This window comes from Peromyscus eremicus, chromosome 3, assembly GCF_949786415.1.
Source record: "Peromyscus eremicus chromosome 3, PerEre_H2_v1, whole genome shotgun sequence".
In the NCBI taxonomy this organism is placed as follows: Eukaryota; Metazoa; Chordata; class Mammalia; order Rodentia; family Cricetidae; genus Peromyscus; species Peromyscus eremicus.
Window position 1 is genome coordinate 118,292,296 of NC_081418.1, and position 58,908 is coordinate 118,351,203.

Genomic DNA, 58,908 nt, shown 5'->3' on the forward strand with positions numbered 1-58,908 from the left:
TTACTCATGTTTGCTTCTGTCTTGTAATAGAAGACTGACCATATGTCTCTGACCTCTGTAGATCAATATTTACAGGGGTCTTAGGGAAACACAAGCTAGTCCTATGGTTCTCAGACTGGGATCCCTGGTCTAGCAAGATTGGTGTAGGTAGGGAACTTAGAAGAGAGGCAAAAGTTCAGGCCTCCACTCTGACCTCGGCAACTGGAAACTCCAGGGATGGGCTGAACAGATGATACGTTAAGTATCTTGCCTGATTATTCTGAGGCAGGGTAAAATTGTGGCCCCACCCTCCCACCTCTGCTGAGAAGTACAGCTCTAGAGCACTAGTTAGTGTCCCAAAGCATCCAAGGCTAAGGACCACTGGTGTCATGTAAGTCCATCTTTTTTTTTTTCCCTGTGGGAAGCTAGAGATGGTAGGCCTATTTGATTTATGACTATAGGCTTAGGAATCATCTTCCTGCTACTTATTCTCCATAGTGTGAGGACCCTGTGCCTCAGTGTCCTCATCTGTGAAAAGGCATAATAATACCTGCATTGTGGAATTGTGGTGATACTGACAAGTTACTTACAAAAGTCAGAACCTCCACGGTAGTTATCCTCATGGTTGTTGCTGGGCACACAATAGCAGGCCCATGTTTTCACTCCTTTATATTTTGTTCCCCACTGGGTTGAGCTCCATCAGAGACCCAAGCAAGTGTGTTTTCAGAAAAGCTAGCCAGCCACCTCGTTTGATAAATTACAGTCCAAATGCAGCATCTAAGAGGCCCAGGAAGGAAAACAAAGGTGCGTGAGTGAAACTGTTGAGAACCACCACACTTCCAGATTGTCACTGATTGCCTCTTCTATGTGACCCTTAAAAGGGGTCCTAGTGGGAGGGAAAGTGGAGAGCTCACTGCTCTTGCCATTCAGAAGCCATCTATATGTGTAGAAATTTCTTGATAATAACAACCCTCTGGGTGTCTCTTGTGCTGGAACTCCTGCTGTGTGTGCACATCTTGTTTCATTTCAGCCTACATAGATACACTTTTATTTTTTCCAACATATGTTTATTGGTAATTAGGAAATTTCCCATCATGCATCCCAATCACACTCACTTCCCAGGCCTCCCAGGTCTACCCCTCCCTCCTTTGAAACCCCCATCCCCCAAAAAAAGAAAAAGAAGAAAAAATGAAAATGATTCTAATTTGTGTTGCCTCTACACTCACTGGAACATGCTTAATGCATCCTTTAAGCCAGTCCTCACTGCATTCAGTCTTCATGAAATCTTGAAAGGTGGCTGTTACTGCCCCCATTTTACAGTGGAAGGAATTGAAGAACAGTGAAATGAAGTCAATGACCCATGGTCACACAGAGCCAAATCTATTCTGATGCCAAGACTCCTGGTGTATCACTAACTCGGCATCCTTATTTAGACTTCTCTATTTCAATGTATGTAAGCTTACCCATCTGAAGGAATAGCCATGCATGCTGCTCTCCTTTCCCATTTGAAGTTTCCTTTCAACTCTTCCCTCCATGACATGGTAGCAGCAGACATGACCCTCACCATAAATGACCCTTTTCTGTGTGAGCAGGCGGTCAGAGCACTTCCATCACCTTGCATTTAGCTGGTACCCAGAGATAGAAAGGAACAAACACCACATCCTTGGGCATCAGTTCGAAAAGCAGATGACACCTGCTCTTTCTCTATGAGCAGGTCTTGTACAGATGGAACAGGCAAAGCAGCACATCCGTCATTGAAACAAACAAAACATCTGTTGAGCTTTCTTTACCTTTTGATGAAGATTACATCATAGAGATCAAGCCATTCAGTGATGGAGGAGACGGCAGCAGCAGCGAGCAAATCCGAATCCCAAAGATATCAAGTAAGAATGCTTTTCTTACCCTTTCACCCTGCCTATTGTGGCATTCTCCCAGATGACCCAAAACTCAAAGAAATTGAGCTTGAAAAGAATGAGTCATAAGTACGATGAATGACAGGAGCCTCCTTCCTCCCATCACTAATGTTTTCTGATTGCAAGAAACTTCATGCAAACCAAACCAACCAACCAACCAAACAAACAAAAAAACCCTCTTTGCCCAGTTTTCATGGATTTAGTCAGTGACCAACCAAAATAGTATATGAAGGCTGTCCCACATAAATCACAGAGGGTTGTTTTATATTGATCCATTTAGCTCACAAGTACATAATCCCCAAATTATGGCTCCCAAAGTTAATGAATAGTTAGAAAGAATAGACAAAAAGGTTTTGTTGTTGTGATTGTTGTTCTTTTAGACACAGTCTCACTATGTTGCATGACTAGTCTGGAACTTGCTATGTAGACCAGGCTGGCCTTGAACTCACTGAGATCCACCTGCCTCTGTCTCCCCAGTGCTAGGATGAAAGGGATTAAAGACGTACAGCACCATCTCCTGCCCAAGAAGTTCTTAATAAGGATGTGATATTTTATCCCCAGTGAACTAGTGCAATTCAGTCTTGAGTTGGAAACATTTTTAAGTTAACATGATTTGTTTTGATTGAGTATATGTAATCTACATGCAAAACACATATGACTATATATATTTAATTGTCTCCATTTAAAATATTGTTAAATAGTATGTGAAAGTAGCCTTTCTGGGGAAATGCATTCTGCTCTGTTTTTAAGTATCATATTTATAAATATCTCAACAGCATACAAATTTTGTTGTATGATTTTATTTATTTTAATAAAAGCAAAAATTCATAGAGTAAAAACATCAGAATGATGATTGGCAGCAGCTGGGGAGTGGAGGATGGCAGTTTAATGAATAGTTGTGTACTATTTAGCATGATTTAAAAACATCCAGAACGAGTGGTGCTGGTTACACAGCATCTGAAAATACTCACTGCCAATGGATTGCACTTTTTTGACTTTGTTTTGTCAGGCAGGGTCTTACAAAGTACTCCTGGTTGGCCGGGCTAGGTATATAGAGGAAGCTTTCCTCCTACTTGTAGAAATCCTTCTGCTTCTGCTTCCTAAGTGCCAGGATTATAGGAACCGTAACCTCCTGAATTGTGTTCTTCAGTTTTCCTGGGTTTTTTTGTTTATGGAATATTTTATAATGATAAAGAAAAGATTAGATAGGTGTCCAGGTCACCATTAGATATCTAGGCACATAATTTTTTGGCCGTTAGATTTGAGGTCTGGATATTAGAGGATCAATGCAGGCTGGAATTAAACTTTCAAACTGTCACTGGAAAGATGATATTTTAAACCATGGGTAATAGCCTCAACATTGAGACCCTAATTTCAGTGCTAGGTAAGTCTCTGCTAGGTGTCCATCACGTTATTTTTCAGAGGAGGAAAAGGTTATTATGTCTTTCAGATAGGAAATGATAACTTAGTAGCCATGAAGCAATTTTAATGGCTTCTGTGAAATTTCTCAGTTCAGAAGAGTAAAGAGCTCCCTGGTCATTTCACCCATTCTCTGAATTGCCTTTCATTTAGGAAGGATTCAATAAGTACTTGACTTGTTCAAGAACAGAATGGGGTGCTGTGGGAAACTGAGGCCAAAGGCCATGCCCCAGAGATGGAGTTCATACTTATTCAAACACTAATATACATGTATACTGTGTATGTATGTATATGTGTATGTGATATATATGGTTAATATATATTATATGGTTATACTATATATGTGGCATATATTATATATGGCTAATGGACTTGAATGCCACTAAACTGTATTTTTTTTGTTTATTTTGAGGGTTTTTTTGTTTTTGTTTCTTTTGGGGGGCACCTCACTGAGTAGTAGCCTTGGCTGGCTGGGAACTAGCTATATAGATGAACTAGCTATCACCAGTCAAGGGCTCCGATGTCCCTGAAAGGGAGGCAGCTATACAGTGAGAGCTGTGGAAGTCATCTGCAGGCCACAACAACACTCGACAGGGATTTATTTATCTCACTCTGCTTAAATCTTATTACAAACTTCTTATCATTGCAAAGATCTTCCTTTTCCTCACTCATGCTTCTTAGTCTTATCCATTAGAGGAACAAATATAGTGTCTGGATAGTGAAGGTCTGAGTGTTAGCAGAGAAGAATGTCTTCCCCTAAAGGGACTTCCATTCTGTCAGTTGGAGAGATCAGACTGCCTTAAAGAAACCCAGACTGGCAATGGGAAAGTTTTTATTATGAAAAATGTACAACCCATATGGAAAAAGTTTGTTTAAAATGTGATTATTTTGTCTGAGCAAAAGAAATATATTTAGACTAACATGTGTCTGATTCCCAATCCAGCCATTCACTTAGCTAGCAATCTTAGCCACGTTAGTTACCTCATCTCTTGAGAGCTCAGTCTCCTCATCTGACAAATGAAACCCTGACAATATCTGGTCCACAGAGGGGGCTTTAAAAGCTGAGTGTTACATCTTTGGTGCAGCATAGAGGTGGAATTGAAAAGGGAGTATAAGTTTTCATACTGTTATACCATGAACATATTGACCTGTATCAGACATATTGCTAGTAATATTGAAGTGTTTACCACACTGGATATGGACACCATCAATTTATATATATATATATATAAATATATATATATATATATATAAATCTAAGAAGAGTCTGCAGGCTATTCCCTAACCTGTTCCCAGCCCACAGGTTCATCATGGAACTGATGCTAATGAATCATTGAGAGGGAATCATGTAGGCAGGGCTGGAAAGTAAGGTCAGTCAGGAAAGTGCTTGCCTTGCAAAACAGAGAACTTGACTATGAACTCTAGCCCATGTTTAAAAAGCAAGCTAGATACAGCCACACACCCTTGTAATCCTAGCCCTGGAGAGGTAGAGAGAGGAAGATCCGTTTATGAGTTCCAGGCCAGTAAGAGACCCAGCCTTGAGAAAGCAAGGTAGATGGCATCCTCCTAAGAAGTTGACAGTGTCCTCTCACCTCCATATTCATGCATATATGTATGCACACATACCTGATCATACAAGTGTTTATTCATGTACATACACACATACACACAACAAAAATAAAATAAATAGCTGGATGATGGCCAAACAGATAGTATGGTTCTTGTAGAACCCAGCCAGCCATACTGTTTTGGTAAAGCCCTGTAGCATCTCTTTTCTTTGTATACAGGATGAGACCCTTTTAAATGAATTTATTCTCTCTTTGCAGATTCCTATGCAAGAGGATCTGGGGCTTCTACCTCCAATGCGTGTACACTGTCAGCCATCAGCACAATAATGATATCCCTCACAGCCAGGTCTAGTTTATGACAAAAGTTATCTAAAGGACTTGCTATTTATAATGTAAGCAACATTTAGCTAGTTGTTTTGAAGACACCCAGTACTAAGTAATATTGTTGTTCAAGTACATCTTATTACTGGAAAAAAATGTTTTTTGCTTCGTTAGGAATGGCATTATACAGTACTTCCTCAAAGCAAATCTAGCTTTGTCTGAAGTTTCTTTGGAAACTCTGCAATGCACTGAAGACATCTGTAATATGATGTTACCAAAGCAGTTTACATATGTCCTTATATGCATATTTTTTATTATATATTTAGTGTTTTATAGAATTTTTTAAAGTTAACATATAATGTAGATATTGGTTTTTTTTCCTCTGCTGTAAAATGCTCTGGGCAACACAACCACACAATTATGATTTGAGACGATTTCCTTTAAGGACAGAGTTTGAAAGTCATCTCAGTAAATGAATTACAAATGGCTTGTACAATTTTATAAGGATCTAGCGACAAAACAGCTGGAGACTAGGTCTGTAACTCAAGGCTGCTGTATATAAATTATCCCTTGAATGGTTAATGCATTGAATCGCGTCCCTTTGACACATGTGGTATGTTTTCCCACCCTGTTGTGAATTTTGTTGTTCAACACACCTAGAGATGGTTTCAGGAACTGCAAATCTCAAAAGCTAAACTTCCCAGCCCAAGAGGCGCCTTGTGCAATTCTCCCACCCCTGAACTTAGCATCGTCTGGTAAGACTTCAGTTGAGCATTGTCTTTGTAGTAGCATTATCTTAGGCATTGAATTTGATGTGACATATCCTGTAGTAACATAGACAAAAAGTTACTATAGTCAAGTCTTTCATGGCATAAAAGGTAATTTTACTCTTTAGACATATCTGTTTTGAATGTAAGTTTTTTAATAAGCAATTCTGTCAATGAATTTATAATTTCAAATTTTCTTATAGATAACATGTGTAACTGTAATGATAGAATCCTTCTTTTTGAATGATAATAACATACGTAATTTGAAAAAAATTTCCTATTTTAGCAAAAAGCTGCTGCAAAGAATTTTCCATAAGACTCTATGAACTAACAGTAGTACAAATGTATTGTATCTTGATGTCTCTCCTGTTTTGCAGTAGCTAGTCTGGTTGCTTTATAAGCTTTACATAAATCTTAAAATCATACAGTGGAAGATGGCAATATCGACAAAACCTTAGTTTCATGAAAAGAACTCTTTGTTACGATGGGGGATGTTTTGTAAGCTGACAAGGGCGAACAGAGAAGGCGATGAGATTTTCTATAACGCTTTTCACATTCAAACACAAAGTCACCTTTTTCTTCTTTCTTGGAGAGCTCACAATTGCCTGTAATTTGTCATTTTTGCTTACACATAACATAGCTTTTCAACCTTCTAATTATACTCATCCAATAAAGTCATCATCAGGATTCCATTTGCGTGAAAATTAGGATGGTAACAGGGAAAATATTGTCAGTATTTCAGCTGTGTTCCTTTCTTAGTTTGATATGCTTTACTTCTATGTTAAAATATGATTTAAAAATCACATGCAAAAAATCAACAAAATAATAAAATGAATGAAGAAAAAAAACACCTGATACCCCCAGGTAGTTCCCATCCCCAGTGTAAATGATATCTACCAGTGATCCAGCATATGTAATCTTTTTTAAAGGTATTGTTAATAAATATTCTGTCATTTGTAAAGATATTTGCCTTCTGGGAGCATTATTCCTGCCTGCCTGTCAGGGAATTTGTTAGCTTACCCTTGTGCTAGTTACAACTTGGGACCATAGGGTGACTCAAAAGTCTCTAGCTCTGACCCAAAGCTAGGTGAACCAATTCCAAAGGTGACTTTGGAATTGACAACCCTGAAGACAGCATTTCAAATCCTCCTTGGAAACAAAGAGAATCAAAATCAAGTAACCAATGTCTTGAAACTGAGACTAGAATATTTTTTCTTGGCTAGCCAAGATTTTGTATATTTGATCTAAGTGTATCTGTTGTTCCCCTACCCAAAATCTTAAAATCTATATATAAAGTTAAGCACGTAAGGCCCTTCTTAGTCTAAATCCCTTACCCTTATATCCAGCCACACCGCGCCCTACTTGGTCCCTGAACACTGCTTGCTTTTGGTCTCACCTCTGTGCCTTTGGTCTCATGGCTGTTCCTCCTTGAAATGTTCCCCTCACTCTCCCACCCAAATATCAACTGTCCTGGGGCACCCCCAACACTCCAGCTCATCTGTGAGATCTTCCCCCATGCCTGTCCTTGTGATGTCCTTATTCTGAATTTGCTGCAACCCTTCATTTGGTATTTCATAGGGTACCACTTTTGGAAATCTCTTGTACTGTTATCTTGCATTTGAACCTAACTCCTGTATTGTTACTGACTTTTCCTTGTATGTATGCCTTGTCTTCCCAACTAGATTGTAAGCTCCTTGAGGGCAGGGACATTGGTCTTCTCTTCCATGTACTCTCGATAGTGCCTAGCACAGTGCCTTGCAATAAATACTCATTGATGAATTGATTTAAGGGGTCTTTGAAGTAGCATTTTGCCTCAGTTGTCCGCCTGTGTGCTATATAGCAAACCAAGCAGGAAGGACTACTTTGGGGATGCTCTGGAAAGTACCAGTGGCCTCTAGTGTTATACTTTGATGAACTTTTTTCATCTCCCAGCTTTATCATCTGATAGTGATGCCCTGAGTTAGCTGAGGTCAACTGGACTGAAGAGTTTGGCAAGCGCCACCTTCACCAAAGCTTGTCCAATTTGTTGGCTTCTGTGGTTATTGTGGGTAGGGGCCATTGTTTGAAAGGAACAAAAACAACTCTCCTAACTGGACCAAATAGAAAGAAACTAATTAACACCTTACAGGGTCATCACAGGAGCCCAGGAAATACCAGAGATACAAGCCTTGAAGAGTTCCAGCAGCCAGCTACTCTCAGGAGTACAGAAACCTTGCCAGGTCTTTTTGTTGTGTGGTTTGAAGGATAAATCAATTGTGTTTCTGGGTTTGATGTCATTCTGCTCAGTGCGCTCCTCACTTCTTCAGGAAGTGTCTGATCAGTGCGGATCACACAAGCTGATCAACCTGCTCACACCAAGCCTTCACTCACAGGGACAGTGTATTAACCCAAGAGCAGAATGATGCTTCTAGAAGGTGAGAAAATAGGTCTTGGGAGGCTCTAAACAACAGACTTTCTATGTATAGCCAATCAAGAGAACTTCCCAAGCACTAAGCCCCAGCCTATACAACCAGGTGTGGTGTACCACTCTTGAGAGCTATTCCCAAGGAAGGAACAGTAAGAAAATTTGTTTTCTTTAATCTTTTCATATTCTTCTGTATGTCACTCACATGTAATTTCACTGAAGAAAAAAAAAGGGGGGGGGGGATGTTCTATCCTGACAGGTAATTAGATCACATCAGGGCAGCTAGCCTTTCACTGAGATAACAAGCCTTCTATACAAAGCAGTACCTTCCAGGACCTTTCCGTGTGGCTGGAAGAGTAGGCAATAAACTTTGATTCTCAGGTAAGCACTGAATTCTTCCAGCCTATAACATGGGAGCTACCATTAACTTTTATCTTGAAACAGAATGCTTGTGGCTATCTTTTATATCTAGTAAACTGTTAAAATCCTGGTTAATGTTTTTCCAAACCTTCCCTGCCTTGCTACCAACATGTTCAAGGAACATTGCCTACACAAGCAGCCCACAATTAACTCCTAAATGTCATAGGCTTTATGTAATATTGCCTAGCAGGTTTTACTTTTATTTTTATTTTATTTATTTATTTTTTTATTGTACTGGATTGTCATCCTCCCTGCCCTCCATTTCACACCAACCTTGAAGGCTTGACTGTAATTTTCCTGTTTTTAAAATTAGTGCTGGGTTCTCACTGAGAATGTGGTCAACCATAGTGACTTGAAATACAGGCTCTTAAAATTAAATATTTCTAGTCAAATTGGGGGCATGCAAATATTATTCCACCACAAAATACCAGTCTCTAGGGCCTCACAAAGGCAGCCTAAGCCAAAGGCTAATGATATGTCTAACAGTTTGAGGTACATTCTGACAAATGCCCCTTCTTACTTTGGATAAGTTATAGAATGTTCTAGATGCACAACTCTCCAAACATTAGTGATTTTTTTTGTATATTAGCTATTGCATTTGTCCAAGGACATAACAAAATCTGTAACATTTAATCATCTTACTATAATAAATAGAATATAAACTAACACTAAATATCAATATCAATGTTTATATAAAATAAAATAAAAGGCTGTAGGTTCCTCATTCAGATGCCTGGTTTTCTACAAAATCACTTTCAGTTGTTTCCCCCACATTGTACTGAACTGTCCTTTTTCCCCCCCAGGGCACATAATCAATACCTGTTTCTGACGTTCATCCCTCTGCAGCTAGTATTTTAATCATTTCATTTGTCTATGGAGGGGCATTATCTGTTGCTATTTCATGTGATTTCCAAGCCTTCTGTCACACTATGATCACTCTGCACAAGGCAGGCTGCCTGGTGTGTGAGCAAACCCCTCTGACCCTTGTGCTAAATGGGCCATGCAGATTAAATGTCTAAATTCCACAATTCAAGTGTAAATGTGCAATACTCAGCATAGTGCACAGTTCAAACAAAATTGGCCTCTGTTCTTTATCCTCATGGTTATGGTCAGACAGAGATTAACAGAGCTATAATAAAACTGGTCACACAGACAAAAGCCTTAAAAAAAAAAAAAGGTCAATCACATGATAGATCTAGAAGTCTAGAAACTATAAGGCTGAGGTATTTAATATGGATATGGTTAAACATGACACCCCATCTCTGTCAACTGGACTTCTTTATACATTCCTTCTACTTGTTAGGAATAACACAAATCGTGTGTGAGTATAAATATGCCTTAGGGTTTTAGTGAAAAATTTAGTATGATATTTAATCCTTTGTTGTTCTTGTTTTGAGACCAGGTCTCTTTACGTAGCCCTGGCTGTTCTGGTACTCACTGTGTAGAACAGGCTGGCCTTGAACTCACAGATATCCACCTGCCTCTGCCTCCCAGGTGCTGGGATTAAAGGCATGTGCCACCACACTCAGCTGATACTTAATTTTTATGCTTCTCAAAATGCTCTTCATGCTAATAAGAAAGAGGTACGTTTAAGAGGTTATGTTTTGGTCTAGAAATTGACCAGGGCTGGGATGACCTCTCAAATATACAATTCCTACAGAGAGAGCCCAGGTGGATTTTGTGTGGTGATTTTTTTCACCCCAAAGAGGCCAAGCAGGGCTGCTTCTCTTTCTCCTATTGCAATTTGTGTTTTCCACTTGCATTTGTAACACTAGCCCCTCCCCCTTAAGCTGTCACAGCAGTACTGCAAGTTCAGAGTACCAGGTAGAATAGAAGAGGCCCAGTCAAACGTGGACTTCAGAAAAATTCAGAGAAAGCAAATGAATAATGCTCTTTGAGTATAAGTATGTTGCATGCAATATTTATTTGAAACACAAATTTGATTGATCCTCCTCTGTATGTACCAAGTCTTGCAGGGAAGAAGATGCAACGATGCCTATAAAGTCACTAATTTTTATTTCAAATTTCCTGGGACTTTCCAATGTCTGAAATTGATGGCTCTCTGCTGGAAGCATGAGGCTTGCTAATTGGAGCACTGCTTCAGTGACCTGTCTCTTCTCTTTCCTTGGATGGTGCTGGAGTGCTTGCTTGCATGTGTGCATGCATGCATGTGTAAGTGCCCTGCATCATGAGAGCCAGACCTAGTGGATAAGGTTCCACGTACAGCTGCCACCAAAAAAAAGACAAAGGGATCTTTTCAAAGCGAAATTATATGGCAAGGAGGTAAGAAGGGAGTGCAGAAAATTCCAGAAATATTTTAAAGAGTTATACAAATGGCCTCCGTGCCAAGAACATAAGCCATACAGCCAGTTGGGGGGGGGGGGGAGATTTATTAATGTTTAGGACAAACTATCTGAAAACAAGTAGCTATCAGTTTTATTGGGTACAACTGTTCTTAGTATTGAGCAGTCAACAGATAAGAGCTAGGTGTTGTGCTGGCACTGAAGAAATGGAGAAAAAAAGACTGAGACTTCTCATGGTTTAGTGGAGAAGACCAGAGAATGTATGTATTTGAAATATGGCATTAAAATGTGGACATATAAAATAGGAAGAAAAGTCCTGCACCTGTGTTTTCATGCAAAACCAGTAAGTGGCACAGTTAAGTTCAGGGGAACAACCAAGTTTTTCATCAGCACAACTCCAAATAAAATGGTTTTTACTAGATTAAACATTTTCTCAAATTGGTTGTGTTCCAAACAAACTCGAGAAGAACAGCACCCTTGAGGTAACATATTTGGGGTTCATTAAGCTCTGTACAAGTAAAATATTAGCCCTCCTGTGAAACCAAGCCCATTGGTCCATTTTCTTCAAGTAAATACGAGAACATAGCCTTTCCCATGGACACCTTGTGTTGTTCCAGAAAGTGAAGCTGCAACCCAGATCACAGAGTCCTCAGACCCGGCATGTGGACAAGTTGGTTGCCTGTAAGCTATACCACTGCTTTGTTGTTTCCTTCTCTCTCTCCTCTTTTTCCTCCTCCTCCTCCTCCTCCTCCTCCTCCTCCTCCTCCTCCTCCTCCTCCCAGCTTTATGTATTGTTGCATTTTTATCACCTGGTAGGGACCAACCTCTGCTTTTAATTTGAAAAAAGAAACGAACTTAATAATACACTTTGAAGTTGAAAAATAAAAGCACATTAGAAATTCAACTTCACACACCTGGGCTACTTTGTGTTCCTGATCCATATGCTAATTACCAAAGGGCTAGGAAAGCTGGGGCAAGTGCCCAGTGCACAGGCCCTTCTCTGAGTGCCAGCCAGAGCTTGGGTACTCTGTGTGCACACATGCATGGTGCCAGCAGCTGGCTGGCTGCAGATCAAGTGAGTGATGTCAACTGTGAATTCTTACCACATTAATTGATGGTATACTTCATTTCTGGTATAATCACACAACTTTTAATACATGAGTTTGAATTAGAATTCTAAATATCTGTTGAATGCTCTGTCTCTTTAGTCTTGCTCAGCTCAGCAACCACTCAGTTCCTACTGAGGACCTGTCTAAATAACGGAACACAGGAACTAACTGTTCTTGACCTCAGGGTGTTTACACAATAAATAAGAAACAAACAGTTGAATGGTGTAAGAATTACGTAGAAGGTATCTGGCAAGCATACAGGGACATATCAATCAGACAAGAAACTGAAGACTTCGATGTGGCAAAGGGCTAAATCTTAGAAGATCCAAGGTTGACAAGAAGGAAAAAGGAATCAGGAGACTTTTTTCCACTGGAGAAAACTTAAGCAGTCATGAGAGGAAGGGAAAGACAGCTTGATGCTTACAGACCAGAATAGAGGTTAGATTTTGCACAGTTTTGCTGGAGCAGCACAGAGATGCCAGGTCACAGTGGACTTCTTGATAGGATGAGGTTTGGGTAAGTGAAGCATCCTTTAGGTTTCTAGACAGATGATACAGGAAGATATTCCTTTAAGAGAAAGGAAATGCTAGAGGTAAGAAATTCAGCTCAGAGGCTCCTGCAAATGAGGAGAAGGATGGTGAGAACAGTAGTGGATACAGAGAAGGAGGAATATTTAAGGGGGGATTAAAAATATATCTCCCTTGATTGTGTAGGCTTAACTAAATCAATGTCATTTATGTTAAAGGGTTCCCATCTTGAGCCATACTCATGTTCACATCTACTCCCCAAACAGAGTAATGCTAAAAGAAAGAAAGAAATTAAAAGTAAGAAAGAAATTGTAACTCAATACAAAATTCTAAAGGAAGTGTTTTGAAAAAGTTTGTGTCCTGGAACCCCATGTATGGGACGTAAAAGCAGAAGCAGCTCCATAGCTTTTGTCACAAAGATCCTTAGGGTGACACTACATCCTGTTTCAATCAAGCTCATCATCTTTTCCCAGGCCACCAAAGGTTGTTTTTGGTTCTCTCTTCTCACAAGCAGTCTGCTTTTTCTTTAACAAATTAGCACCTACAGTTTATGAATGCTACCAACAGATGGTCCTGACACATACAAGTCTCACCTCAGAAACGTTGGGATTTTTAATCAGGATGTTCTTTGCCCAAGTGACTTCTTCCTCAGCAGGCATAAATAGTTTGAGGCCTAAGGCATATCAATGAGGCTCAGGTGGTTTGGCTGTTGCAGACATATTCGCCATTCCCCAGTCTCCTCAAACTCCCCTGACATCACTCACTGTGAATTCCAAGTACCAAAGAGAAGGGTTGGAATAAACTCTTCATTATAAAGGGTATCTTGGAGAACCGCTGTTTGTCCATATGTTGTGGCTATGAAAGATCTAGAAGAAAGGTTGGTCTCTGTCCTGTGCTGGTTGGAATCAGTATTGTGACCTCAACTTCCATCAACCACAAGGTATCTTCTGGCTACTCCCAATTACATTTCTATTAGATACCTATCTTTCTTTCTATGGCATTGTAGATCTTGATAATCTCTGCTGAATACAATTCAATTTTAGATATATGCAATGTTATGCCAAGGCTGAGAGAACATTAGCTGGTTCACTAACCATATATAACTTTTTTAAATGTTATGAGTGTTTTTGCAATATATGTCTGGGTACCACTTGCATGCTAGTGTCCACAGAAGCCATAAGAGGGGTATCAGATTTTCTGGGACAGGAGTTATAGATGGTTTTGAGCTACCATGTGAGTGTTGGGAATCAAACCCAGACCCTCTGAAAGAGCAGCCTGTGCTCTTAACCTCTGAGTCATCTCTCCAGCCTCGGGAACCATTGTAACTCTGGAGGATTAGGTACTGTTCTAGACCCTGAAAATAAAAAAAAAATGCGTCTCACATGCACAATGTTAGTTCTCCTGGGGCATATAGTCAAGGAGGGAGGCAGCTAAACACTTGGGTACATCTTCCAGTACATAAGGCTCACAATGAGACTCCAGAGCCATGACCTACCAACTGTTTTTGAAGCCTTCATAGAAGAGATAATGTTGGATATGGATTCCCAAAGAATGATTTTCACAATCCAAGAATCAGGGAGAGTAAGTCCACAACATGCTGACAAGGCCACATGAGCTACTTTGTGTTGCTTCTTATACAAGCACCGAGATTAGATGTTAGCACCAGCACAGGGATGGGGGGCAAGAGATCTGTGAAACCCAGAGGATTGCTGGCTGCTAGGTCTAGGGAGGCCTCTCTGAAATGAGAACTACACACACGTACAACGAACAACTGGCCTTGTATGAGGCCAGCACCTCAGCTCCTTCTTCTGGTCCAGCCTCCTAGGTAGAGGTAGGTTTCCAAAATGGTGTTTCTAGGTTTCCTTTGCAAGACAAGAGACAGAGGATTCTTGGACTTGGTTGTTTCCATCGTTATCTTTAATTGGGCAGCTTTCAAGTTGTGACGCTCATAAGAATTTATCAAAGTGTGGTATGCAGACCAGCAGCTTAAGCCTCACTTGAGAATTATTGACCATGCAAATTCTTGACACCACCCCAGACTAGTGCCCATTATAGAGTTTCTTTAGTACCATTTTTTCATAGATTCTTGGTCAGTTAGCTGATCAAATATACACTTTTCTCATTATAGCAATACTCCCATGGGCCTCAACTTCTTGGGCTTATCCCTAAAGCCAACTTCAGCTTTTCTATTTATTTATTTATTTATTTATTTATTTATTTATTTATTTATTTATTTATTTATGTATTTATTCATGTATTTTATGTATATGGGTGCTCTGTCTTCATGCACACCAGAAGAAGGAATCTGTTCCCATTACAAATGGTTATAAGCTACCATGTGGTTGCTGGGAATTGAACACAGACCTCTGGAAGAGCAGCCAAGTGCTCTTAGCCACTGAGCCATCTCTCTAGCCTCCCAACTTCAGCTTTTATGTGATATTCTCCTCTATGTTACGAAGATCTGCTGAGTCTGAGATTCAGCTCATTACCGAGCCTTTTCCTGCTATTGACATTTCTCATGTCCATTTGTTGTATCTTTAACATGGAGGCAGTAATACATCTGACTGTGACAGAGTACAGACTTGTGAAGACCAGAGAGACAGTGCAGAGAATCTGAGATGGTGCTCTGACCCTTTGGAGAAGGTCCAATATTGGCAGAGGTCCATGACTCTTTTACCTCTCATTCCTAGCACAGAATGGTGGATGGTTATATGCTAAATCAGAAAAGCCGTGTAAGAGGTATTTGGTACCCCTTATATACCTCACCCAGGGTATCAAAACTGACTAAACCAGCTCTACAAAGTATTAAAAAGTAGGTCACGGTGTGGATTTTAAGTGCCATCACCTCCTTTCATTGTCTCAAGCTCCTTGCCTCGGGGCTATATAAAACCAACGCCATTAGGGTCCCTTCTACTACTAATTATTCCTCCTCCCAGAACATAGTTGTGCTTGCTTCTGCTTTCAGCCCATTGCCCATCACAAAGGCCTAAAGATACAGCTTCATATAAGAAGATATTGAGAGAATACATTTCTATACCATTGTAATGTGTACTGAGATAGATGGCATATAGGAAACCGTAACTTAAGAGAATACCAATGAATAAGAACTAGTTAACCAAGAAGTTGCCATGAAGGCTCTTACATCAAACATCCCTTCAGGAAGTACATTCTCGATCCAGCAGTCACTTCCACAGAAGAATTGTGCTCAGTTTATTTCCATAGTACCAAGGAAACCTTGAAGAATATAATCCTTGAACAATCCCCCGTCTTCTCTCTTAATAGATGATGATGTTTTTAGTGTGTGTGCATGTGTGTGACTTCATATGTGTATGTAGGCCAGAGGTAAGTGCCAGGGGTTCTCCCCAGTCACTTTCCACCTTACAGTTTTGAGACAGTATCTCTTACTGAACCTAGAAACCACCCATTTGCTAAACTGACTGGCCAACAGTTCCCTTGGAGCCTCTTGTCTTTGTTTCCCAGTATTAGGATCGTAGGCACATGCTGCTTGCACTGTTTTGTTTCTGTTTCCTTGGTGCTGGTTGACCAGTCTCCGGTCCTTATGCTTCTTCACCAAGCGCTTGGCTGACTGAGCCATCTCCTCAGCCCCAGGCATGATGTCTTAGTGCATGTTTTCAGGTAGTTTGCCTTAGATGCTTACTGGGACAGACATACAGAACTGGACATAGTCTTCATTTTTACCTCCACTTTACATCATCCCACACCCCAACACACAGGCACAGTTCTTGAAAAAAAAAGTATTCTAGAACTCAATGAGAAAAAGCACCATGAAGTTACGGCTCCCACTTGCTGTGGAAAGGACAGTCTTGAATGTGGTCTCACTCTGGATGGGCTCCACTCTTCCTGTCACTGTAGCTGAAAGTGCTACTGTTGGCAGCTCAAACCAAAGTAAACACATGACATTAGCTTGAAAAACTGTCTCCTGTGTAAAATGTTCAAGGTGAGCCATGCAAATTGCAAACGCTGGCCTGTATAACCAGGTCAGGTGATACTTTATATACTGTGGGTGGGGAAACAAGGCCCCCTGCTCTGTTGCATCCATTGTCCTACTGTGAGCAAGGAGGTTTTGATGAGGCTTGTACAAGTTAAGAGATGGGACATTGGAGACTCATATATGTCTGGATGTGTTGCCTGGTAACCAAATTGAGCATTGTATGTTCATTTGAAATTTCTTCTTGCCAGGAAATATTAGTCCTTGCTTTTATCATGGAGTCCTGTATGAATTCTTTTCAGATCACCATCAAAACATGGAATTTTCCATGACTTCAAATCCAGCCTCTTCCACACAACTTACAGCTTCAATTTGGGTTTCATTCCAAGCGGCTTTCTGCAAAACAAAATACTTCCTTACATGTCTTTTAGAGAACATCCCATCTCTTTGATGTTTTTCATCTGTTTGTTTTAAATCGGTTTGAAGTAACTCTTAAATAACAATAGTCTGTTTAGCAAATAAGAAAACTTAAATGGAAAGGAGAAAAAAATATCCATAGACTTATCTCCCAAATATACCCTACTGCTTCTCCTCAGCCTGCCTCCCTTTTTTTTAATACATTTAAGTGTCCTTTATACTCATGATGAAGTAACAGGGACACACAGCTTTATCTTTATAAAATATATTGCTATTATCATTATTATTATTGATGTTCTGCCAATGAGATATATCCCCTAGCTCTTGCATAGGTGTATGAATTTTTTCTTTATAGCATCATATAATATTTTAAGTATATTTTGTATTTTGGGGGTCATGATGTTGTTCCGGGGATTGAACCCAAGCCTTGTACATGTTAGGCAGGTATTCTCCTCGGGAGATACATCCCAGTTAGATGTGATCATATTCCACTCACCAATTACAATCATATAATTTGAGGCTAGAGATGAAGTTCAGTTGGTAGAGTGCTGCCTAGCATGTACAAAGCACTAGCTTGGATTAAACCCAACGTGGAGGTTCATGTCTATAATCTCAGCACTTAGGAAATGGAGGCAAGAGGATCAAAATTTCAAGGTAATACTCAGCTATATATCCAGTCTGAGGCCACTCTGCACTATATGAGACCCTGTCTCAAAAAATAAGATTCTAGTAAAGTGGAGCATTTGTTTTTACTCTAACTTTAGATAACACATAAAGCTAATAACAATTAGAAATTATGTTAAAAATATCATCTTAGGGGCTGGAGAGATGGCTCAGAGGTTAAGAGCACTGACTGCTCTTCCAGAGGACCCGGGTTCAATTCCCAGCACCCACATGGCAGCTCACAATTATCTGTAACTCCAGTTCCAGGTGATTTGACACCCTCACACAGACATACATGCAGGCAAAGCACCAATGTACATAAAATAAAAATTAAAATTAAAAAAGATCATCTTATTTCTCCCTCATGTCCTCAACCAGCACATTTTTAACACCCACTCCACTCAAGCTATCATGCTATATATTGGGCATAATCTGAGAAACACAGCAGACATGATTCCTGAATTACATACTTTATATTATGGATAGTGGGCATAATGTAGGGAAGCATCCTCTCTGGTTACCACTGGAAAAAAAAGTCAACTAGAAACTCATCTTCAGTAAGTTTGAAAACTCAGAGTTAAATCTAAAAAAAAAAAAAGAAAAAGAAAAGAAAAATAAAAACAAAATGTTAACTGTCTATTGAATGTTGTAAAATAATCTCTAAGCTGAAGTCTGAAGAAACAAAAACTTGCTTAGCAACAACTCCAGGATGACCCCTGGCTCCCAAGCCCCATGACCTTGAGCATTCCTACCGAGTACGGAGGTGCAAGTCACAGTGACCCCTAAATCCACTGTTTTGTATCTGTGTGTTCAAACAAGTGCTCTTGTTATTATTCAGACTATGCAGTGTAATAGCCACCCACGCAGCATTTGCAATGTGATTATTTGAAGTAATTTTAAGAGGATTTATAGTGTGGAGCAGAATGTGTAGAGTCTAAGCAAATATTGTGCCATTTTACATCAGGACTTGACTAGCACAGTTTTTGACAACCACAGTGGGTCTGGGCACAAATCCTTCCTAACCCTCACCATGAAGGATCAGCTCTCAATGTAGAAATTTATTTTCCAATAGGCAGGTGCTTACCAGGGACCATAGTGCCAATAGCACTCATGGGCCTTCTTTTTCTCATCTCAGGGTCCCCATGAATGGAATGGTGACTGTTGTCTTTAGGTGCAGAGGCTAGAACACACTGCTGCATGTAGTCCAGCTGTTGTGGTCAGCTCTTTACTTGTTCACACGTTATCTTAGGCTCAAACTTAAGACCATAATACTGGAAACACCATATAGTACGTTTTTAGTCCCTAATTCTCTGTGCCCGTCTCTGACCTCCTTCTCTCTTTTCCACAATCTTTCATGTAAATCTCTGCAATGGGTGCATAGAGTAAGTTATCCTGAGAAGCTAGGCAATGTGGACATTAATCTGAAAGCAACTTGTCTACCCTCAAGTCATTATTCTACACACATGACTTGATTTTAATTAATAACAAACAAGAAGTTCAGAAAGGAAGCTCTTAAGCCAGTCCCATTCACCAGCCCCAGAATATTAACAGATTCTTTCCGGACTCTATAGGGAAATTAGAGACCAGCCTTCAGGTGCTTCATTAAGAGAACAGGACAAGTGACTAATGTGTCATATTTAACTTTAGTGTGCTTTCCTCTGCTACAACAAAGAGGAATGAACAGTGCCCACTCAGATGCACAGCAGTAGATCCACACAGGACCTGCTCCTTTCTGAAGAACTATAGATAAGCCAGCATGGAAGAAAACAAGGAACAAAGGCAGGGTAGCATGACTCTCTGGCCAGTCTCAGTTATTTACTTCAGTAGTTTAGTAGCCTACTGCCTATAAGTCATTCCAAACTCAAACTGTAAGGGACTCTAAAGAAATTTTGGGATTTACTTAAATGAACCATTTTGAGGAATTTTTCATCAGCCTGCCTTTTCCTCTAACTAGCCATGAGATGCTTCATCCACATCTATTGAAGAAACTTCTAAATTTGTTAAGAAAATTCCTTGATCTAAGTCAGAAGCCAGTGAATGAAGCCCAATCTGGCTTGTTATCTCTTTTTGTAAATAAAGTTTTATTATAACACAGCCATGCTTATTCATTAGTACATTTTATGTGGATACACTCTTTATAACAAATAATCCTACCTTAAATGCTTGTTACGTCTTTATAGGAAGAGTTTGGTGCCCTTTACTTCAATAGCCACTCGGCTGAAAGGTAAAGTCGACAAAGGGCAATAACTGTACACAGAAAATATTGCAATGTTGCTGAAAGAAACTAAAGAAAACCTCAATATATGGAGATGCTGATAAGAGTATTAAGATGTTGCTTTCCCCCCAGATTAACCACAGAAGCTCAAATTTACCACAGACTTCCAGCTTCTTGCCTTTAATCCTAGCATTCAGGAGGCAGTCAAGTGGATCCATGAGTTTAAGGCCAGCTTGGTCTACATAGTGAATTTTAGCCAAGCCAGAGCTACATAGTGATAATTCATCTGAAAATCCAGCTGTCTGTCTGCCCCCATCCCTTCCCACCACTCCTTTTCCCCCTTAGAGAAAATGTCAGGTGGGCTCTAAAGTGTATGCAATAACTCAAGATTTAATCAAAATCTCTGGAGGGAAAACCACTTTGGGAGACCTCAGCCTACATCATGTCAAGTTTTACCACAAAGCTATAGTAATCGTGATAATACTGTTTTGTCAGGATCTCATCTATGCCTGTTATGTACTAAAAAGGAACTTAAGATTTCATGTTGTTGGAGGAATTACCAGAGATCAGTTAAAAGATGGTGGCTGTGAAACTGAAATTCAAGTTGAACTGGCAAGAGCCCTTGTCATTGACTAAGACTTTCCCTAAATGTTGAGACAGTAATAACATCTATAGCTAACTACACACACACACACACACACACACACACACACACACACACACATACACACACACACACAAAGAGAGAGAGAGAGAGAGACAGAGACACAGAGAGAGACAGAGAGAGACAGAGAGAGATACATATAGGTATTGAGTGTTGCATATATGTGTGTATATATACATACTATATATACATTATATACATTATATACATACATACATATACATACACACACACACACACACACACACACACACACACACACACAGAGCTTGATACTCATCCCAGGGCACTTAGAATATCACCTCTTTGTGTCTTTAAACATTACCTCATAGTCAGTCACCACAAGGAGATCTTTGATGTTACTCTTAGGGGCTGGAATTGGTGGAAATAACTTGATCCATATGTGACACCTGAAAACCAGGGAGGAATTGGGTGAGTGTAAACAGTCCTCTTGCCTAGATTTCTACTCAAACATTGACCAAGTTGGTTCCACATGTAACTACGTTGTAAATTTAGATTCTCTGTTCGTTAAGATTTCTAAACATCTTATCATCATTGAAAACCTTGGAATGCTGCCAGGCTGGGATGTGGCTTCTGAGATCTCCAGGGAAGAGGAAGTCCTAACTGTTTCACATCAGGCTCATTGCCAGGCCTGACTTCTGAAGATGAGTCGGCAGCATCCTTTGCTTGGCTTCTCATTCACTGCTCATTCTAGCTTTCCTCTTTCAGCTATGCCAAATTCACAGCTCCCTCTCTTCTTTCCCTTTCCTTTGGACTGCTGCCTATCACCCACAGGCATCCAAATATAACATGTTAATGAGTTATTACTTATTAATTCGGAAGTTATTTTCTAAGTTGTTAGGCTAAAACAGAACTTTGCCTTAGCGATTGGGGGGTGGGTGCATGCAGCCATTTGTGGGCTGCAAGGTGGGACTTGAGATCTGTGTAGCCTTCAGAGAAACTGCATTTAACCTAAGGACAGCCACTCTGGACCAGGAGCCTGAAAGCCAGGAAGAGATCAACCCCTGACCCATATGTGAAGGCAGTGTGGTGACTTCAGAGTTGGGTGGCCTGCTGCCTTTTTTATAGGAGATGTCAAAAGACAAGCCAGTGTGGAAGGGGGAAACGGTGAAGGAAAAGAACACAGTGTCAAAAACCTCTACAGAAATGAAAATATTGTCAACAAATTAGAGGAGTGTGTGATGGCTGAGGACTGTGCTGTGTCCTGTCTAGCTTCTGTATGCCGTGTTTTATTTCAGCCTGACCAGCATGCTGTAAATTCCACCTGATAATTGGCATGGGTAAGGGTGCCCAGCACACTGCAAAGTCTGCCCTCGAATGTTAAAGAATACCTACACTCTGCAGATAAGTGAGAAGATTAACAAGACGAAGCAGGCGGTGGCTGGCAACACAATGAGATGCCACTCTGCCAAGGGTTTCTTCTCCTTTCCTGGGGAGGAGAGAGAGCGAGAAAGCAAAGTCAGAACCAGGGATAATAATCAAAATGTTAAGGAGGGCAGCAGAGGGATTGGGTTTGAGTTGAAGGTGCTGGGTGGTGCTAAGCAAGGACAAGTAACTAAACACTGAGCCGTAGATGTCTCTTCTGCCAGGGTTGTTAGGAAGGGGAAATGAAACCATGGCAGTGAGGCCTTTTAATTATTATTAACTTAAGCAGGATTAATTCAGCCAATCAACCAATGTTTTAGAGCCCACCGCCACCCTGTATCACTTAGATAATGGCACTTAGAGCTTCAGATGAGTAGTAGGGTCTTAGGTGGAAAAGTTAAAAAAGAATGAGGCTACTCAATAACCTCATTACAGTACAGGGTGTGGTTGATATATTGTTACAACAGGGAAACATTATTTTTACCTACTTGGAAAAGAAACTTCTGGAGGAAGTATGAGAAAATATTCATAGTTAGCAATGCAGGCATTAGAGCCAACGATGAGCACTTTATGGCTGTAATTATCCTCAAAGTATCTCTGACCTTGATGCCCATTCCACAGCTCAGAAAATAAAAAGTTGTCATTATCATTCCAGGAAGTTTTCTACAGATCATCCTGTCCTCTAATTTGTTCCTACTCTATATTCAGAGAATTCTTCTATGGGCTTTAAAGACTACATCAGACTGAGCAGGAGTTGGGGGTGCTTGGGTGTTGTCTGTTTGATTTTAGGAATTCACGCCTGAGAAATCAAAGGTCCCTCTAAATGGTGTTGGGAGGAGTAGTGTTCTTGCTAATTTGCCTTACTCACTTTCAGGGGAAAAAAAAAAGCAAATCCTGAGTTATAGTCAGTTCTCTTTCCTAGGGAAAGAGCTCATTTATTTATTTATTCATTCATTCATTCATTCATTCATTCATTTACTCATACACTTAGCAAGTGTCTGCCAGGCTCTTGTAAGGTATACAAGTTACTGTGGCACAGTGGTTAAGAGAGTGCATTTGATACCTCCCATCCTGCAGCTTGGAGTTCAGCAAGGGAAATCTGCAGAAGGCAAATAATGACTCAGGCCATAATTTGTTGATAGCTGCACTTTGTAAGCACTGTGGTGACATTCAAACAATGTTACACTGGGATAAAAAAGGTCCCAAACCTTGCTATAATTTCTTCTATAAGACAATAAATGCTTATAAATGGAGAGTTTGAGCACTTGTGACTATCCTAAGGCTTTCAAAAAAAAAAAAAAAAAAAACCTCAAGTTGTTCAAAGCCCACACACTGTTCAAGTATCACAGGAGAGAGCTGTCTGGAATTAATGCTAGTTCTTGCTTCTCCCCACTCTTCCCTGTTACCCTCCCAGCATCCTTGGTCAGGTTTCTTCTCTACCTTTCCAAAGCTTTCATTTCTTCCTTCATCTCTTCCTTTCTGCTTTCAAATATTCATAGAGTCCTTTATCTTGACTAAGCTGTGACCCTGCTCAGCTATCTTCCACAGCTACCATCAATTACTTTTTTCTCTCACTGCCCAGGCTAGTATCTTAAATAAAGATTCAGTCTGCTGCACTGTCAGACCTCACGAACTACTTTTGAAGTCACTGGTAATGTCTTCCTAGAAAAAAACCAAAAGATCCCTTGTTTCCTGTCCTAACTTGATGTCTTCTGATCTCTCCCCTAAATTTCTTCTTTTCCTTTAAGATAATTTTTGTGGCACGATCCCCTATACCCCTAGACTGGCCTCAAACTCAATATGTAGTGGAGGATGAACTTGACCTTCTGATCTTCCTGCCTCTAGTTCCTTAGTACTCTACCACACCTAGTTTATGTCATGCTAGGGATCAAATCCATTGCTTCGTGCATGCTAAGCAAGCACTCTACCAAGTGAGGCACATCCCCAGCCCGTCCTTTAAAAAAATCTTCTTAGCATACATTAATTGCTCAAAACCACAGGACTCATTATAACATTTTCATATGTATACATTATATACTTCTATCATATCTTCCCATTGTCATCTCCATTTTGAATTCAAGCTGCCTATAGCTGAGTTAAGTGAAGCCATGGCTCTTTCCTGAGATGGTCCCATTCTTCTGTGGCACTTCCTTCTCCTTCCAAAATCACAGCTGGACCCCTTTCAGTGCATCTCTTGACTTGTTCTCATCTCAGTCTGTTATTTGAGCACTGAAAAATTTGTTTGTCCGACCTACACGTTTTAATTCCATGAAATCCACAAACGCTTTTCTTTTCCTGCCCCTGCCCTGACATGCAGCTCTAGGTTTACATTATAAAATCCCTATAGCCCAAACTCACTTGAATCTTTTGCAAATCTAAGAATAGCCACAACCAAATTTATGTTCTTCATTTCATCAAAACTATTCTCAGCCAGGCATGATGCTTCATGGCTACAATATCAGAATTTTAATGGCCAAGATAGAAGGAAGGTGAGTTATAGACACTCCTTGCCTAAAAACAAACAACCAAAAATGACTTCTTTCACCAGCTTCTCCATTTCAGTCTCTGACCTTCCAAGACCCAAACCTGAATCCTTGGAGATACATTGTTTCCAATTTTTATAGCTCCTGTTTCTTCTTCACACCCTTAGTATACATGAGCTCTATGAACAATTATAAATGAAAGGCTACATGCTTCTGCCTCCTGCGTCTATCCTTGTTTAGTCTGGAGACCTGGGTTCCAGACTTGGCTTTCAGTGAAGCTGGACATTTGGGGGCTTGGTAGTCTCACCTCAAATCAAGTTAAAACACAGAATCCTACAAATCCCTTCCCCCACAGACATGCTTTTTTCTGGTAGCACTTTTCTACCTAGAGCACCATCACTTCATTACATATCCTTTAAACAAGACTAATTTTACTAAAGCAGTGTATTTTTACTGTTAATAGTTTGAAAGTTAAAGTATAAAAATATGAAAGTTATCAGTCACAAGGATTAACTAAGAACTTATTCTCTACACATATTTTGTATGTACTTTTAAAAAAGTGACTAGACACAATGTACACCTTTAATTTGCTTCCAGAAGCCACTGTGCAGATGGAAAAAAACAGAAGTAGAGAAAGGCAGTCACCTGAGGATACACAGCTATCCAGGAAACGGGAAACAAAGCCCATGATTGGCTAATGATTCCATCCCTAAATGTAATGTAGAGTTCCAAGTCCATACCTCTCCATCTGTAAAACTGAGGGTGTGCTATGTGTGCTGGGGCTTTACTTGGGGTATTTTAGGTGTCTCTTTACTCCATGTATGTAGAGATAATGTATTTGTTTAGTTAATGTATTCTAGATGTTTCTTTGACATCAAGAACCACCACCAATAGCCCCCAACACCACCACCTTTGTTGCTGGACCTGCTTCACTGGAGGAAAAGCCTGTTTTGTGTTAGACATATATTTACAAGCCTCCTCTTTAGCTGAGGTTGGCTGCTCTGTAAACTTCCAGTGTGCTTGACAGTCCCAGGCTATTGGGTGGGACTAAATCACTTTATTAAAACCCCAAGCTAGGGCTGAAGAGATGGTTGAGTGATTAAAAACTTATACTGGCTTTGCAGAAGACTGGACTTTGCTTCTCAACACCCATATTAGGCTATGTAGAACCATCTGCAGCTCTGGCTCCAAGTGATCTGATACTTTCTGGTCACTGAAGACACCACACACATGTATGTACATAAACACACACTCAGACACACTCACACACACACATGTATATACATAAAAAGTCTTTAAAACCCTAAGTTTGTCTTTTCTTTTCTTAATGTTTTTGTGTCTATTATACGCAGGCCTTAGCACCCTGGGAATGGCAAGGCATACCTGTCATTCCGGCATTTGCAAGGCAGAGGCAGGAAGATAATCACAAGTCAGAGGCCAGCCTGGTCTACATAGTAAGTTCCAGGCCAGTCAGGGCTGCATAGTATGATACTGTTTGTTGTTTGTTTGTTTGTTTTCTCCTTTTAAAAAAGTGATTGAAAGTCATTAACCATGTTGTCTATTTGTTCATAACTATGTTACAAAGACACACAGCAAAACTTTGAGTCCTATGAAAGAACAAGAAATGTTGTAAATATTATCATGGTCACACACTCAATAATTTGTGGCTCAAATTGTACAATACCCACTGGCCTGATACGCCGAGTCCTGATAAGAGTACCGTTGTCTTCTAACCATGATTACAAAAATCTTTTCAGTTATACCACTGGTTTATTCATCTTACCTCTTAACTTAGATAAGTGTAGATTCTCAGTGAATGAGCAAAAATCAAGGAGGCAACTGATTTTACTTCATCCAACTAAAAAATAAAGTTCTCATTACATGGAAACTACTGTGTAGGAAACCGAGTCATGGGTAGTGCTTGGAAGGAGTTAACCGGGCCTCTCCAGGCTCTCCTTCTATATCACCATGTGAAGAGTAGAACTCATGCTCAAGGCCACAAGCATCGTGAGCTTCACCTCAAAGAAAATATGTTGACAGGTCAATCCAGTGCAAGAGAGCTTGTTCACATACTGTTGAGTAAAAATGACTTGTCAATTGCCAGCAGTTCAGTTATTTAAATTTTATTTCTACCTCCTTTCAACATTTATTTCTTTTATGATGGAAGGCTGTAGGTACCAAGGTACATGTGTGCAGATCATGGGACAAATTGTAGGAGTTGGTTCTCACTCTCCTTTAACCATGTGATTCTCAGGGATGGACCCAGGTCATCAGGCTTGGCAGCAAGCACCTTTACTTCCTGAGCTATCTCACCAGTTATTTTATCAATGAGAGCGAGAACAGGGAGCAGAGCGAGAATGAGAGCGAGAGCGAACGAGAGAGAGAGAGAGAGAGAGAGAGAGAGAGAGAGAGAGAGAGAGAGGAGAGAGAGGAGAGAGAGAGGGAGAGAGAACTAATAATTATAAAAAGATGGATCCAAGCAAGGACCTTCTCTTGTCTGGCTGAAGGCAGAACAGCAGATCAATATTTCAATACTCTAAAGTTGAGACATTTTCAGGTGTCCTAGAACACATGACCTCAGAGCTTTCCTTTCTTAATCTCATGGGCAAGACTCTGGGCTTGATCCTGAGACTGGGACTTTAGTGGGGAGGGGATAAAAGGAAACAAAAGAAAGTTCTAAGTAATATGAATCATTTGTCTGACTTAAGGAGCATTTCTTACATGTTATTCATCTTGAAGTCACAGATGTTTCTTAAGAAATTGTTGGGAATGGGGTCTAAAAAAGCCAGTTTGTATATCCAGGATAAGTCCTAGTCCCATTGCCAGGGGACCCACAAACACATCAAGCCACGCAACTGTCACCCACATTCAGAGGGCCTAGTTTGGTCCCATGCAGGCTCCCCAGCTGTCAGTCCAGAGTCCATGAGCTCCCATTAGTGTGGGTCAGCTATCTCTGTGTTTTTTCCCATCATGATTCTGACCACCCTTGCTCTTACAATCCTTCCTCCCTCTCTTCAACTGAACTCCAGGATCTTGGCCAAGTGCTAGGCTGTGGGTCTCTGCATCTGCCTCCTTCAGTCACTGGATGTAGGTTCTATGATGACAATTAGGGTAGACACTAATCTGAGTGCAGGGGAAGGCTAGTTCAAGAACCCTCTCCACCATTGCTATGAGTCTTAGCTGGGGACAATCTTGCGAGTTCCTGGGTTTTTCCCTAGCTTCAGATTTCTCCCCATCCCCTTAATAGTACACTGTCAAGATATCTCTTTCATTGCTCTCCCTCCCCATCTCTCCCCTATGTTCTCACCTCCCTTCTCCCATCCCCTCCCCTCTATTCCCCCATCTCAGTTTGCCCAGGAGATCTATGATGCAATGCCTTACTCAGCCTTCATGCAGGAGGGGCTAGGTCTGGCCCCAACATGGTATAACAGCCTGTGTTGACTACCCAAAGGAGGGGATGGGGGTGGGATAGGGGTAGGTGGGGAGGAGAAGAGGAGGGAGGGGGAACAGGGGTTGGTATGTAAAAGGAAAGAAAATTTCTCCTTTTTTAATAAAAAATTATATATAAAAAATATGGTTATCAAAACAGAAAAAAAAAGATAACTGATTCCTTCAAATTGTCCTCTGACTTCCAAATGTGGGCTGTGGCACAGGCTTGTCTGTGACACACACCCCTACTCCCCACCTGAATACACATAATAATAAATAAATATAATTTAAAATTAAAAGTTGTTGGGTACTCTCTCCTTCCTTTTTTTTTTTTCTTTTCTTTTCTTTATTTTTATCCTGACATGATTGAACACCGGATGGCCTGGGAATTGAACCCACATCCTCTGGAATATCAGTCAGTGTTCTTAACCGCTGAACCATCTCTCTCCTCAGGGTACTCTCTTGCTTGTACAGAGATGTGCTTTTGAGAGAGGGAGTTGCATAGCCTGTCCTATGGAAAAGCCCACCGGCCCATCTGCCTCATTTCTGGGTGCTCTGCAGATCTTACCAACACAGCGTATTTAGAGAACTCAATCATATAGTTCAGATGGCTTTGTTTCCCATGATTTTTGACATCTCAGCCAGTTGACCTTACAATAAGGAACCTCATGGAAACTCTGTAGGAAGTGTACACTGGGTAAGATGGATGGTGACAATAGAGGACAGGAAATCTCTAGGTGATGATAGGCTAGCTTCCCCTAGCTGCCTCTGGCTGCCTTGGAAGCTCGACTAAATGACTCATATCTTGGTACAGCAGCCTCTCTGGCTCTAGAATTCTGTGATCTATTAGTTGGGACTGAGAGCTCGACAGAGGTGAATTTGATTCCTAGGTCTATTCCACCTTAGTCCATACAAGTGTGTACTTTGACAGCTTCAGTATCGATTTTGAATCTGACTCTGACTCAACAATAGGTTTGAAGCAAACATACTAATTAGTAAATTGATGGAGCCCTTCCAATAAAGCAGCCCTGCTGTGTTTTTAAACTAGCAGGTGGTGGGAGCAGTTTAAATGGTGTCAACAGGGTTGAGTAATTAAGATGGTGTCAATATGTTAGTCTGTGATACAGGGTTTAACTAGCTTCTTGTGGCTTTCCCCTTTTTGGAGGCTGAAGCGGTTGGTGTCACTCAGGAAAGGTTCCCAATTCAAGCAAAAGTCAAAAGTCGCCTCCTGTGACTGAGCTTTCTCTGGCAGCTTTCAGGTGGACTCTGTGAGATCAGCTGGCTTGAGGAGCCAAGGAGAAAATAACAACAAACAAAAGGTAGGGGCAGCAAAATGCCTTGTATAAAACCCCAAACCCACAGGCAAACGCACAAAGCTGTACGCTCCTGGAGAAGCTGGGCTCAGGCAAAGGACGGTGTGGCAAGGCCATGGAGACTGCACTGTGTACGTGAATGACTTGACAAGCTTGGGATTGAGTGGAAGCCTGGTGGTTTTCATAACCCCGACTAGGCCCAGACAGGATGGATCACAATGGGGATCCTTCTTCTCTGCAGGCTTCCCATAAAGAACCTGTGCCTTCCAGAGCTCCCACAAACTCAGAATTCTTCGCTGTGAGCAGCTATGGAGCCTGTTTTTGCGAACCCGCTAAAGCAATTGCAGGCTGACTGCTGAGGGTGAGGAATCCTGCAGAAGTGAGTAACTCAGGACCGAGAGGTTTGGGCCTAGTTCTGTCTCTTGCTGCTGAGGTGACCTTCCTTGAGCAGTGGATTTGTTTCACTTTGTGTATTGCTTTGAAGCTGGGAATAAGAGTGAGCAAGTTAACACACACAAAGTGCTTAGCGTCTGTGCCGGTCCACAGTAGCCAATCAATCCATGTTTGTGGTAATTATGATTGGGATTAATGCATTGTGTCAGAGCAAAGGCATCGAGTTAATTTCCCTAGATTCTCCAGGGAAGACCACAATTGCAGAGCTGTCAGACTCCTCAGGTCAAGAGACACAAACACCAGAATTCTGGGTACACAGGAAGAAAGAGGTCAGAGGTCACGGTTAGTCTCACTCCTCAAGAATCTGAATTAAGCCGGGTGGTGGTGGCACAAGCCTTTAATCCCAGCACTCAGGGGTGAGGTGGGAGGGGGCAGAGGCAGGTGGATTTCTGTGATTGCAAGGCCAGCCTGGTCTACACAGTGAGTTCCAGGACAGCCAGGGCTATTACACAGAGAAACCCTGTCTCAAAACAACAACAAAAAATTTTAAAAATTTGAAAAAAAAAAAAAAAAGAATCTGAATTAAGATGAACATTGCATTGGGCTGGTAAGGTGGCTTAGTGGGTACAATAGCTTATCACACAAGCCTGAAAGTCTGTGTTCAGATCTCTGGAATCCACACCAAAGCCTAGCACAGCAGCCCAGGCATTTGTAATCCTGGCAAAAACTGCAGGGGAATGGGAGGCAGAGAAGGGAGAATCTGTAGAAATCTGAGGGCCAGCTAGCCTGATGTGTGCAACTGGAAAGAGCCTAATGCTAGGCCCAACACCCAAAGGTTGTCTGTCCTCTGACTTCCTCAGTGAACTGTGGCACATGCATGCCCATACTCACACACTCATAAACAAACCCGCACACATGTACTCACACATCACACACACACACACACAGTGAGTATGGTGCACAACATGGAATAAATATTTAGACAAAAACTGCCTGTGGAGGTCAATGTAAACAACTCCATTGCTTGGCCTAGATGGAGCCTGAGCAGACCAAGAACTAGCAGAATATCACATCTGCAGCAGTCTACATCCCAAGCCAGGTCTATCTCTGTGCCTCAGTTTCTCAGGCTTGAACATAACAAATGGAACAAGGGAGCGTCAGTCAGCACACACAGGTGTAAAGCCAATCTTTTTGCCAAGTTTCAGGCCTATGCCCAGTGCTTAGCAGCTTTGAGTAGACCTTGTCTTCTTTCCCCCATCTACTTAGTAGATGGGCAGATCATTTGGGCAGATATTCTGGATACTGTAAGTTTGCCTCTCACATGGCCAGGCACAGAGATCCGACCTTTCCTTCACCTAAATTATTGTGCATAGAGGATTGATTGGTGTGGCCACACCTGAAATAAAACAAAACAAAAAACAAACAAACAAACAAACAAACAAAAACCTTGGCATTAGGGGACAGAGCCTGAAAGCTTACTGCTACCCTTCCTTCAAGATAGTGGGACAGCCCTCAGAGCCGAGGTGGTCCAGCTTGAGGCTTACCAGGCAAGATTCATCCAGCCTTGAAACCACAGAAGCCTGAGTCAAAGGAAGGAGTTTGACTCAACTCCAATGTCTACCCAGGTGAAATCCCCTATTTTCAAAGAAAAACCCAAGGTCACAGCTGTGACAGTAGCCAATGAGGGGTTTTCCTTGTTGCTACTGGGTCACCTCTTTGTCTTTCCAAGCATTCCCCCCTCTGAACTCCCGTGTTGACCCTTCTCTTACCTCATGAAGCTTTGAACCAGCAGATTATTTTGGGAAACCCAGAGCAAGCCAAGCGGGCTCTTTCGTTTTTCCTGTTTCCCTTTCTTCTTCCCTTTTCGGGTTTATACCTTGTCTCACCACAGTGTGAGAATTTAAGAAAGAAGGGCTGGAAGAGAGGAAAGAGACAGAGAAAGGCAAACAGACAGACAGATGAAGAGGGTCCGGGGAGAAACCTCCAGGCCCAGAAGAGAGAAGGGGTGAGACGCAGAGCTTGAACTTCTCTGATAGGCTGTAAAAACATGAAGGAAACACAGTGGTCCAAGATGACCCCATCTCCTCCCAGCTTTTGAGTCCATAAGCTTCAAGTGGAGGTAAACTGCTGCACGCATCTGTCATAGGCACCAAGTCAAAGAAAAACGCCTTCCCTCCATCCAGTCCCCACTCCTGTGTGCCACATTGGTTTGGGCTTGGCTCTGACAGTATGGCCACCACACATGTCCACCTGCACACACACACACACACACACACACACACACACACACACACACACAGTGGCTCACACCATAGCAGGAAAGTGAAGGTCAGGACCTCCTCTGAGTGGCCTGTCTTTGTTGCTGAGGGATTTGTCATAGCAGACAGCAGCAGTAACCCTGTGAGCAGTGACCACACTGCTGACTGAGCCATGTGAGAATGGGGGTGACTGAGTCTTGTTCTGCTCCCTATAAGTGCACCCATCTTAAAGCTGAAGAAAGATTTTTGAAAGAACACATTTTCACTGATTTCTAATAATGCCAGGTACAGAGTGGCAGATAAAGCCTTCAGTGAGGGTGGAGCAAACCACTGTTCACATGAAGAGGGAGTCCAGTGATTGTCAGGTCTAACCTCTTACCAAGAAATAGGTCAGCTCCTAACCAAGGGCATAGCTACAAATAAATGCAGTCAACCCTCACATTTCCATGGGGCAGGATGCACCCTGGGAACATTTATTTCCATAATTGCTTGCTCCACACTCAGTATTTGAAAGTCACAGAGTGGAGGAGAGAAGAAGATGTAAAAAAAAAAAAAAAAAAAAAAAAAACAGAAAGCTTCAGAGACCAGGGTCCAGGACACAAAAGTTTTCAGTAAACAGGAGATGGCAGAGATAACACCAGAACAGAAGAATCCGGAACTTCAAGTTTGAGAAAAAGAAAGACCTTGAAATTGGGAAGTTCAGCTCTTAAAGCAGAAGCCAGCTGCTGCAGGGTAGTTGATAAGGAGTACTGATAAAACAAAACTGCTACTATTGTTTATTTTTAAGAGAGAGAGAGAGAGAGAGAGAGAGAGAGAGAGAGAGGGAGGGAGAGGGAGGGTGGAAGGGAGGAGGAGGAAGAGGAAGGAAGGAAAGAAAAGAAAGAATGAAAGAGAAAAAGGAAAGAAAGAAAAGAAAGAAAGAAGGAAAGAAAGAAAAAGAAAACCTATGCTCTGTATGCTCTGAAAATCCCAGGGCAAGAAGGCAGATTCAAAGCAAATCTCAAGAAGATAGAGAGATCTTATTTGCTGGCTGTCCTATTCACTGCATCTATACCCCCTGTGCTTATTGGACTGGCCAAGGATCTTGCCCAGCAGAACAGAAGTCCCCTCCCCCAAGCCAAGCTCTCTACATCATCAATCCAATTTCCTGTGTCTCATTCTTCATGAAGTAACCTTGGGCTATAATGGGTTAATTAGTTAAACTATCCTAATTTGCTAATTGGTTCTTATGGCACTTATTTGGGGAAATTATATATTAGTAATCACTCCTTGGCTATTTGACAATGACTGAGTCACTTAATATCTTCAGGCTTCCATTTCCTTAGCTTAATTAAAATAACGGAGTGAACATAATATCAAAGTCACGGGGTGATAGTGAAAATCCAGGAGGGCTCCCAGGGGCTGTTTGTGAGGCAAGGTAGGAGAGATGGAAGAGTGTCTGAAGGAAATGAATATAGCAGCAAAACTGTCTGAGAGACTGCAAGCTGAGCATAATTATTACTGCATCCTCCAGGGGTAAGGAAGAGCCATGCAAAATGTCCCTGAGGGGCTTGGACTTCCTATTATGTTTATTAATCATCTTGATGAAAACGGAGAGTCTGCATTGATTAAATTCACTAATGATCCTAAACTGAGCAGGGGAGTAAATTCCAGAAAGGATGGATTTATAAGGTAAGCGCTAATATTAATCAGCTCGTCTTCATGAAATGGGTGGCAATAAATGAAATAGGATTCGCAGTAGCAAATGGCAATGAAGTATACCTGGGAGGGAAATATAATGAGGCCAGGTCCAAGCCAAGAAGCAGTTATTTTGGAAATGGTAAGAGAGCGGGAGAGGGGAAATGAGTAATACGTTAAAAACAAGCTTAACGTAAACTCTCAAGATGGATCACAATCTTACTCTCAGTGCTTTGGTGATGAATATTGGAGAGTGGAGTCACAAGAATGGCAGAGTTAGAAGCAACCAGGGAAAGAAGTGTCACATCTACAGGTGAGGGACTTAGGACCAGAAAGGTTACTTGTTACTAGGTCAGAGTAGTAAAACCCAGACTAGCATGCTTCTTCACTCAGTCCCCTGTGTGGTGGCAGACTATCACTCCCTCTTACAACCTGAGTTTATTCTGAGAATCTGCAGCGCTGTACTGTGCTCTCTGATTACTTAGCCATCTCTAACTTGGGCCATTGAACTACACACTGGCAGAGCCACAGCTAAAATCCAGATCTGATTTTGTCTACTGCTGCTTCCTCACCCTCTTAAGTTCTAAAGTGTCAACAGTCAACACCAACTATAACTTCAAGACTCAAGCACTCAGCAAACAATACTGACTTCTTAGCCAAGATTCTGACCTTGGTCTCTACCATACTCATCTGAGGTCTCTTGGTCCATATTCATTTTTTTTTTCCAAATTTGTTTAGGTTGCAATATAGGGACAACAATGAGAAACATCAGTAGCTTCAGGCCAATGAGAGTTGTACACTTGAGAAACACATAAAACCCTGAAAAAAGAATCCATGGAATACAAATATGCAAAGCTTCTGCTACAGGATTTGACAAAATTAATAATCTTGTTTCAAATTCCCTGAGACTAATGACTCTTGGTTTTCTCTTGGGGCACAGAATAAGTTTTATTTGTGCAAATGACGTGTTTTTGAGAGCGGTCCTATGTGTACCAGGTCAGTTTAGTTTAGCCAGGGAGAAAGGGAGGGAGAAGAAGATTCACCTCATCAAAATTATGAGGTAGGTGAGGCTGTCCATTTTTCAGTTCCCCATACCCCACTTTCAGTTCCTCTCCCTGGGAAGCTCATGGTGCTGCTCCTAGCAAACACACACACACATACACACACACACACACACACACACACACACACACACACACACACACACACACACACCAGTGCTGCCAGGCACTGAATACAGCAGTGTTGGTCGTGTATTGAACAACTGTAGGGGGTGCCACAGGAATTCAGGGCAATGTTCTCAGCCTCCTTACAGACCCAGATCAGTGCTCCACCTCTCAAGGCCTTCCATCATTCCTCTCTCCCCTGGAAATGAACCTGATAACATCAGTTCTGACTCACCGCCACACAGGCTAATGGTTCGCTGCCCAAGAATTTCCGGAGGACCCACCCTGTAGCCCAAGTGAGCGAATTACTTTAGTAGAAAATTTTAGTATGTGCCTGACATAAATTTCTCTTTAAGTATGCTGTCCCAGTTGTTTTGGAACATCCCTTAGGTCCTGTAAGAGGTAATGTAACCAGCTATAAGCACAAAGTCCTCTATGCCAGTCTAATTTGCTAAGCACCTTGCAACATGTAGGGTCCTATCACACCATGACCGAGTGCTAAGAGACTGGGCCCTAGAATACATTAACCTAGGGTTCACCCCATCTCAGAGCTTGCAGAGGTAAGCTCATCACCCAATGTTCCAAATATACATCCTTATCTGAAGGACGGGTTTCTTGATAGATTTATCTAAGAGAATATATGAAAATCATCTAGAGTGGTGTTTTGCAAATATCTATATATACCAGTAATTCCCTTTATCCAAGAAATACCCCCCTTCATCCATGGTTGCTACCCATTCCCTATTACTTGTCATGTATGGTACTCATTTTATTTACCAAATAAACCAGTCAATTTGATCACAAATAAAAATAGGTTCAAAACCAACACACATGTCCAAGAGATGTCCAAATTACTATCTGTTAGGCTAAAGGTTCAGGGATGGATCTAGGTTTCATGGACCTTAATATTATTTAATTTTAAAATCTTTTAAAAAGGAAACAAATTCATACCTGATTACGGCAAAATTATGGTGATGGGGACCTTTCCGGGGCCTAGAAATGAGGGGCAAAAGAGGATGGGCATGTTTCCAAAGGTGAAAGGGAACAGTCTTATGTTCCACCACTTGGCATCTTGACTGAGCTGCAACGTGAATACTAACACGGCATAAGACCAATCATAAAGAAATAATTATGCATTAAATCCACAGGCTCTGAGAAAGATGGAGGGTCATCAATGTCAATTTTGTAGTTTTAAAATTATACTATCGATTTTGCAAGATGTTGCCACTGGGAGAAACTAGGTCAAAAAAAGATTGTATTTCTGTTTCTTTCCTCAGCTTATGAACGTGCAATTATCTGAAAATAAAAGGTGTACTCTAAATAATTAGATAGGGGCTGGGGAGATGTCTCAGCAGGTAAGAGTGCTTACTATACAAGCATAAGGGACTGAGTTCAAACTCCCAACATCCATTTGAAAAGCTGGACATGGCTGCACAGGTACCTGTAAACACAACGCTGTTGAGCGCAGAGGTGTGAGGACGTCTGGTGCTTACTGCATACCAGCCGAGCCCCAAGTTCAACAAGAGACCCTGGCTCAAAGGAACAAGGCAGGGAATGATCGAGCAGGATCCCGACATCCCCCTTTGTCCTGAATGAACACACACAGTGCACATACCTGCATACACACACACACACACACACACACACACACACACACGCATACACACACCCTCTCATACAGCACACACTCATGCATGCACACATACACGCACAATATGGATGGAAGTAAAAACAGAAAAATCTAATAAAAATTATGGAACAAAATAAAATAGGCCTGGGAAGGGCTTGTGCTAGAGAGACAGTGGGACCACGAGGCTTCCTAGAACACATGCAGACGTTTACTTGAAGACACAGTGGCTGGATGAAAAGTGAGGCAGAGTGGAGATGAAGCCATTTCAAGACCTGAGTGAACATGTGCACTCACCAGGATTATCTGTTGCCACTGCTTTTAAATACACAATAGGGACTCACCCACATAAATAGGCTTACTCCACTCGCCCCAGCTTCCAGACACTCTGCAAGATGAGCTCACAGTTGCTCTCACTTGAATTGAATATGTAGAAACATCATCAATTTTTGAGACGAATTTGTTGGTGGCTAGTTTTTCCATCTAAATGGGGGAAATTAACATTATAATAATGCCAAGATAAATAATTTTTGCAGAATACCAGCTTGAGGGGGTCACATGCAGGTAATGTGTCTCATTATTTAGCAAGTAATCTAAAATCACCAGGGTGTAGTCATGAGTTTATTCCACACTGTTCCAGTGTGAGGTCTTGGCAAGTTACCCTGAGGGGGGAAAGTGATCTTATAACTAAAATATATAAAAGGGTCAGCTGAAGGACCAGGTGAAGCCATGTAGAAAAATTCATATTTCATATGGAAAAAATTGGAGTCACCTTCAACAATATACATAATCTCTGTTACCTTGTCCTTCCACACTGGTAAGTCGTCGTGCTAAACAGCACGTGGTTTGTGCCTGTTCAGCCCTGCCCAGTGACCACAGCCCGTGTGGGTTTTCTGCTCTATTGCTTGGATGGTCCAAATAGCTCACATCCCTGTACCCACTTAGTCTCCCTCACATCCAACTTTCACACTGCAGCCAGGATTACCCTTCTACCCCGTAAATGCTACATTTCTCAACCATGTAAAATCCTTTGATGCTGCTCATTGCCCGTGGCCGTGATTTTAAAGTAGATGCTCTTTGGCGTCTAGTAAACGTCTCACAGAGCCACTCTGAGATTGCTATGTAAGTACAGAGTTACAAGTCTGATGTTAGCCTTGTGTTGAGGCCAGCTCAGTCACTACCCCTTGGCTGAAGGAAGCATGCACTCTCAAGCCTCTGGCCAGTTCCTTTTCCTCACACGCCTAGCAGGCACAGTGTGGTTGTGGACTGGTACACGTCAGGAAATGCTGATTGCTGTTCTATGACAAGATCAGTTCAGACAGTGAGAGCACAGTTTAGAAGTGGAGAGCTGTTGGACATTGTCGTGACAACATGATCAATTGGTTTGTACTTTCATATCTTCGGCTATATTTGTTTTGTTTTTCCTAGTTGATCCTTGTTAATGTTTATGAAAGCGCTAATCTATGGTAGATTAGAAATTTACAAGAGAAAGCCAGTCCTTCATAGAGGATATTTCTGGAAACACACACTATGATGTCCTTCTCTTTTTGCCTCAGTAGTCAAGTTTCTGTCTGATGCCCCCAGGCTACATTCAACTCCATGCTGTGAAGGATGACAGGGCTGTTTTGCCCCCTCTCTCCTCTGTACTCTGTTGATCTTTCCTATGGTGGGAGGCTCTGATGCCATTTGCCAGGGCAGGACTTATCTTATGTCCATTCATTTTTATTTAATTTATTTTTGTTGCATTGGTGTTTTGCCTGTATGTATGTCTGTGGGTGGATACCAGATCCTCTGGAACTAGAGTTACAGACAGTTGTAAGCTGCCACGTGGGTGCTGGGAATTGAACCTGGGTCCACTGTAAGAGCAGTCAGTGCTCTTAACTTTTAGCTTTGTGACTATAAGAAATTATTTGGCTTTTTTTTTTTTCGGGGATGAGGCTTAATAAAATAGGAAACGTAATTACACAATAGTTATTGTGGACAAGGTATAAAATAACACAATAAAACTCTATGGGTATAACACATGCCCACTGCACCATTGTCAAGTGTACAGGCCAGAAATGTTGAACAGACACGCTGTTGTGCAACCAGACTGCAACACACTTTTCATCTTGCAAGTCTGAAGTTGGTCTCTGCGTGCATGAGACCCTCCTTTCAATTCCCATCACCCAGTGATCAAAAATTCACACTCTGGACACTGTTCCCATTAGACAACAGTTGTCTAAATGAGGATTTTCCATTGCCCATTTCCTGGCAGTCATTGTACTGCCTTCTGTTTATATGTGTTTCTCCACCCAGGGCATCTCATAAAGGCAGAATCATATACTATTCGTCCTTTGCGACCTGCTTATTTCACCTTGCTTGCTGTCCTTAGGCTCATTCATATTGTAGCATGTATCAGAATGTCCTTTCAAAGACTGAGGAATGACCCTTTGTACATATTAATATATATCCCATGTTGTTTTTCTATTCATATTCTGTAGGGCTTTAGGTTTGCCTTGTTTGTTTTCAGGTAAGAATCTTGCTGTGTAACCCAGACTAGCTTCAAGTTTACAGCATTCCTCCTTTCTCCGCCTCCCTCCTGGGTGCTGGAATCACAAATGTATGCCACCAAGCCTTACTCTAGTCATCGATTAATGGATGTGGGGGCTGTTTCAGCTTGTGAGTAATGCTGCTGTGAGCATGGGTATCCAAATATCTTTTTTGAGACCCTGTTTTGAAATCATTTACATGCATACCTAGAAGTAGAATTACAGGCTCTTAGGATAATTCTAACTTCTGGAAAACTTGCCTTCCGGTTTTCCCCTACTGTAGCTGTATCATTTGGATTTTTAGCAAAGCTCTTACAAATGAATTTCATTTTATCCTTTGTAATATTTTCTACTCAAAGTTTGTCTTTTCAAAATAAAACTACTGGAAGATTTGATTTATTTCTGTAATACCCGGGGCAGATGTAAGTCAACATTGACTTTGTTGATACTTAAAAACACCCAGAGTAGTCACTACTGAAACTTTTGGATCAGTGGCTCTCAGATTGTGGGTTGCAACTCCTTTAGCAAATTTGTATATCCAAAAATATTTACATTAGAATTCATAATAGTAGCAAAATTACAGTTATTTAGTAGCAATGAAAATAACTTTATGGTTGGGGAATCACCACAACACGAGGAACTGTATTAAAGTGTTGCAGCATTAGGAAGGTTAAGAACCACTGTTTTAAATGCTCCACAAATAATGGATGTCTATCATGGAATACTGGAAAGATATTAAAAATTACCTGAAAGTAACCATTCTTTGTGTTGTGGATTTTCAATTCATAATTAAAGCAATGGACTGGAAAGGCAGAAACTGGTTTCTCCCATTGGATATAAAGAGAAGTTTCTTTGATCTCAACTGTCACATTCATTGGAGGATTCACTTGATCTAGGTGAGAGAAGAAGAGGTAGGTCAGCGGCAATTCTGGGAAAACAATGATCAGGGCTGACAGCCCCAAGCCACCGTTTCTAAGATATGCTTTTTTCAAGGTTTACCATTAGGTCTCCATCAACCAATCTCAAGCCACAGGAAGTGGATGGCTTCCCATGAGGTTCTTGGTGTGGCTTGCCGAATAGATTTATACATATAAAGAACAGAAATCACTACTCCACATGGAAGGGATTGATTGGCACCCTTCCCCTGGCAGCTCATTGCAAGGTGTACCCAGCATCCCTTTAACTTTCCAGGTTAGACTGTGCTCATGGTCAGCACAGGGACCATGTGCCCCACATCCATTTCCCAGCAGAGGGATAGCTCTGGGAAAAATCACTTCTCCTTTCTGGTTTCAGTGTTTATTTTTTGTTGTTGTTGTTGTCTTGTTTTGTCAGATAGAACAAGAAGCTTCTGTATTAAAAGGGCAGATGGAGCTAAATATGTCTTTACAGGAGTAAGCACTTCTATACTAGCATCAGAGACCTGAGTTTGGATTCCCAGAACCCAGGTGAAAACAGCTGTAACACCAGAGCTAGGGGTGGTGGTTGGGTGGTAGAGATAGGTGGATTCTAGGGCCTCACTAAGGTAGCCAACCAGCAAAAATGACAAGTTCCAGATCCAGTGAAAGTTTCTGATCCCTACAAAATAAAATGGAGAAGCAATTGAGGAAGATATTCTGATGTTAATCCCAAGCTTCTGCATGGACAAGCACACCTGCACAAATACATACACAGTACACATACACATATGAAAAAATGAAAGAGGAAGTGGGAAAGAAAAGACAAGGGTGGAGGAGAGAAAAGACCTGTGGACATATTGTTTAAAAGTCTAGAGATGAGTCCAAACCACTACAAAGGACCAATGAGGATTGGAGATGGTTAGCTTTGAAAGAAGAGCCACATGATGGAAAACCTGAATGAATACCTTTGGACTGCAGAAGGACCACACCTTGGGGAAAAGGCTCAGACAGTTATGGGTATGATCTATTACAAGACCTGTGGACATACATTTCATGGAAGAAGCCAGAACAGATGAGTAGTGCCATGACTTTTCCAGGTGCAGTCATTCTCAATTGGGGAGAACTCTACCCTCAAAAGGATATGTTTAAGACCTGATTTCATCACAGCTCAGGAGAGGGAACAAGTAGGGAAGGTAAGAGTTAGATAACTCATAGATAGGGGCCAAGACGACCACTAAACATCTTCCCACTCTCAGGACAGTCCCCTACATTGCCAAGTCATCCATCAATTATGTAGAATTAAAGTTGGGATGCCTATCTTATTTTTTTTCCCTCATATTGATTGTATGATTGTTTAATATTTGAAAGGTAGCAAGACCCTTTACAATGCAAAGATTCTACTATTCCATTATTCCAATGTTGGGATTAGTGTCTTACCAATGGCATGGGGAGTAAACAGCCGATCAAAGGGCTTGATTGCAGCATGCTTGCTTGAGCCATTAACATGCACTGCAAGCTGCGCAAACCCTTTGCTGTTGATAAACGTCCTGGGAAACCAGCATGCAGTATTTCTGTCCAGTGCATCTCTGCTGTATTCCTGGCATTCTTCAGTCCAAACACCAAACCTAAATTGCAACACCCATGAGTTTTTATAAGGGAAGAGGAAATGGATAATTTGCATAAGTAAAAATAGATACTGACCTGTAGTATAGGAAATACTGTGTGTCCTCAGGGGCATCCTTGCCAACAAGCCAGGTGCAGCGAAGAGACACTTGGTATGGCCTTAAGTGGGTGTGACTACTCACAACAGTGTTTGTGGTACAAGTTAAATTCATAACCGAGGTTCCAGAAGACCCTAGGGGACCACAAATAAAAAGAACAAAACATTGCCATGATGGCTTAAGAATTTTGTGCTTTTGTTTGAGATACTATTGATTGTGAGTGACCACAAACATCCAATTATAGAAACTCATTTGCAAAGGGCAAATTTACTGGAGAAATGAAACTAAAGCTATAAAGCCTCGGGTTTTGACATGAAAGAACTTTTCAGCTATTGTAGATGAAGCTGTGGAGGTGTGTCAGTGAGACAGATGTCTGAAAGTTCAAGTCTAGTGTTATGTGTCCAACAACTTGAGCACTCTAGTACTATACTTGTCAGTACTTGACTGTGAGGCATTTCCCCAAATGCTGCCTGAATTCCAGTTTTTCCTGCTGTAAATGAGAGGTTAGGTCAAGGAATCTCTCCAGAATCCCCTTCCCTCTTAGATTATATGAGCCATTCCTTGGCATCTATATCTCAAGAATCGCATGGATTACTGCTCAGGGGATGCATTTTGGCAATACCCCAAGATCTTACCATTATATTAGAGACCAATGTAAACAGCTTGCCAGTCTCCTTAACATACCATAACTTAAAATCTAAGATTCCAAATGTTTGTTTGCACTGGATTTCCCCCAAATTATGTTTGTGCTACCCAGAACACTCTATCAAACAAAGAAGGGGGAAAAGGTATTTTTGGGGCTAAGGTCAGGGATAACCTTCCTAAAGAGGAAACCCTGAATAATGGAAGGGTTTTTATTTTTTCTTAAAACAGCTATAGATTAATTTGTATCACTGTCATCAAGTGTCTTTCATTGGACAGAGGGAGAAGGTGAGAGGAGATAGCTTCCTATTGCCGTTTGGAATTTGGAGACAGAAAACTGGTTAGTTTGCCTTATGATACATACATGCATATTATATATGATGTAGACACATATGTATCTATAAAATCATGCCTCTGTATCTGTAGTATTTGTTCCAGAACTTTCCTCCCATACTAAAACCTTCAGATGCTCAGGTCTCTTATATGATGCCATCTTGCATATGGCTTACACAGCCTCTGGTTTAGTATAAATCCTTTTTAGAGAACTTGGAATACTTAATCTAAGTGCTTAGTAAATAATTGTTAGACTGTTATTTAGAATAGTGGCATGAAACAATCTGTTCATGAACAGTATGGATGCTTCAATGCTTTTGTCGTAGAATGCTTTTGATCCACATTTAGTTGAAAAGATAAATGTGGAACCTATGGATATAGGGCTTCCCTCCTCACTCTGTGCATACATGTGTCCACATACTAAACATCTGCACAGTCTATGTCATGTCAAAGTAAGTCATCAGTTTCCCAGTTCCAATCCAAGAAATAATTCAGTATGGATTTTCACTTGGTTAGTGGCATAAACAATACTTGATTAGTGTAAGTGTGTATTGGGCGGTGGTACTAAGGGAATAATTAGAACTGCAGAAACTTAACACTGAAAGGAAAACCACATTGAGGAAGTTCAGTTGTTCAGTAGATGTGAAATAATGGCTTAATGCAAGGTACACAATGGCCCATATTTATATTCATCAATATTCCTTGAAGTACACTCCTTATTTAGGGGCAAGCCACTGGAAAATGATGAGTAAATGCACGCATCTGTGTTGTTACCAGCACAGTTCAGGGTTTTTGGTTAAGTGTGCCCAGGTTCTATTTGTTAAAGACTTTGCTGTGCAGCTCATGGTGTAGTTGGGAAGTGGAGAGCCCTGTCTGAGTTGGGGTCTTTGGGGAGGTCTTTGGAGACACATCTTTAAAGGGGATAGATAGTTGGGCCCTTGCCCTTTTTTTGCCTCCCTTTGCTTCCTGGCTCTAGACCTCTACCACCTGCTTCTGGAAGGATATGCTGTGTTGTTAAATGGACTAAAAATAGGCCTGACAGGTCATGGGTGGAAACCCCCACCAAAACCAGAAACCAAAATAAGTGTAATATCTTACATATTTGTTATAGTAAAAAGAAAGCTGACTAATAATACAGGAGGCAGGATCTTCTTCTCCAATGATGTGGCTAGGAGAAAGATTTGAAAAACACTCACAGATATGGGGCTAAAACATATATGATTTAGGAAGTCACATATCCCAGGGTCTGATGGTCTGTCTCCTCCTTTTTTTTCCATCTTGTGTTTGTGTCACTCTGTGTTAAAATGTTTAAACAGAGCTATCTCTGCTTATGTGTATCAGAAGCCCCAGCTCCCAGTGTAGATACAGGGGTGTGCTTGCAGGGGTGCCACAGGTAGACCTGGATGGCCTATGAAAGCTATGATCAGAATGTGGGTGCCATGAAAGATTAAAAGGAGATTGGAAGGTGTGGTGCCGGGCTAAAGAAAAGAGGCTCTTTCCCGTTCTGAGAAGTGTAAAATATGAAATTTAGATGTCCCATGTCTCCTTTACCTGATGGAGCTTTGAGTTCAGCAGAAACCCAACTGCTGGCCAGGAAAGAGTGACTTCTCCATAGGATGCTCCTCACACTAGCTGCAAAGCCATCATGAAGGGGGGCCACATATTTGCTTTCAGTCTTCCTGGTATTATACTAAAATAAAACCCGCCAGTCATGGTATGTAACAGAAAACAACATCAATCAAATAGGCCTTTTACTCCACTTTGAAAATGATAATAAGTAAAATGGTATGAAGTAATTTTCTTAGAAAAGGGGCATCATAATATTAATATAGTTTCTCAATGACACATGAACAAATTCCTCTTTTAATAACAAACACCATATTGTAATTAAAGCTCAAGTTGCCTTTGATTCTCATCATTAATGCCAGTCTCCTCTCTAGGAGTACCTTCTTGGCAGAAAATTCTTTAAAATTTCATATTCACTCCAAAATGGTTAGTACAAATTACATGTCCCTTTCTTTTACCTTACTACAAATGTGATGAGCAGTAGATGTGTTAGCACATCCCTAGCATAAATCTGAGAAATCAACTCAAGACCCGAGGATATAAACAAGGTAGTGAATAAACTTGGCCTTCACCTTGGGTTTTCTGACCCTGTACAGCTCCCTTGTACCATTTCGTTCATGACTTTCTTCTAGTTTTATTGACATTTTAGGAGATAAGTAAACAAGCAGCGGCAGTGAGGGGTAAGGTTTTTAGCTCTTAGCTAGTGCTCTGACCTCTTGGGCTATTAACTCTGCATTTGGCTCTGTGTTTCTTATTTAATAAGACCGTTCATCTACAGTACTATCAAATACATTACCCTTCAAAAGTTGGTAAATAGTCTCGAAGATGGCTGAATCAATAAAGTCACTGTTGTGTGAGCACAACGACTTGGAGTCTGGGTCCCCAAAACACATGTAAAATTCAAGGCACATGGCAACATGCACCTGTAACCCCAAACACTAGGGGTAGTGCAGAGAGGTGGATCTCTGAAGCCTAGTCAAATTGATGATCTTGCAATTGAATGAGAGGCTTCTCTCAAAAACAAAAGGTCTTGGAGAGGGATCAAGGAAAGCATCAACCCATGGCCTTCATACCCCTGCATACCTAGCCATCTTACATGTGCACAGACCTACACTAACAAGTGCATAACACACATGTACACTCTCTCTCTCTCTCTCTCTCTCTCTCTCTCACACACACACACACACACACACACACACACACGCACTAGAGAGAGGGGGAGGGAGGAAGGGAAGGAGGGAGAGAGAGAGAGAGAGAGAGAGAGAGAGAGAGAGAGAGAGAGAGAGGACTTTCCTTGAGACAAAGCCTTCTATGCTACTGTTCCATTTTGAATAATAAGCATGTGTCTAATTCACTTTACAGATCCTACTGGTAATACAAGATAATATTTAGTAATTGGATGTTCTTTATGAAGAATTTCACTTCATGAAGAAAAATGTAGTTTAAAAAATGAATATTCACTCTCAGTTTGTTTGGTTTTTTTGTTTTGTTTTATTTTGTTTTTTGTTTTCGTCATCAGACCCAGCACTTACCTCATCTTCTTGTGGAGCATTTATTTTCACATGATATTGTAGATCAGTATTTCTTTGCTCTTGATCAGGATTTGGGGCCCAGTGTAAAAGAACTTGAGCTAATCCAATGGCTTTAACAGTAAAATTGACAGGTGGTAGAAGTAAAACTATTGATTCAAAAAACAACAACAAACAAAAATGATACAATGTTAAACTGTCCATTTTGTATGGTGCTGGGGGTAAAACTCAGGGCCAGGGAACATGGGACAGATATGTTACCACTGAGCTATATTCCCAGTCTTTAACAGATTTTAATTATTTTGTTAAGTAACATACTGGTTTGTTGTGGCTTATTCAAATATATGATACAGAAGTAATTTAGCAAAAGTTTCTTTAAAATGATTGCTAGTTCATCATCCAGGCACTACCTGTAATTTTCACATGGTTTTATTGAATATGAACAATCTACCATATTGTTATTCATTAAAGGTGTAGTTTTCACAATAAGCATCATAATCAGTGGATGGGATGTGATAACAATTTCTGGACTCCTAATCCCTCTTCTTTCCTTTTCACAGGAGTATAGAAGATAAATAGAACACACCGGAGGTTGGGGGCAGCATATGTTAAACATGAAAACAGTTGTCTCATGGACATCTGGTTTCCATTGCATAAAAGTACCTACTTGTTTGTAAGATCAATGATTCATGATATAAAATGTATTTATATTTCATTATGAGCCATATCCTAAAGTATTTGAGTAGAAAAAAAAAGGATTTGCTTTCAACATAAAATTAATTAAGAACTCAGTACTCATTGTAGAAATACTGTAAAACACAATGAGCAAAAAGAAGAAAGTAAAAAATTTCAATTCATGTCTTATTCTGTTATGTTTTTTCTGGCGTGTGTCTAAACAACTTCTTAAAATTTTTCATCCAAACTCGGGCAGCACTATACATTGTGAAACACATAATCTTTAATTTATTCATTTTCTAAATTGTCAGTGTTTTCCATTGACCTTTAAAAGCCCTTCATAACTCCGCACCTGTGTTTGACATGCAAGGGTTTCCAGGACTGCCTGTGTAGTTCACCTTTATTTCAACAGCCACTGGCTACTGTGGCTTTTCAGATCTAAATTAGCTAACTAAACCCCAAAGTTCATTGCTCTAGCTGCACTGTGTACATTTCAACTGTTTGGTGGTTATGTGTCCACTATGTGGTCAGTGGCTATGTGCTAGGCAGTACCAAGATAGAATACCATCTTTATAGAGAATTCTAGATAGAGCTGGGCTGGTGCCATCAAACAGTTTTCCTCTCTTAACCTCCATCATCATACTAAACCCTTAGATCAATGAGTTTCAGGGGCAAAAAAGAAAAGAAAAATGGCAGAAGTTTATTCTTGCTTCCTGTGAGGCCTTTTGTGAAATTCCCAGTGGAACTGGGGGTCCTAAACATGGCCTCCAGAGGCTGCCTTCTTCCACGATGCCCATATATACTCTTAGAATTGAATTTTTCACTGAAGTATAGAATTTATATTTCTGCCCACACTGATTTCTTAAATCTCAAGAGTTATACTGTTTTATAAAAACTTCCCAATTGAATGCTTATTTTGGAGAAAATTCCATTACCGTTTTTATAATATACTTTAACAAAAACAGACATTATTGGATAGACAATCCTTACCCTTTTCGTCAGAAAGTAAGTCAGCTTGCAATGTTGTCCAAGCCCCCACAAGGATTAGTAACATAGGCTGCATGATGGTCAAATCCTAGGGGAAACATGGAAGACAAATTCCAGATCATCACATTGTCATTTCTAAGGAAAGCTGGCAGCTACTTTCTAACTTGAGATCAGTCAGTGGGTCACTTAGCAATTGCTTATAATCTGTCTCTTTTGCTTGCTGGGAATGCAAACATATGGAGCTTTGCTCTTGGGTTGTAGAATCATCTGTTGGGACAGAACGACATGTAAATTAGTAATTAATTGAAATGTGTGATGTGTCTGGGGCACAATAGGTGCAAAGAGAATTCTGATTTGACTCACAGAGGGTGAATTAAAGTTCACAATACACACAAGCAGAGATTCCACTAGAGTCCACTGAGCAAATGCGTAGTGGTACAAGAAAAAGAAGAAAACAGCAGACTATTGATATTCAGGACAGTAGAGCAGGCCTCAGGATGGGAAAAGTTCTAAGTAATTAATAACAAATGAACACTACTAATTTCATTCATATGTTTTTAAATTAGGGGCTTGGTGGTGGAGTGTTACGTAGGAAGTCCTAGGTTTGATCCCACCACCCTTCCCCTTCAAGTCAATGTGACAAGAAACTTACATTGATAACAATTTGTAATGTGAGAAACATAAACTTCCATTTAAAGTCTGGAATAAATTTGTGATACTTTGAGTTTGGGGGAAGATAATTTATAGTCTTAAGGACCCAAACGAGAACAGGACAGGAGGCAGACAAAGAACATGATCAGACACTTGGAAAAAGTGTAAGTATTTCTCCCTCCAGAAAACAACTTAACAATGAGATGGATGGAGAGTAGAATGTTGGGTTAAGGGAATGAGGAAAAGCAGAGGGTCTCAGACCTTGAGTTCAAAGGGGAATGCAACAGCTCCTGCTGGGACCTGTAGATTAGAGATCTGGAGTTTTCCCAGACATTTTCTGGAGCTCAACTTTAAGGATGAAAAGTGTGTGTGGCTTCCACCTGGGGTGTGCCTCCTCACTTAAAAAGAAAATTAAGGCATTTATTTATTCATCATGTGTGTGTGTGGCTATATAAACTTGGGTCATACCTCAATCTTCAGACAACAAAAGATGCTCTTGCAGCTTGATAGTAATTAAAATGACTTACAGGGCTAAGTTGTAGCTCACTAGGAGAGCCTTGTTTAGAATATGAAAGACCTTGCTTAGACCCTTAACACTTTCACAATAAATAATTAAAAAAAAATGAATCAGAGAAGGTTTTACTTTAAAATGATTTAAATGACTAGACATTTTCCAAGTCTAATTCCAGTGCAGGCAAAGGAAAGAACTTCATTAAATGGATAAATTCTGAAAATTAATTCCAGATACTTTTGCTTCATTATTTAATCTCATCTTTCAATATCTTACTTAACATATTGCTATTACTGCCCAAGTTGGAGTAATAACACAACAGCCGTAAAGGGACAGCATATAGAAGTCATTCACCTCTTTCTTTCTTTTTTCTTTTTTTCAAGTAAACTTTCAGAGTTAGGCCAGTTTTCACCAAAATAATCCTTTTTACTATTTCTATGACACTTCCACCCTATACAAGTGAATTTTTATACCGATCATGATCATGACAATGAAAACAGACACTGTAATAGTCTTCTAAATTTTCAACAAGTCAGACTTTTGATGAGCCAAAGGGAAGCATTTCTAATCCACCAAGCCTGCGAAGCTCAGCTAAAATATCCTTAGTAATAGCAAAGGTAGCGGCTGTCTCAATTATAAAAGCTACATCTTCAGATGTCAGCGTTTCCCGACATGATGTTTAATATACCCTACCTTCACTGGTTTTCATTAACACAAGTTCTAGGTCAGGGAAAAAAATCCCTAAAAATTAATACCCTGTAGTGACTTTTACTGACTGGTAGAACAGGAAGTGTCTTAACGCAGTGCTTGTAAAAATAACAAACATCTGTTAATCCTTTCCAATTAAATTGTTGAAGTAAATAATGACTCGGTTGAATATCTCAGTGGGGAGGTAATTGAATATTTTATATCAGTAAGCACTCTCCCCTAGAATTTACCTTGTATTCTGATTTTATAGCTGCTAAAAATAGAATTCTTTTTCAAGTTTTATCACTCAAACATTTTTTTACTAAGTTTTGGCCATAAATGGCAACACATTTTTTTCCATATCTCTTGAGTTTTCTATGCCTTTGAAAAAAAATCAGTGTCCTATGGGCAGCACAAGGTACTCAAATAGACCACAAATATTTCAAAGCCGGGCAGATAAATTTCAGCAAAGGCTGGATGTTCCTGGAGCTTCAACATCTGACTGTTCCCTGTGATTAGCTGCCTCTGTTTCCCCAAACACCTCTAGGCTTCGTCTCTATGTGGCTGCTCAAAGCACACGGGCCCTTTGTAGGAGCTGTCATCTTTGGTTAGAGAAAAAAAGACTCAAGCTCTTTGGTTCATACATTCAAAGTTACACTATTATCAAATGAGCTATAAATCATCATATTAAAATATAGTTATATAGTAGCTTTATTTGTGCAATCTCAAGATGACAATATACCTAACTCGTTTCTCTTGGATATCAATTATAATGCAACCCAGAGCCATTACATTGTTAAATTAAGATGTAAATTTAGAAGAATAAACTAAATAAAAATTGTCTGCCTACAATTAGAAATACATGCTCTATCCTTGAGGGTGATCAGAAGAAATTTGTTCATGTGACATTTCTGTGAGTAAACTTAGATTTCTTGAGTGCCCTCATTAAAATTTAGAAGAAAACAAAAGTGCAGTCTTTCACATGACAGATTTTTCTAGAAATGAAGTTGAGTCAGGCTTTAGCCATTGATGATGGACTTCCCCAGTGTTCCTAAGAATCAGCCAAATTCTGTTGAAGTTCAGAAATAAATTTTTTCCTTTCCAATTAGGAGCATTTATTTTGCAACCAAAATTATATTGGTAGCCCTATTTCTAGAACCTTTGTGAGTGACTTGTGGTAACATCTAATTCGAAGCACAATCTGAATAGCAGAAATTGAAAAGCCACTGGGAAGATTCATATGCCCTTTTAGAATATTACAAGGAAAGAATTTGTTTCCCTTTTTTTAACCCTGTACAGTATAGTCAGCCATAAAACCCAATTCTTGGATGGGGGGTGAATATGTAAACCAAAGGATATGTTTAGCTAGGTACACTGTGTTACCCCCACAGTGAAAAACTGGACATGCTCACAAAAATAGAAACGAGCAACAGGATGACACATGCAACACTTTACTCTTCCTACTACTGGACTTCTGAATAATTTTCTATAATAGTCCTAAAATATCATCCTTGGGGTCAAGTTGTGGCCCCAAACACAAAACACTCCATAAATCCAGATGCAAACAGCTGCCACCCTCAATATTCTGTATAGAGAAGGCATTTGCCACCAGTATCCCAACACTTAAACACATCCTGCCAATCTCATTTGCCGCTAAGTATTATCCACATAGATGCTGCCTCAGTGGTGGACATACCTGTCTATGGACGATCCCTTCAGTTCCACGGGTTCTCAACATTAGAAGCCGAGGACCACAGCTGCCTGTCACGTCTGATATCGCATCAGAGCCCCAGCACCTAGTACTCTATCAAGCACAGGGCATATGCCTATTAGGCTAGGTCCTGTAAAGAGTGGGAACAGGTCAGTACCCAGCCCTGACGAGGCCAGGCAGGTCTGTTCAACATGAGCTAAGGGACAGCTTAGGTCAGCTGGGACTGCGTGGGGAACACCTAGCAAGCCTGGCTCTCTGCGTGCCTTACTTAAAAATTTCCCCACATTGCATTTTAAGTAATGTTAAGCAAATGAGACAGTTTGATTTCCAAAACTTCATTATATTTCAAAATGTAAACTTAATAACAACTATATAGATTTATTACCAGACAACTATGGTACATATTGTAGAGAACATATTAACAATAAAGCAGAAATAACAGGTAATGAAATGTTAATTATAATTCATTGAATTCTAATTTTTCCTGTCTTTCCTCTCTCTTTTTCTGTTTCTCTTTAAAAAATTTTTTTTTATTCTTTTCCATCCATGCTTTCCATGTATATGGAATATATATCTTCCTGGCTTTAGGTAACTAATTAAATTAGTGAGTATAAACACAAGTGAGATATTCCATAAGTTTTTTTTGTATAATTTAGGTAAAATGAAAACGTCATGGATACCAAAGAAATTTCAGCAGAAGCCAAAAGCAAAATGCCTTCAGTTATACTATGACATCATTTCCTTATTGTTGTCTCTAAATTTGTAACTTTTGAAATTAACTCTGAAACTTCTTCCTGACAATCTCCAAATAGACTCTATAACCTAATTTCTAAACTCATCTATTTTTGAAGAGGTCTTATCACTAGATATTCACTCCTTTAAGTCTTGTGAGGTGTCTACAGAAGCAGAAAACAGATGTCTTCTATTTCCAGGCACACTGAGAAGATATAAGATGTTACTGTAACAAGACTCACCTTGGTGTGAAGGAGCGTATCAGATACAGAACCACCACCAAAAATAGAACCGCATAGCCAGGACCTGTCCCGTGAGCTTCTTCAAGTTTGGTGCCCCCAGGGTTTGCTCTGTCTCTGCTGATAACAGGGTTACAAGTGTTCTGTTTCCTCTTTTCTCTATTGAAACATTGTCTATATGCTTACAAATTATTATTTCTCTTTTCCTGACCCTCCTTTTGTTGGGGGTCCTGGGTGTGTATCCGGTCTAGTAAGAGAAAACAGTATTTATCTGCCCCACCAACCCCGCAGTGAGTCAAGCGTTTGATTCCCTTACTGAGAAGTTTGGGTGGCTACGCGATGTAAGCCAGCAGCTGTGAACCTTATCTCTGGGTGCACTGTTTGACTTTGTGGCGGTTCTTCACTCTTTCATCATCAGAGCTGTAATGGTTAAGAAGTCACCTGCAGTTTCTCTTACAATGGAAAGGCCACATGACTGTTCTTTGGAGGATGATTCCCAAGAAAGCAACCCATTAAAGAGAAGTCACGCTGGACACTCAGTGACTGTTATGTGGCAAAAGGCTTGTCTCCCCAGATAGCCACAATCTGCTAACTCTGCAAGCTTCAGCCTCTGGGGGTGATAGTGTGCTGCCTTTGGGAGTTAGAATATTTAAGAAGCTTCATCAGGAAGAGAAGGCACTGTGCATGATCACTACCCCAATAGTCGGCTCACACTTTGGCAAGTTGCAGAGCCTGACACATAAGCAGTACCCTCCACCCTGACCCTGATGTGCATTTCTCAGGCCCTCTGACTTCTGCTTTGTTATTAAATTCTATACCCTTAAGTGAACATGTGGGGAGAGGAGTGCCTAGGGGTCTGGGTGTAATGAATGGCTAGGGTCTATCTAGCTTGACCGAGCTCATCCTTCATGAGCCGTGACAACGAGTTCCCAAGGCACGCTCCACATACTTTTCCCCAGTCGTCTCCCAGTGTCTCGGACAGCACCCAGCCCTCGTTGTACTTCAGTTGATGCAGATCTACTTAGATTTTCCTGCCCTTTTCTCTTTTCTGGGTGTTTCAATCCAGGGAATTTCAAGCTGAGTGACTAGCAGAACAGACTTTTTCCCCCCTTTAAGTATGGCTTAGAGCAGTGGTTCTCAACCTTCCCAAAGCTGCCACCCTTTAATCCAGTTCCTCATGCTGTGGTGACCCCCAGCCATAAAATTATTTTGCTGCTACTTCATAAGTGTAATTTTGTCACTGCTATGAATCAGAAGGTAAATATCTGGTATGTGACGCCCAAGGGGGTCACGACCCATGGGTTGAGAACTACTGTTTAGAGCGAGCGTAAGAACTGTGCTCGATGCAGTAGTTAAGGCTGCTATCAGTAGCTGCCTTTGAAAGGCCAGCTGCAGGCTCAGCTGTAGGGATACCTGGTGCAGGAATCCAAGTCCCTAGAGAAGGCAGCACAGAAGCCTTTCAGAAAAGAGGGGCAGCCATCCCTTCAGAGCAGACACAGAGAGGCTATTGTGGAGGCTAGATCAATGTTTCTGTTTGTGAGACGATAAATGATGAGTCCCCTGAAGGAAGCTTCCACACAGCTCAGCGTCCCCACAGTATAAGTACAGTACTATGTGTGTTCTTGGAGGTTCCCAGGGTAACCGTTTTAAACAGTTGCCAAAGTGAAACCAGATCAATTATTGTTTGATGACCTGAAAACTGTGATTTTTCCTGGGGGAAAGAAGAAGTGAAACAAGAAACAGAAAGAGCTCCAGCTCTTTGCTGAGAGCTGTCCAGGGAAGTTTAGACAGTCTCAGCCATCTGTCCTGCTCTTCAGAGTCCTGCACCTCTTAGTTTAGATGCAGCACATTCATCACTAAAGAACACTGAGGATGTTTATTAATCACCACAAGGACAGTATTTTGTGTCCCGAAAGGCTGCTTTTAACATTTGATATATTTCTTAGACATGTTTACTCAAAATGCATTTACAAATTTAGATATGCACCATGCCAGACCCTCTGAAGACTTTCAGAAAATTATTCTGGCTATGCCCCTCTATACCATTTTTCTAAGGATATGGTTTGATATTTTAACTTACTACACCAATAAAAAGCACAAATAACACGCTCATATTTCTCCCGTGTTTTCCTGTGAACTCAAAGGAAATGAAGAAAGGCTGAAATTTGCATAGTTTGTATTTTATGGCATCAGTTTCATTCTTTAAGATAAAATATGTGTCCAAGACGTAGTGGAATATTCTAGAAGAATTCACAAAATTAGTTTGTTTTTTTCTTAATCTGCCTCATTTCTTAAGAAATGAAACTGCAAGGATTTAGTCAAATGGCATAGGTGAAATCTGAATTGTAATTACATGGGGGCAAGATGCAGCGGCTTCCCCTTGGGCTCTGCCTAATGAGCTTATTGAAGTGTGATATGTAGACCAAGATTTATACAGAAGGGACAGAAATGCATCACAGCCTTCCTTAGAACAGGAAAAGTAATATAGAGATGGGTGAGACAGACACAGCTCCTCAAGCTTCACATGTGGATATTAAAATGTGTGATTATGGTAAGTTTCTTTCTTTTTTATTTTTTTTTAATTTTAATTTTATTTTATTTATTTTTTTTTGAGTCATGGTCTTATGTAACTGAGGCTAGTAACAGACTAGCTGTGTAGCCAGGAATGAGTTTTAACTCCTGATCCTCTTGACGCTTCTAAGTTGTGGTGTTACAGGTGTGTACCATTATGCCCAGCATTATCAAGAGTTTTTGATAAGTAGCTATTATAGAAAAAGCAATAGGAGAGTGTACATACACACACACACACACACACACACACACACGCACACACACACACACACTTTTGTAATGTCATTTTTAGTCAGTCAAAGAATGAGAGGAGGGATTGTGTCTAAGTTGTAGGTATCTTAACCGTGGCATGTCAGTGGTCGTCATTGAAAGGCATCTGTTTCTAAACAGCCTGTCAGATTTTTCACCGGAGTCTGGCTTATTTTACACTGGGTTCCAGATCACACAGTGGGTTCAGGTTTGGTCCAGGTATCTGCAGGATATTTGGAACTAGGACTACTCCAGGTATATTCTTTTTACAGTGATAGCAAAAGTGTCAGAAGGCAAGACCAACCATTTAAGCTCATGCTGCTTATCTGCTCAATAATAGTCTAAGGCTCAGATCATATAGCAAGATCAAACCTAGACTCAAGTTTCAGGCCCCAAGTGTACTTTGTCATCCACAGTTGTCAGGCCAAGGTAAAAGCACAGATGTACAGGTCAGTAAAGAATTGGGAAGAAAATAATTCCTTCTAATACAGCAGGATTAATATTTCCTTTACTTTATTTATGTGTTTCTCATATAATACAATTTTTTATAAATGCATGAACAAAAATTATGATATGTATAAGGACACTAGATGCCAATTCTGAAATTAAACACACACCACACACACAACTATATACAAATACTGTATACATCATATGCAAAAAAAACCAATTGATTATAAATCTGTTTACTTCTGGATTGTCAGTTCTATTCTGTTGGTCAGTATGTCTCTGATATTTTAAGTATATCAGTGTGTCTCCATTGTTTTTGTTTATGCATTTTATTTATTGAGGTAGGGTCTCTCAAATGAGCTTACAACTCAACAATAAGCTAGTTTAACTAGCCAGCCTGCCCTAGAGCTCTCTGTCCACTTCAGTGTGCTGGCACTACAGGTAGGCACCACAAGTGCTTAGCCTTTATGTAGGTTTTGGGGATACAAACTCTAATCCCCCAAATTCTGGTCCTCGTGTTAGTGCAACAAGCATCTTATCTACAGAGCGTCCCCCCAGTCCAATGAGATGATTTTTTAGAGAAATACTAATACAATTTAATGGAGGAAAGACCACGCCTTTCTAGAAAGAGTGCATATATACACACAGAAAACTGATATTGAACTTAGTTTACAACTTATACAAAAATCAACTTGATAGAGATAAAACACATGAGCATAAAAGGTGTGACAGATATTTTTGGTTGTCAACTTGACTACATCTGGAATTAATGAAAGCCCAAGCAGCTGGATATATCTGAAAGAGATTGTTTTCTTAATTAAATCATTAGAAGGGGGAAGACCCACCTATAATCCAGACCTTTTGAGGTGGGAAGATCCACCTTTAATCTGGGCCACACCTTCTAGTGACAGCCCATATAAAGGACATGGAAGAAGGAAGCTTTTGCTCTTTACCAGATTGTCCTTGATCTCATTGACAAGTTTATTCTTCAGGATTCTGGCATATACTGAAGACCAACTGAGACATCCAACCACATTACTGAACATCTGGATTTTTGGACTTTCATTTGTAGACAGCTATTGTTGGTGATGGACTAGCTGGACCTCAGTCTATAAGCCAATTATAATAAATTCCTTCTGTCTCTGATTCTGTCTCTGTCTCTGTCTCTGTCTCTCTCTCTCTCTCTCTCTCTCTCTCTCTCTCTCTCTCTCTCTCTCTGTATATATGTGTATGTGTGTGTGGGTGTGTGTATAAAAACTATCAGTTCTATTCCTTTAGAGAAACCTGACTAATATAAGAGGGAAAAGTATAAAATACTCAGAAGAAAATAAACATAAGTCTTCTGGGTTTGGTGGTTTGAATAAGAATGGCCCCCATGGACTCATATATTTGAATGCTTAGTCATCAGGGAGTGGCACTGTTTGAAAAGGATTTGAAAGTGTAGCCTTGTTGGACAAAGTGTATCACTGGGGATGGATTTTGAGTTTTCAAAAGCCCAATCCAAACCAAATCTCCCTCTTCCCCTCCCTCTCCCCCTCCCCTTCCCCCTCCCCCCCTGCCTATGGATCAGGATGCAGCTCTCAGCTTCTGCTCCAGTGCCTATCTACATGCCACCATGCTCCCTGCCATGATGACAATGGACTAAACCTCTGAAACTGTAAGCAAGCCCCCAATTAATTGCTTTTTTGAATAAGAGCTGCCTTGGTCATCACGTCTCTTCATATCAATAGAACAGTGACTAAGACCATGAGCTTGAACTCTACAGGTTTTTAAAAAATGAGTCACAAAACTGCAAATAACAAAAGAGGAATAGGCCATCTGAAATTTCACCAAATGTAAAAGATTTTGTACTTAGAAAAGTCCCTCCAAAATTTTTAAAAGATATAATACAGCAATAAAAAGAAAAATAATCTAAGTTTAAACTCATCAAAAAATTTGAGCAGATATACAGCCATAGGAAGCATACCAGTAGTCAATGTGCATATAAAAAAAATGCTCAGATCATTAGCTATGAGGGATATTCAAACAAACCACAGAAAGGCAACCTCTTTACACCCACTATGATGGCTAAGACACAGATGGTAACAAGGGTGGATGAAGAACTTCCAATATCTTTCCTAGGGTTGCAAATAGTGCAACCCAGCATTCCCAGGCAGATATCCAACTCAAGAAGATTGAAAGTGTATGCTCACATAAAAATTTATATGTGGTAGATCAGTGAAGCTCTTAGGTTTCATAAGAGAAGTTTCTTTGTGGATGGCGGCAAGTACAGAAACTCACAACTAGTCAAAGTACAGAGAAAAAGTGTCCACGGAGTGCTCAGCCATAAATGAGACATCTGTATTGTACCCCTTATTCTCAGATCTCAGGGACCATCATGGAAGAGAAGTGTGGAAAATTTTCAAGAGCCAGATGTCAGGGAAGATTAGGGCAAAGTAGTGTCTTTTGAACATGACAGGACACTGATGAATTCACCACTGCTATGCTTGTCTTCATAAGGCCTACAAGATCAGGCCAGTCAACAGCACATTATGGAATGAGGATAGGCTCATGAACCCCAACCCTTAGCTGAGGAGCTAGTGAATCCTAATGGGGACTGCAGAAGGGCAACTCAATTGTCTTTAAGTTGTGTTCTCTTGTAAGTCAACCGTGTTCTGATTGATGGCCATATACCTGTGAGTATATGAACAGCACAAATTGGATTCAAAGGTTACAAAAAGGAGATGTGAAGTTGGGTGGGAGTATGGGGGTGAATCTGGGAGGATGTAAAAGGAGGAATGGGAATGAATATCATCAAAATACACCGTCTTCTTGCATGAAATTCTCAAAAAGCTAATACAAACATATTCAAATTTATGTGAATACTCATGGCATTACTTGTAATAGCCAAGAAATGGGAACAACTCAAGCAGCCATCAATTGATATGAATAAAGAATATATAATGCAGGGCTTTGATGATGACTTGGGGTAAAAGTGCTTGCCACACCAGCATGAGGACCTGAATTTAAAACTACAGACCCCTCATAAAAAAAAAAAAAACTGAATGCATGATGAATGTCTATAATTCCAGCAGTACTGTGGCAAGATGAAACTCAGAGACAGGAGAGTACCTGGAAACTCATAGGCCTGCCATCCTCTACAAACATCTGGTGGAAAAACAACAAAAGAGGCCCTGTCTCGAACAAGGTAGAAAGTGATGAGTTCACCTGCAATCGCCCTCTGTCTCCAGCAAGCATGCCGTGATTGCTGTATCACCCCACCCTTGTCCCCCTGCCACACACACACAGAGGAAGAATATATAGAAAAAGATATAATATAAGCATCAATGGCACATTGATAATTCATAAGAATGAAGTACTGATCCATGCTATAAAATAGATGAACCTTAAAAACAGGAAGCTAAGTCAAGTTGGTCAGAAAGGACCAACATGTGATTCCACTTTTAATGTGAAGTGTCCAGAACAAGATAATCTACAGAGGAAGAAGATCAGCTGGTGATTGTGAGTTCAGCTGTACAGGGGACACAATGGGGAGAGACCGTAGAACATGAGCAGTAACCGCTGTTGAGTGTGAGTTTCTGGGGGTAATAAAAACATTTTATGCTATGTGTGGTGATATCAACTCAAACAATTTAAAAAAAATCATTGAGTTATATACTTTATATACATTTTATGACATGAACTATGTGCCAGTACGACTGTCATAAAAATACTAGAAAGTTCTCCCTAACAAAATTTGTTCAGAACCCCAGGAAGTTATTGGGAAAACTATATAGTGTAACCTCAGTGTGTGAAGACTCATCTTGTTTCCCTGAAATTCAAAACTCATTTTTGTCCGGCAGGGACTCCCAGAAGCT

General features: G+C 40.6%; 2 protein-coding genes across 6 annotated transcripts in view; one reads left to right on the plus strand and one right to left on the minus strand.

Moving 5' to 3' along the window:
- LOC131906031 (contactin-4) overlaps positions 1-5,238 on the plus strand; it is a 350,158-nt gene extending 344,920 nt beyond the window's left edge. For all 4 annotated transcript variants that reach the window (XM_059256813.1, XM_059256815.1, XM_059256814.1 and 1 more), the window contains 2 exons: positions 1,694-1,862; positions 5,138-5,238. In XM_059256813.1, the coding sequence (XP_059112796.1) occupies positions 1,694-1,862; positions 5,138-5,238 (270 nt within the window). The remainder of the gene's footprint in view (positions 1-1,693; positions 1,863-5,137) is intronic.
- Positions 5,239-16,988: 11,750 nt separating this feature from the next.
- Positions 16,989-47,329, minus strand: Il5ra (interleukin 5 receptor subunit alpha). 2 transcript variants are annotated; one of them, XM_059256821.1, is made up of 11 exons: positions 47,254-47,329; positions 45,592-45,737; positions 44,045-44,183; positions 41,499-41,652; positions 41,235-41,422; positions 39,648-39,793; positions 36,711-36,853; positions 35,125-35,128; positions 21,995-22,083; positions 20,964-21,048; positions 16,989-17,075 (listed from the first exon to the last, which is right to left on the minus strand). In XM_059256821.1, exons 1-11 carry the CDS (start codon positions 47,324-47,326, stop codon positions 16,989-16,991), a joined length of 1,254 nt encoding a protein of 417 aa, XP_059112804.1. In that variant the 5' UTR covers positions 47,327-47,329. The 2 variants fall into 2 exon arrangements, with proteins under 2 accessions (XP_059112804.1, XP_059112803.1); XM_059256820.1 differs by lacking the exon at positions 35,125-35,128 and having other exon boundaries at positions 21,995-22,088; positions 36,715-36,853; positions 47,254-47,326.
- Between the last annotated feature and the right edge of the window lie 11,579 nt (positions 47,330-58,908).

Excerpts from the sequence above, each read along its gene's own strand:
- Il5ra (XM_059256821.1), bottom strand. The coding sequence starts at position 47,326 with ATGCAGCCTATGTTACTAATCCTTGTGGGGGCTTGGACAACATTGCAA. Across the intron at positions 41,653-44,044 it reads TGAACTCAAAGCTCCATCAG|GGTCTTCTGGAACCTCGGTT; the intron begins GTAAAGGAGACA and ends GTGGTCCCCTAG. Across the intron at positions 36,854-39,647 it reads CAAAGAATGGTTACTTTCAG|ATGGAAAAACTAGCCACCAA; the intron begins GTAATTTTTAAT and ends TCCCCCATTTAG.